Below are 72,089 nucleotides of genomic sequence, written 5' to 3' on the forward strand. Positions count from 1 at the left end.
AAATGACAACTTTATCTACGTTGTTCATTGGGTTTAAGTTTGTGTGTGTGTGTTGGTTTGTTTTTCCTTTTTATACGAGGTTCGTTTTTATTTTCTATATCTATTATTATATGTATTGTTTTTTATCGATGGATATTTCAGTCAGATTGTAGTGCTTAATTTTATTTTGTTTTTCACAAAATACACATATAGGAGCTATTAAACCAAGCCTCGATGTGTGTTATCATTATTTTTACCAGATGTCGGGAGGTGGACAATAGATATTATAAAACGTTTATAACTATGAAATATTAAAAGAATTGTTTACCCCATATAATATCACGTTTTACTAAAGTTTTAATGAAATGGCGTTTTGCTGTTAAATGTAAAGCTTAAAAATTAATATCCACTTACATTACTGAGGAAAAAGACTCCATTTTGAAGTTTAAATACATATCTGTGGTATTTTTTTACTGTTGTTAGAAGTGGAATTTTCGCACTTTGATTTTAATTCAATAGGCGATTTCACTATACAGCTAATCCACATTTTGTCCTGGTTTTTCACACTGTTACTTTTGTCTATCATGGAAAATCCTGGTAATCATTTCTCTGCACTCAGACAAATTTTATCACGTCTTCATATCTTTCTTCCTCGAAAAAGTGCTCTGTTGATACCTCAAAGATAGAAATTAAGCCAGTTTCTTTATATATATATATATATATATATATATATATATATATATATATATATATATATATATATATATATATATATATATATATATATATATATATATATATATATATATATATTACAATACATATAAAGGCCGAAAAAAATGAAAGAATACATTTGTATACGAATAACAGTAAATAGAAAAATGAGATAAATGTATTAACGCATGGGATAGAACACATGCGAGTTTTATGCTATTATCAACACAAAGGGGATATGTAGATACCACAATATGTACATCCAAAATTATATAATATTATCACTGGCTCTGAAATTAAAAGTAAGCTGATTCTGAAACCTATAACAGAAGTGAACACAGTGAATGCTTGCACAAGAAACATATTATTGTGCTGACTTTCTCTCTTCCAGTTAAAGTATTTTTAAATACAGTTGTCCGCTACCTAAAGATGTTCGTTAGAATGTAAATAATCGCCTCATAAACAGTAAAGTAAAAGAAAAATAAAGTGCTTGAGTTTCTGCTTCCTGGCAACTGCTATAATGATGTCGATAAATATTCTCCCGTTGACCCGTTGACCGTGTCATTTAAAATAGAATGTGAAAATAATGTAAAACATTTTACAACAAACAGTGTTAGAATGAAATGTATGTATATAGAGGTTCTTCTACGAGGTTCAGTCAAAACATATGAAGACAATGTGGCTGTCCATCATATATTTATTATGATAGTCATAACAGATTATTTTATGCACCAACACTTATTTTGTTGATATACAAAGTTTCATTCCATTTGATTGAAAGGTATTTTTGTTACCCGATTTTAACAACAACATTTTTCGTCACCATGGCGAACGGTAACGTTGAAAACATGACGTCAAGATGATGCACGCACAGTTAATAGAAATACCCAATCTTAATATCACCCTGAGTCTTTTGTGCTTTTCACCATACAATTGAAATCGGCACTATATCACTTGACATCTAAATCATTTCCATTTATTCGAGAATCATAAGTTAGTTTCATTTTTTTTTTACCGCATGTCTCTTCGTTTGCTGTAAGAAAAATCCCGAACATCAGATGAAGTTGTTTATTCTTTTGCCCAAATATTTACAGATATTCTATTCTCTTTCGTACTTTGGATATTTAAAAAAACAAATATCACTGGCCCCAAAAAATGTAGTACAGGTAAACACAAACGTGCATGTACTTTTTGACTTAATTTTCCACCATAGAGCATACACACAGTTCGTATCCACTTTTCCCCGAGTTTAACCAATACTGTTTATACTTTCTGTTGTTCCGTGACGTTCGACGACGTCAAAGTTTTAAGTCAATTTTGAAGAGGACTATCTGTCTTTAGTTACTGATATCTGTTGAACAAAACTAAAAATCCCGTCATTATTTATTACATAGACTATTATGACAACTCTTTATTCGAGGTTTAAATGTTATTTGGTTTTAAGCCATATTTATAGAGATATTACTTTCAACATAATATGGTAAACTGTTGACATAACACATATTTTGACCGTACGCCGTGACCTCATTTTTGTAGGATTGGATCCTAAACATTTTCTTAAAAATAAAGGAATATATTAAATTTTTGAATTAAAATGTTTGAAACTATTTCTAAAATATGTCTCATAAATTTAGTAATAATCTGACATTAAGTAACATAGCTATGGTAAAAATCTTCGTATTTTTTATTAACCTTCGTATTAAGCATGCCCTGTAAATACAACATAAAATGTAAACAGTGAAAGATTTTTACAATGTGAAGTGTAAAGAATGAAATACATGTATATAGAGGTTATCCCACTGATCATGTCATATAGAAATCTAATGTCTGCATAATCTCTAAAAATAAGAATAAATGTTTTGCATTTAAAAGTGATATACATGTAGAGTATCGAAAGGCATATAAAAATTGGCTTGGAAATTGATCAAACTAAAAAAATTAAACATTTAGATTTAAAATAATCGTATTTTGTGCTGATAGAAACGTCTTGAATTATGGTATATGTTTACGACGATATACACTGTATGACTTGATTATAAAGGTTAGCATCAATTTAGAATTATCTAGATCATATTGAATTTACCATATTCGCATTATTCAAACCAACATCTATGCAATCAAACTATTAATACGAAATGAAAATACAACGAATACCCCGGCAAGAAATTTCCGTTTCTAAAAATAGAACATAAATTATAAGCTGTATATTTGACCTTTAAAAAATGGAACCTTTTCCCTCAGAAATGTAAGTGAATATTAGATTGCTTTTTATTTAACAAATACGTTATACAATATAAATGCAAAAAATGAAAGATTAATCCATTTTTACTATGGGTAAATATTGCTTTTAGATCAAATATTTCAATTAAGGTAATATGGATTTCAAAACAACCTTGAAATCTGCTTTTATTTATGTCCTCTTCAAACAACCAGAAATAGGAATAAATACACCATAATATCAATGTCTTGTGCTTTTCCGGGGATTATAACACATAATAAATATGTCTTATTGTCATATTGTAAACCAGATTAGAGACATATGCACTTTTTTCAATTTTGAGGGACTACATTTAACTTGAACACTACTCGTTATAAGTGTTGTCCACCATATTTCTCTTTCGTTACCGCTACCCCTACAAACCATACATGAGCACCAACGTATTTAACAGTTCAAAGTATTTCACCAAAGAAGTCTCACCAGTGTGGACATACTTTTTATCTAACTTTGTTAGCTTTTCAACTTTTGTTAACTTTTCAAGCCAAAAAAAAAAGTAATGACTATACAAGTCAATGCATAATATAAACCAGCCAAAAAGACATATATATATATATATATATATATATATATATATATATATATATATATATATATATATATATATATATATATATATATATATATATATATATATAAATGTGTGTGTGTGTGTGTGTAATTGGGTGTAACGAAATTAAACGGGTTTTAAAGCCGTGTGCTGATGCCTATTTGTAAGTCACGTTTAAAGAGTATGTGTGCTTTATTTAAATGGGATTTAAACTCTATGTAACTTTAAGATCTTTAAATTTTTCTTAAAGCTAAATATTATTTGCGGAAGGCATTGTTTGCAATATTTTTTTTTTCAATTGCCGCTATCTCTACAACCCGAATTTGAACCGCAGACCTCTTAACAGTTCAAAATATTTCCCTGCCCTGTCGAGGTCTCACTTGTGTGCAAGAACATACAAACCCATAAACTAAGACAATAGATGGAATACAACACGTCGGCCACGCATGTCAGGTGTTCAATAGGGTGTAACAAAAATGGGTTTGTATACAAAAGCCATGTACCTGTCCTTCAATTTTATGAATAAGTCATGCTCAGCTTAAGACTTGAAGTACAATGGATTTCACAGTGATGCAAAATATTTACATTGCAATTTTAGGTAAAGTTTTGTGCAGTGTAAATTTGCCTCGCGTTGATGCTGATGCATCATACATTAAACCATGACTACTTTCTTAGATACAAAATATTATACCTCTGGATATTTTGTTAATGTTACTTTACGACGATTAATCCTGCAATTTCATCTGTTCTTTGTTTACTGTAACATACTTGTCGTGCTATTTGCTCACGGTAAATAATACATTAAACCTTTAGCTCACAAAGTTAGCAAAACTCGAAATAAGAACCTGGGTATTTTAAGCCATGAGTGTCTTTCTATTGCTATCTAATTTCACACGTCGTCATGCTCATCACTCTGAAATTGCGAGGGTAATATTGACTAAATAAGGTGTAAAGCATCTATTGAAGTAGGAAAAGAAAAAATCATAATGAACACCACCTAGCTGATACACTTTAAGGTTAATAATTATAAAATGAGCACAGATCTTAGAATTCATTTTTTTTTTAACAAAGAGACATTCAGGAAAGAATGCAAGGAGACCTGTATCAACAGTGTGAATTAAATGTAATACCCCAGCTCAATGGGCAGGAATGTCAAGGATACCTTACAAGGATACCCCAACAATGAAGCATTCATCATCCAATAATTAGGAGTTCTCGGTTTAGGGGGGGGGGGGGGGCTCTGTTAAAAATAAAGTCAAAGGTGCTTTACATTTTAAATAAACACTATTCTATATTACTTAAATATAAATGGCAAACAAAGTGTATGGTTTATGTGAACGTTAAGGATTCTTGATTTACAAATTTATCGTCTGCAAGTTTAATTTTGTTTTGCTTGTGGGGTACGGGAATCAAACGTGTTATATATAGTGAATCTGCAATATTCCTAGAGTATTCTGTACTGTTTCTTATCTAAAAGATAAATAAAACACATAATTTGGGTGACAATAAAGGAGTAGAACAATATATAATTTTTTTATATTCATGGCTCTGTGTCATGGTGTTTGTTGTTGGGTGGAGAGGGTTCACATAGTTAATATGCATTAATCCTTAGAATCTTTCCTGCCCTTTGATTGGTATCAAGTTGTCTAATCTAGTACACTAAAAGGATGATAAAAGAGATAAACACTAAAATAATTTAATTTACGACCCTTGGGAAGGAGATGTAGAGCTGAAATTGCCTTTTAAAGATAAATTAGCACTAATTAATTCTTACAAATATTTGTATTATTGGTCGTCTGAAGGGGAAAATAGGTAAGGATGCCTTACACTTGTGAAACTCATGATCATTTCGCGGGAATGTTAAGGCTTGCTGATTGATTTTACAGCGACATGAAGAAAGTCACTTGTCCGTACTTCATACGATATGGCGTCATAATTAACTTTGACTTCACGATCTGCATTCCTGTCGATAGTTCTTAGGGAATGTGTCGTAAAACTAAAAGTGAATTATATCAAAACAGTAGGAAAACTGCATGTTTCCTTAACATTGATGCTGTCGTTAATGCTAGACGTACAGAATGTATTTATATTAACAACCAGTATCAAAAAATCGGCAGTTTTAAAGCTTTGTTTAAAGTAAAAGACTATTTATAATCTAGTAGTTTGGAGATTTTCCCTCCTATGTGTAATCAACTGAATAAAGACACTTAAATGCATGTAAAATCCAGCTTTGTGCGGATGAAAGATTGGTAAAAAAATATATAAGTACCCATGTAAATCGTGCTTTGAAAACCTACGGATTAACCCTATTTTTGTAAATCGCTTTTGATTATTAAAAATTCACCTTATGATGATGATTATTTGGAATTTTTCAACAATATCGTTAAAAAACAAAATATCTATTTCAAGCCCAAGCAAGAAAAGTATTCAAAGTATTTGACATAATAAAAGATTTTTCTTAAAAATATTTATGATTTAATGTCATTAATAACCTGTGCCGATGCAATTTAATAAGATAAGGGATTCGCCCGTCACGTGATGATGAAGTACATATAACGTCATAAAAATGCATCAAAAATACTGTTTAACATTGTTGTCAATAAATGTAAAAAATATTTAAAGAAATAATTCCCGTCAAATTATTTTTGCGATTATTCAAATATTACCGTTTTCCAGCCGTATTTTAGCAGCGGGAAGCCCTAACAATGCTGCGTGGAAAAGGAGTTCTTGTTTGTAGTTTTACTGATTTTGTAGTAAAAATGTTGTATTTCACATTTAAAAGATAATTTTACGTCAATTAAATTATTAAAATTGAAATTAAAATAAAAGATACTGAGTAAACCACTTGCAAAAACTGTATAAAACTTAAATGACCGTTAAGTTTCTGGTTCTTGTTTTTTTGGGAGTTTGTCTTTTAAAATGGATTAAGCAAAATATTTTAAGATGCAATCGACTTTACGTTGTGTATAATACAAAAATATATAAAGAATCTCCATTTTACAGGAGTGAAGGAATGCAGCACATATCAGAGTCAGTGTTTGTTGGACTGTGTGACATTTTAGGGACTCCACAAAAGGTGGCTATCAGGAGAGATACAGAGGACATCATGGAGATGGTAAACAAGGAAATTACCCCTGATTTTTTGACCATGCAGATATTGAGTGGAAGTCTCAGAGAAGGATTCAGAGGCATGGGGTCAGATCTTGATTTGATGTTTTATGCAGCAAAACAGCGAGTGATCATGGACATCTCTCAGTCTGAGTATTACAACACAGCCAATACAACGTTAATTCTCTCCGACAGTTCTGAGAGTCCACCAGGATTCACTTTACTCCAGTTACTGACACCAACAGCCGACAAGGACGTCCAATTATCATGTATCAGAAAAAATGGCAAACTATATATAGCTAGTTCTACTTTTAGACAGTTAACTTGTTCAATAGGATTACCTAATTCTACCGTACATGGTCCCTGTGGTAGTGGTTGTGTAGCAGGAGTACAAGAATATGACCATGCCGTCTGTTTTGCAAGTGACTTTTGGCCTTCTTTTGCTTCATCGTGGACGAAAAGGTGCCACGTATGGCCTGACCAAGAAGTTGTCAATGACATTGTAAAAAATGGATGTCACTTCGTAGCAATAGGACACCAATCAGGGCCCCACGAAAACGAGGAATGGAGAATTTCGTTTTCTCAGGCAGAATACAAGTGCGTGTATGCAATGAACCACACTCAATTTTTGACTTATGGATTACTAAAGTTGTTTTTAAAGGAAGTTATAAATCAACACTCAGAAGAAACCAACACCCTGATGTGCTCTTATCACATAAAGACAGCTGTTCTCTGGGCTATGCAACAAAACACACTACCTCATTGGTGTCCACAAAATCTCCTGATTGGTTTCTGGGTCTGCTTTAAACTCCTTCTTAAATGGGTATATGAGGGAATTTGTCCTAACTTTTTCATCCCACAAAACAACCTGTTTCTGACAAAGATCCATGGCTCAGCACAAAACAGATTGTTCCTACAGTTACATGAATTGTACGAGAAAGGTCTGGCCTGCCTGTTACAATGTTCATCTATCAGGTCTTTTATCCTTGATGTGTTTTACTATCCAAGGATCTCTATTTTTACAGATGACTGTATAACTGTTTCTGATGTTGATTATGATTTGGAACTTTTCAAAGAGTTAGATGTTTCTCTGACACTCGAACAAGACTTTCACAGTTGTTTGAAATACCTTTTAACGGTAGAACAGTTAATAGGTTCACATCTTACAAGATACCAAGTTTCCATGATACAGAGAATTACAACATTCACTTTTTTAAACATTGCTTTTAAACATTGCTTTAACACATGCAGCAACAAACAGATGTATATTGCAGACAAAATGTATCGTCACATGCTAGGGTTAACAGCCAAGTTTGGATGTATCTCTGACATGTTGTACATTGCCATGTATTATAACAAGACATTCAGATACGTGGAAGCTTTATCTGCTATACAGATGACAAAGGTTAAATTGTCAAGTCCATATATGATCTATAATGGACGTGTAGACAGAGAGAGGTATACTGAGGCTGTAGGGGGGCTGTCCTGGTCTACAAAGATGAGAGAGGCTATGGCAGAGGATATCGTGCTTTACAACGAAATCTGTTATATCAATGAATTAATACCAGAACAAAATGCAGCTCTATAAATCAAATGCCCTGTGTCACAAATCCCAGTGTTTGTTATGTTACACTTCCTAGAGTTCTTGTGTTACAGACACATTGATACTACATTATCCCAGGCAGCTCTAGATAAACTGCATGATCTACTCCACCATGATCAGGGACTTTATGTATTTTATGGATACAGAGACATCTCCTGGGAGATCCTTGGGATCTGTCAACAGATCGCAGGGTACCTCCAGGATGCTCTATACTCATACAAACAGTCACTCACACAGTATCCATGGAACAAAATAAAAGATGCTACACACAGGAGAATAAGAGATATTATTCTGTCAATGTTATGATAGTAATTAATTCATCTTGATGATCAATAACCACACAAATAAATATTATTCATTGAATAGATGTTTCACCATCAACAATATCTTGATTTACCTAGTTTCCCTCATTCACTAATAAGACAAAACAAATCATTCGTAAGAAATAATATTATGACGTCATAATATGTTTACAACTCGGAGAAGTAAACGTTATCAGCTAGAATGCATGTCCTATTTGAGTTATAACGGATGTGGATTCACATGCCTAGAATTTTAAAGTGATCTATGAGACTTAAGAGCAAAAATGTCAATAATTCACTCGGTTTCTACCATGTTTTGATTAATATTTTAATTATCATAAAATAAATATCGTTGTGCCCAAACTGCATTTATTAATAGAATAAATGAATCCAGATTTTGTGTTTTGAAATGTCAACGCTTCAGGTTTCAATACAGGACCAAAAGTTAAATGTTGCGTTTATTTAATAGGCAAACGACATGTAAGTCAAGGTAGATGACGTGGAAAATGGTGCAAGGAATCCTGAGATTTATCTGAGATATAGCGATGTTCTTTCAGTCCTTGTTAATTTCTCCTTTTTATAAAAAAAGAGTATCGTCTGAAAGGAATCTTAGTTTTGTCATACATTGATTTTCTTTGTTTTCACGGACAAAGTGTGTTTTATTCAGAAAACCAACAAAAGCCTATTGGATTGAAACGGTAACCTTGGACTATAGGTTAGGCTTATATCAATTGTTAGGTGATTTTGCAGTGATTTTATTATTTATGTGTTAATATATAACAATATAATATGTCAGTATCCTTGTCTAATATAGCACTTCAAATCAAATTTTGTTTCCATTTTTATCATTTATAATGTTGGCATATAGCCGGAAGAGGAAATATTGAAGAGCATTAGAAATTGATCAATCACAAAATAACTCATTTATATTCGTCTTATTATATTTGCTTTATATTTTCAAGTTGCCAAACTTATATGAACAAAAAAAAAATAAAAAAAAGAATATAAAGCACAAGATTTATTTACATATGAGATGTTATAAATCAACAGATTCTATATCTGAATGTTTATATTATGTGTGACGAAAAATTTTGCAATCATGATTAATTCTATGTAAGATTCAAAATTCGGGGGCCACTTATTGGAAGGAACTTCATTTAAACGTTACAGTTTGATAACTTTTGATGAGTTTAAAATTAAAGCATAAAACCATTTATTTTCTGATATGTGCACATGGTCCCGTTGCCATGGTATCAGAAAGGAAACATAAAATGTGGCATTTCAATGCTTATTTGAGAACATATTTTGTGTAACTTAAACAATTTGGTGTTTCCAGAGTATAATATATTATGCAATTCAAAAAACAAAAATCATTTATTGAGAAACACATATTTTAAAAGCTTTTTCATGATAACTAGACACAGATTTCAACGTAAGATTTCTTCATTTTATTCAAAAATGCAAATCTTGATATTTTTTTTGGAAACACTATGATGATTGAGCAATTATGAATTCAAAAATGAAAATTGAGAACCGTTACTTTGGTAAAAATTTGAAATGGGTATTGTTCGCATATAAAAATTCAATTTTTGATATCAATTGATTTGAAAAAATCAATAAAGTTTCCAACTTAAAATCAATTTTAAAAAATCTGAATTTTCTCAAAATAATTGCCGTTGCAATGAACTTTTCAAAAAGTAAGAATTTGTGTGATTTTTTATGCGACTTCAATTCTGCATTGCAAAACAAAGCGTTTGTGGTATAATGAAACTCTACACATATTTTTTTCAGACGATCCAACAAAAATGAAATAAAATTTTCTAAAATCAGGTACTACAGCTTATCATCAGAAAATTTTTTCATTTTTCCTTGACCGTGTTACTATAGCAACGGGTGTCAATTTTCATAAAAAAGAATGTATATTACATGGACATTTAAAGGGATGGAAAAATTGAATAGTTTCTTTTTTTGGATTATTACAAAAAATAACTAAAAAACTGTGTTTCCATCGTAACATTTTTAAAGAAATTGTTAATCCATCAATTTTCTTTTGTGAAATAAAAATTGACAATATGACGCAGGTTTTTTATGTCTTTGATAGTTTATATAAGTTGTCAAAACCTTTTAATATGGTTTAAGACTAGATAAGCTTTGCTATTTTTACATCTTTAGCCCCAGTTACCTTGGCAACGGTTACCCCAACAGCCAAACTAAAGAGTCCTTTGGCATTTTACACCTTGATGTGTCCATGTATGAAATATAAAGAAAATCGTTGACCATGTGTGGCCAGACCATTACATAAATCTTTCTTTCTTCTTTTTTTTTTAATACATAGAATTGATATATGTAAGACAACAGTCATTTGTGGTCGGTAAAAGCTGTTAAAATGACCAGTTGGCTTAATAGTCTAGTCCGATTTAGTCGAAAAAAAACTTTTAACGGCAAATGATTTGGTCCAGCATGGTTTTTAAACATAATTAAAGTGTGCTGATTCCCAAAAAATATGCTGGCCTTCATGAAAATGGCGTTAAGTAGCTCATAATGGCGGACAACCAAATTTTATATTTTTTTTCTTAAAGTCTTTACATTATTGACAAACAATAATGAAATGATCCAGCTTAGTAATTTATCACATCTAAAGTGTGTTAAGTTTGAAAAAATTTGCTGGCCTTCCCCAAAAAGCGCTGTAATCTGACTGAAATATCCATCGATAACAAAACAATCCATATATGATCTCTTACGAACTCCGTTTAAATGGCTTGTGCAAATATGTTAACTTCTCTATGAATTAGATGGTTGTTATTGGTGGGTTTTATTTTGATTTATAAAAGAGAGAGAGAGATAGAGAGAGAGAGAGAGAGAGAGAGCTCACCGTTTACATTAGCATAATCTCAAAAAGTGATAGCTATCACTTTCTCTCTCCTCTCTCTATCCATTTCAATCACAACATAATAATATGCATATATTTTGATGGAAAGTCCATGTCCTTAAAAACCGCAAAAGGTGTGAAGCTTTAGATCATAATGTAGAGCGCAGTTCTTGATTGTTGGTGCAGTATTGTTTTTTCAGATACCTCACTACATCAAGTCTTATGATTTTATGACAATATGTCACAAGATGTCGATTTAAATGTTTTGTTGAGCTATTTATATCAATGCAGAACCTCGTCCTAAACCCTAGATCTTGTCCCCTCGATGGAATTTTACTACCCCACACCCGTAACAATGAATGATGTATTGGTTTGTTTTTAGTCAGTATTGGTCACTACTTGCAGAGTTTGGCAAGGCAAGAGATGTTCTTTTGTATTCTGGTTATGCATTCTTTTTTAAATTGCAACTTATACTTCTAACTAAACAGGTGAGTTATTGAAATTCAGACTGAAACAAGGCACACAGACTCGGACCTGTCAAAGTGTGTAATAATAAGCCTGTGGTCTGCTGATTGATACTTATATAAAACGTGGTGCACTCATTTCAATAATAATAAAATGGGTGAAACAATTAACACGACGTAAAGATCTAAATATATTTTTTATTGAACATTATTGTGTATAATACATCATAAAGTGTAAAAGTGTAACACATGTATATAGAGAGAAAAGTTCTCCTATTGATAAATTTATCATGCATACAACAGTGTAAAAGGAATGTAATATTTTGAAATAAAAAGTGTAATTCATGCTTAGAGAGTTTTCGTACTGACCATGTCATGTGAAATTCTAATGTCTGCTTTATCCTTAGAAATGAATCAACTGTTTTGCATTTGATATACAATGTATATAGTGTATTAAAAGGCATATAAAACTCATTTAGAAATCAAATTTAAAAAAAAATTATCAATAGATTTAATATAAAATTATTTCTATTCCTGGCCAATAAAATGTTGTGATGTACAGTATACACGTGTTAAAAAAATGCATACTCTGTGTAAGTAAATAATACATTATAATCAATTTCAAACCCCCTATTTTATATTCAATCTATAATGTTTGCATACGCTAAACAAACATCTAGAATGTGATCAAGCTTTTGAAATAAAATGAAAGTACCTACAAAAAATACCCAGGTAAGAAATTTCCACATCTAAAATTTAAAACACTTTCCACAGACGTGTAAAATGGCGGATTTTCCCTCAGAAATGTAAGTAAATATCAATTTTCTTTTAATTTAACAAATAAAATAATGGTATAAAAAATGAATTTGATAACTGTTAAGTAACAATCAAGTTTATATAAGAAGGTATTGTTTTGGATCAAAATTTCCAATAAAGGATGAATAAAAAAACCTAGAAATTTGTTACCTCCTTTCCAATAAAAATCGTCAGAAAAAGTAATATATAAATATTATTTCAAATGTAATGTTTCCATGGAAACATGATACATCAAGATTTCCATTGTCCTATTCTGAAACAAAATATATACACATAAAATTTGAGGATCTATACTCTGAAGAAGTTTACGTCATATAAGTGATATGAATTCCTATTCAATGATTATTTGGATAATAATAAAGTTTATTGTCTCCCTCAACAAAAATGTTTTACTTAGGTTTGCATTGGGAAATACTAGAAATTTTAAGGTCAAGATCTAGTAAATGAAAGGTGCCCAGGTTTATCAATTTCAAGACTGTTAATGATGCTTCATAACAATATCTTTGTTTCATAGGGTGTACCGGGGCTTAGATTTTTGGTAAACACAATGAAAAATCATGTTTTAAACAACCATTTTCAATGAAATATGAAGGATAAAAGTAACAAATCTCGGAGTTTTGTCAATTTTTGACTAATGAAATATATCTAGGTTGCCTACAGTCTCTCCAAAAACGGCATCAAACAAGCCCTTGACCTCCTCTTTAAAATGTTATCAAATTGAATATGGGTACCGGGATTACTTTTTCCGTGATTAAATATAGAATGTCAAAATATTGGGGTTTTTCCACATAATTCATTTTATGTCGTAGAATACGTGAAAAGATTCATCAAATCAATTTTGACGTCAGAATGCATTATAGAAACTTTTGCGAATATCAATTTAAAGCTTAGATATAAGACTAATATTCTGATATTGTATTGTTTTGATAGCACACGCCGTTTTAGTTTTTTAAGTGTCCAAACCTCAAAGTTTGCATTTACCCCCAAAAATTGCATAAGAAAATGGCTCAAACTTCTTCATGTTACAATTTTTTTGTTTTTTAAAAACAAGACTGGTTATAAAAGAGCAAATATATAACTCTTCTTTAAACCAAATGTTATGAGATTATTATTTGTTTAAGATTGATAATTAAGAACATTATTTTCCTCTGTGAACGTCTGCTGTACAGGTTAACAAACAAGTTTGAATGTATCACACGGCACTTGAATGAAATGATTCAAAGCGGTTGTACGGTGTTTTGGTACACGACAATTTTGGTACCATTTGGCTGCAGTTCATGAAATTCCTTATATTTGATAGATGTTACAAGACGTTAAGACTAAGTATTAAAAAATTAAAATAACACCTACAATAATCATAATTGTAAAAAAAAAAAACCACAAAATATTTGACCATAAATTAACATGATGAAAAAAATTATTTTTTAACAAATATCTAAAAACAACTGATTACTCTTTGTATTTGATGTGAGGTTTTTTTCAATTTATACATGAAGTTTTGTTTATAATAACAGACGTCAAGGAATACAGCACATATCAGAGTCAGTCTTTATGAGACTGTGTGAGAAAGTGGGGACTTCACAACGGGTGGCTATGAGGAGGGAGACAGTGGACATCAAGGAGATGGTAGAGCGACAACTGGCACCTAATGATGGGACTATTCAGATGTTGAGTGGAAGTGACAGACAAGGATTTAGACTGAAGGGATCAGATATGGAACATATGTACTGGCCAAACGACCACCAAGTAATCATGGACATGTCCCAGTCTGAGTATTACAACATGGCCAATAAAACCTTGATTCTCTCTGACAGTTCTGAGAGTCCACCAGGATTCACTCTACTTCAGTTACTGACACCAACAACAGACATTGACGTCCCATTAACATGTTTCAGAATAAATGACAGAGTTTTTATAAGTAGTTCTATATTTAGACAGTTAACTTATTTAGCATCATTGCCCAATTCTGATATACATGGACCCTGCGTTAGTGGTGATGTAGCAGGACTAGAATATGACGATACATTGTGTTTTGTTTGTGACTATTGGCCTCCGTCTGCCTCTTCATGGATAGACAGATGTCAGTCATGGCCTGATCCTGAAATTGTTGATGACATTGTCAGAAATGGATGTCACTTTGTAGCAGTAGGACACCCATTAGGACCCCATGCAAATGAAGAGTGGAGGTTATCTTTTTCTCAGGCAGAGTATAAATGCGTGTATGCAATGAACCACAGTCAGTTTTTGACATATGGATTGTTAAAGCTATTTTTAAAGGAAGTTATCAATCATAATTTAGGTAAAAACAACACCTTGTTGTGTTCCTATCATATAAAGACAATAGTTTTGTGGACAATTCAACAAAACACACTACCTCACTGGTGTCCACAAAATATCCTTGTCGGTTTCTGGGTCTGCTTTGAACTCCTCCTTAAATGGGTGCGTGAGGGGATCTGTCCTAACTTTTTCATTCCACAAAACAACCTGTTTTTGACAAAGGTCAATGGTTCAGCACAAAACAGATTGTTCCTACAGTTACATGAATTGTAGAAGAAAGGTCTGGCCTGTCTGTTACAGAGTTCCTCTGTCAGGTCCTCCATCATCGATGTCCTGTGCAGTCCTAGACTTTATATTTGTACTGATGAAAGTATTATCAAATGTGAAGTTGATAGTGATGTAGAATTATTTTCTGAGATACTTCAGAATGATAAAACACTCGCACAAGTTTTTTACAGCTGTGTGAAATACTTATATAAAGTTCAACAACTAATAGGTTCACACCTTACACAAAATCAAGTTGTCATGTTACAGAGACTTACAGCCTCCATCCTTAAGAAATCTTCATTTATATTACACAACATGTACACATACACAGGTGTAAACAAACAGATGTATATTGCAGACAAAATATCCTGTCACATGCTGAAATCAGCAGCCAAGTTTGGGTGTGTTTCTGACATGTTTTACATTGCCATGTATTATTACAGGACACTCAGATACAGGGAAGCTTTATCTGTTATAGAGATGTCAAAGGTCAAGTTAGCACAGCAATATCTGATGTATAGGGAACACGTAGACAGAGATAGGTATACTGAGGCTGTAGGAGGACAGTCCTGGTCTACAAAGATGAGAAAGGCTGTAGTATTGGATATCATTCTTGACAATGCAATATGTTATATCAATGAACTAATACCAGAACAACAGGCTGCTCTACAGAATAAGCGGCATATGTTAGTTATTCCGGTGTTTTTAATGTTGCACTTTCTAGAGTTCTTGTGTTACAGACACATTGATACAACATTATCCCAAGCAGCTCTCGATGAGCTACAGGTCCTAGTCCACCATGATCAGGGACTGTTTGTACGTGATATATTCAGAGACATCTCCTGGGAGATCCTGGTGATTTGTCAACAGATCACAGGGAACCTTCAGGCTGCTCTATACTCATACCAACAGTCACTAGAACAGTATCCATTAAACTTAATACAAACTGCAACACATACTAGGATACAGGATGTTGTAAGCTATTCACAGAATAGTAATTAATGATCAAGAATAATTCCTTAATGGTACCTGATCCTACCTCTTATTTTTGTTGAGTCTCATATTTTCTCTGCTCCTGTTACTGGGTATGTATTTTTGCATTTGAACTTTTGTTTATAATTGATATTTTCCGCGGTACGGAGATTAACGGAAAATAATTGTCTTGCTGATTCGAGTAGAAAATTGTATCCAATGAAATTACGAGTCACGTGGTGACGAGTGTATGATTTGTTGTCGATTAGCACGAGAAATCAGTTTTAGCCCGTCTTCTGACAAAGACCATCAAAGTTTCACCAATATTGTTTTTATTTTTTATCATAATATAATTTAGAAGTTTAAAAATTTCATATTTTTGTCGCAAAGCCCCTGCACTACCCTGGAGACGGCGCGCATTTGCGACTTTGACATGGTTTGGGACACAGGTTTCCAGAGATTTTTCTATTTAATAGTTTTTTATTTCTGGTTTTTTCTGGCCGGTCACGTCGTCGGTGAAAGGATCAAATATTTGTTAAGGTATTGATTTTTTATATTACATTATTTGTACATGATACATTTTTGGGTTGTTTCAGCTCAAAAATAAACTTCCGTCTCCCCGTATGCATTATGGGCTAGTCATTGCCGTTTAAGTCGGCAAATATATATTTGCTTGTCATTTTTGTAGGAATAGATAAGACACTCTTTTCATTACGTGATCAAAACTCAACAAAGAGCACTGGATTGATTTACAGGACTGTGTCATGTTCAAATGATATCTATTTCATAGCTCATAAAACGTTTTTGTTGAGTTTTCAAACCATTATCGTATAATTTGATATATGTTTCCTTTTTGTGTCAGCTGAATAAAGTCCTATGATTATCAAGATACTTGCATTGTAATTTTATTTGTCTTTTTGTCAAAACAAATTTTAAAGTAAACGTTTTTGCGATATGTTTCAAATTTTATATATTTTGCATTTCAAAGCATAATTGTTTGAGTGTAGTATCATGATCGCACAAACACATATTTACACTTAATTAAATGTTTTCTAGTAGTAAAGGCTTTACTACTAAGGTTTTCTTATATTGAATTCATCTATGTAAATAAGCAGATGAAACAGCATTTTTCATCCATCCTATTTTATATCCCGGAAAACGAGTTCTTTAGAAGTTTCTATTTCCTTTATTTTTTGTTAAAGAATTGAATCTTCTTCATCAAGCATGCCTAATTATAAGTTTGAACGATTTATTGAATTTGGATGTCAACAAAAAAGACAAAAATAGGTTTTGAGATCTTTACCATAATAACAATGGAAGGCAACTGACAGCATGTATAGGTAGCAAGGGAAAGTTTCGGATAAAGTACCCGTCAATATTTTTGTAAAATTGAGAGTTGCTGTACTTGAAGGCTTATGAGTGTTGCTAAAATTCATGAAATGATTTTTAATGATTATCATTAGTTAGAGGGGTGTCTCTTGTTGAAATTGATATGCAATATGTAGGCCCCATATGTTAGGTACATGAGAATCAGAAACTTTAATTTACAAACTATCAATATCCCAAATTTTAGTACCCTGAGCTGAGAAGAATTTTCCTAATTACCAGGCATTTAACAATTTTTTTGTATATGAATTGTAGTGCTATCTTTTCCTTTTGTTGGAGACAAATAAATTGTACAATACAGAATAATTGATTAAAACATTTGTAGGTTTGAGAAGTACTCGTAAAATAAAACCTTTATAAAGTGGATAAAAAAAGTATTAATTCTATGACCTCAAAATCCCGTTCGTAACATTAAAGCTGTGAATTATTCGTAAACTTTGATTTATAGTAAACTAAAGCTTACATAAGAGACAGTGGCATATTTTAAATCTATCTCCCTCACCATCACGCAATTGTTGCCCTCGCAAAATGATTTATGGAGGGGGTTGGGGGGGGGGTAAATTTTCATAGCCTCGCTATCATGCACGAAATTTAAAATGTTCGCACTGTCACGTGACTTTCATAACCAATCAGATGACGCGTTTTATAGAATAATCACATTGGGATAGTTTTTATTATCTTATTGATAAATATTCTTCCATCGTGTGATTACAACTGTATATTTCAATTACACTGTAAAGCAATGTACATAATGATGTAAAGCCGGATTAACATGAATACTTCAAACTCGCCCAGACATCTAAATGGGGATTCAATGGCATCCCATAATACCAGGATGAAGCAGACGTGGCGAGAAATGAGAAAATTGATGAAATAAAACATACCAGACTTTTTTGGTTATATGTAAAGTGTTAAAAGAATAACATTTTTTTTACTTTAATGCACTTTTCAAATGTAATGATTCACCAGTTTAAATCAATAGTTTATTTATAGTCTGTCCCAAGATATTTATGCAGCACATTTGGACATTTTAATGAAAATACACATACCTGTGAAAGAAGTGCAATTGAAATGGTTGAAAGGGATAATTTCCAAGATAATTTCATTGACACATTATTATCTTTCACTTGGAAAAATTCACAGGAACGAGAAAAAGATTCCTTAAGGGGATTTATAATGCGGAATTTTTACATCTTTTCAACATTCGGAATACACTCGAAATACATCGCTCAATTTTACAACGTTATCATCCGGGCTTGCTGCAATACAAAATCCCCGTAGACATCACATTTTTAGCATTGTATTGAAACCTGATAAGCTAACAGGGGCGGTGTGACTGAGAAAGCTTGGAATTTTTTCATACTTTGAACGAACACCGTTTGAACCCTGGTGTATCTATAAATATCATGCAATTAAGCAAATTTAAATCCAGGATATCTTGGGACAAAGTATAGTGTGAATTAATGTGCGATCTATTAATCAAAACTAAACCTGACCTGATGAACAGGCAACATTTATCTAAGTCTTCTTCCATAGGAACACATAGCCTGGATTTGGTTGCAGCTTGCTATTTGATTGGCTAAAATTATTTTATGTTCTATATCCTGCCGCTTGTGTTTAATACTTTATCTTTTGCATCACATTTTATCAAACTGCAAAACATAACATATTTTTTTCTATATTTGATTTTTTAGGGCATATTGAATTGATTCATTTTATTAAAGAACACAGATTCTAATAATACCGAATGAACTAAACTGATACCATATTATATATATTTTATAACATTGTTTGTTACTCTTTCTAATTGTTAAAAAACACACACGTTTAGTAATAAATTGCTCTCAAACCTATAGTTTATATCATCCACATAGCTCATATATGGCAAGTCATATAATTTTGACACCATAATTTGGTTACTGACGCTTTAAACTCTGTGTGTTATCATAATCACTGTGTTATTTAGACGCAAACAAAACCGTCTGACGATACCAACTGTATAACGGTACGTATCACATGGTTTCACAGAGAAACACTCTATTAAAGAACAAACAACACAGATAACAAAACATGATTCATTTACTAGAATGTCATAAGAAGAAACAGCATACGGTAATCTGCTTAAATCAAAACCGAAGCACTAGTCTACGCATAAAACAATATCGTATTTTAAAACGGTAAATGGTAAATGAGAACTTACTTAAATCCAGCTCTGTTAAACAGTGCACCTTGTTATCTTATTTTTGAGTCAAAAAGTAGGAATAGAAACAAAATTATTTATTTTAAAACATAATGACACTATTTATAATCTTTTTTCCAGAAATCAAAAGCTGTGCAAACTTTTTTACGTATAGAAGCCTCTAAAGCAATCGTTTCATCAATACGCTATTAACTATAAATTAGAGAGCCCATTCCCTATACTGAACAAAAGAGTTGAATACATCAGGTAGTTTCTTCCAATAATTTTTTTTAAATGCATTTCCATATCTTTTTACATGTATCTAATGAAAACTTTGTTGCCATCAAAATCTAATGATTTCTTTGACAGCATGAAACTTTAAAATACATTTGTATAAGACAAACAAGATTAAGTAACAATATATACCGTCAATTCTTCTGTTTAAAACCTCTTATACCATATAATCACTTTTCTTTTGAATTGAATTAAAGCTAAAATATGCACTAAACATTTCTTGTGATAAAATAAAATCACAAAAACACTTGCATTCTCACAATCGTTTAACAAAATAATGAACACCTTTGAGGACAGTGGACTAAACAAATCTTGAATCACTTGTGTTACTGAACAAGTTCTAACCCTGACACTGAGTATTCTCCCTTTGTCATCACATTAACATTGTTGGCCGTTGGTTTTGTGAGAGTCTATTACCTCATCCAATATTATTCCAGTGTTTCACATTTTGTTTATACGGGTAACACTGGAATTCAGTCGTCTTCACTGAGACAATTTTATCAGTTACAGATATTTCTCGGTATCTTAAACCTTCATTTACTCTTTTTCCTTATAGACACAACCTTTTCCAGAGAAGTCCTCTTTTACATCTCAATAATGGATACGAAGTAATCCCCTCCATTTTGTTGCAGAGCAGTTGACTGTGTTTTTCTCCTTATTTTAGAACGTTTAATTTTTTAAGACCACTGTAAACAAACGGTTTTATGATTATTTTAGAAATAATTTGGTTTCAAACTAAACTTGTAATATCAGTAGTTATAAGTAATAAGGTAATAAACATTGATTGTCATTTTCCGTTTTTATAACCCATGAAGATTTGAGAGTCGCAAATTACTATTCACAACAGGGGTAAACTGAGCTTGTAAAAGCGTCTTATGAATTTGATAATTATATCTGCACTTTCTAAAGAAAGTTCGGGTATATTGTTGTTACCCTGTTCCGTCCGTCCGTCCGTCTGTCACGTTTTACTTTCTCAAACTGCTCTTACATCTTATTACATCTCTTTCCAGCAAACTGAACTCTTGAAGTTTGATTTGGGGTATCATGTTGTTTTGTAAAAAGGTTTCAAAAATTCTCTGTAAGTCCTGGGGGTCAAATAATTAGTAAAAAATGACGGGTTTTTTTTTTTTACAAAAAATCTTCTTCCTCGAACTCCTCCTACATTTTTAACAGTAGACAAATTACTTCTGTTATATATTTTAGGGTATCCTACTATATATGCGTTTCGGAATTTTCAATTTTGTCCGGGGGTCATTAAATGGCTGAAAAATGACGTGTTTTTTTGTTGTTGTTTTTTTTTTCTTTTACAAAAAAATGGTTTCAAAAACGTCATTTATTTTTTGGCAGTAGCCAAATGATCTTCTAGAATATGATTGGGGGTGTCATATTGAGGTGTAATCAGGTTCCAGAATTTTTTTATTAAGGGGATCAGTGGGCAACAAGAAATTACTTTTTTTTTTGCAAAAAAAAGTATGGTTCCCAGAACTCCTCTTACAACTTCTGGAGTAGCTAAGTCATCTCTTGGGATTTAATTGGGCTGTCCTATAGATGTGAAATAAGGTTTTAAAAATTTGAATTTCAACCAGGGAGTCAAAAAGTAGAAGAAAATTGACGTTTATCACAAAAAAAAAACATAGATCCAAGAGCTCCTCTTATGATTTAATGGATAGACACATCATATCTTGGGATATGATAGTGACTGTTCTATAGATGTGCAGTAAGGTTTTAAAAATTTAAATTTCATCCAGGGAGTCAAAAAGTAGCAGAAAATTGACGTTTATCACTAAAAAAAATAGATCCTTGAACTCCTTTTATGATTTAATGGATCGACACATCATATCTTGGGATATGATAGGAACTGTTCCATAGATGTGCATTACGTTTTTAAAATTAAATTTAACCCTGAGGCCCATTACCTACATACCTTTTGATGCCCTTTAAGGATCAAGAATATACGGTTAAGGGGTGGGGATTTCAACCGTTTTCGAGATATACGTGCACTTCCTGTTCGAGGGGGGGTCATGACCACCCCGGGGCCCATGACCTACATACCGTTTGATGCCCCTTGACACAAGGAACAGCATATATATGGTTTAAGGGTGGGAATCTCAACTGTTTTGAAGATATTAAGAGACTTGCTGTTTGAGCAACATTTGATGCCCCTTGACATCAGAAACATGAATATATATGGTTAGGGGTCATTATTATAAGAGTTTCTGAAATATATGGTAATTTCCAATTCCTGGGGGTGGGGATGACCCCAGGGGTGAGATCTAATAAACCCTATATATTGCCAGTAACGGTCAATATATGATTATGAAAACCCTATATTATTATCTTTGTCTGTTTTCAAGTTACCATTTACAATAGAGTTTACGATTCTTCCTACAAGGTTCAATGTTAGACCCCACACCCTTTTTACCCCCCCCCCCCCCGAAAAGTGATTGTCTAACCCAAAATGAGAAAAATCAAACCAGGGTGCACAACTACATATGCAGCCCTATCATATTCTAGAGTTTTACAAAAACAATAAGTCTCCAAATTTCATTCGGGAGACTTAATAATAAAGATTAAATAGAGAAAGGATCATCAAACATCAATAATTTAAAGATAATTACATGTAACAATTTCTGATTCTAAGGGGGTCAGGATGATTATTATTTATCTTGCACCATGACCTAAGGAGGAATAATATCTTTGGATTAAGGTGGGGATCTCAATGGGTTTTATGATATTTGATAATTTCAGGAAGTGCACTTGGGATCATGACCTACATACCATCTGAAATGCCTTGAACAAAAAAAAAACAATAATATAATATGTACATGATATATGATTCAATTTAAGAACCCAGATATAGATCAATCATCTATGTTTTGTAATACTTCCTATGTATATATACATGTATTAGTTTGTGTTTTGTTCTATACTATTCATGTTCATGACTGTAGTATGGCTTAGTCTTATTTTAAATTACATTAAAAAATTGTCAAATATATGTCTTGGAACCCCCACTCCCAAAAAATCTCAAATATAAATATATAATCTGGGTGTCTAAAATTTTTATAAACTGGTAAAAAATGTTATTCTTAAAAAAAATATATTACACCATGCATAATTGACAAATGATCTATTGAGATATGATCAGAAGTCATATTTCTACCTTGGGATCAATAACTAGTTTTCATTGACAAGTAAAATTAATAACAATAAATGATTCAAATTGAAAATGTTTATACTCCACATTCACACCCCTCCCCCATCTATTCTGGTTCTAAAGATTCAGTCCTCTTAATACATTCTTACATGTGTACATTAGCAAATCTTAAATCATTTCTTGATTGCTTTTTCTCTCCTGATGCACATTAACATTTTAGAAATTGCTTAATTCAATTTTTAAAATTTATAAACAAAATGTGATATGCATGTGTTTTCGCCTATTTGGGACAATTGTAAAGTCTCCTAAACAAAGCAGTGACATCATTAGGCTAGGAATTACCCACATGGATCAAACACTACTGTAACATATGAATAAGAGAGGGGGGGTTAAAGACAATTGATGGGGGTCATTAATGTACTTTACACCATTTGATGCATCATAATGACATTAGAAGATATTTTGTGTTTTCCTGATCGCTTCATGACCAGAACAGTCCCATAAGGTCATGACCTACATTGTATTTGATGCATTATAATACATTAAGAAAGAAATACTCCTTCCTTTCTATTATAACTCATATAAAAATTATAAGTGTCTAGTACATTTATTTACATGTAATACACAAATTTAATAAGAAATTGTTTATACAGGGTCAATATGGGGTCAACTCAATAGTGCAAGTCTGACAAATGAAAAAAATAACTTTTGCAACGAAAATGATAGAAACTTTACAAATGCGATTGGATAGGTAACGATGATAAGCTTATTTAAATATTAAAAGATGATGATACAGCATGCTGTCAAAGGGAGATCACATTTAGAAAGTGAAAGTAGAACTTATGTATGCTGGCATATCATTATAATAATTGTGCTACTGCTACTACATGTATTATGCTTACCTATATTGGTCATCATCATAATGATAATCCAATTAAAACACAATAATGAATTCCTTTAGCTGATCTTAACTAATCTGTTTCTGCATATGGAAAACACAGACATGTATGTATACACGTGAACCCATCTAATCGAAGAGCTGGGTAAAACTAGTACCCGCTAATGAGACCTGCAGACCTGTGTTGTGTACGTAACTTCAGACAAAGATCGGTTATTTGTAACATGCATGTATTTTTATGACCTATTCTTCAAAACCACTTGCACTATCTTATTAGGTAAATAACAGCATCTAGTTATCATTAATTGCCTTTGGGTTTAATTAACACGATTGTAAACTCAGAATACAAAGCGACTTCAACTCCTCTTTCGGGGGGAAACTCTGGCTAAGTTACCGATCACATAGCAGGTCGCCCCTAGGTTGGTCACTCTATAAGGATACTTTAGTCATTTTATGGATATTGCTACACAATAAAAGGTTATCTGTCACATGACTGAATTTTAGCGACAAGTGATGTTTGTAAAACACTTATACCCCCTCCCTTGGAAGCATCTGCGAACAGAAACTACAAAAAAATTGAAATTTTTCTAAGACCAAGGCACATAACTCTGTCAAAAAAGATTGACAGTACCCAAAATAAAACTTGATCTAGATATGATTATGATAAATCTGTATACCAAATTTTATATTAATATGTGCATCCTACGCAAAGAAAATGAATAAAAACTGTTGGTGGACTGACCGATAGACAGCGAAGCAATATGCCCTCCCTTCTTCGAAGAGGAATTTGATAACTGTTGACGGTGAATCATAACATTTTCTAGTTGATGAAAGCAATAAAATACCTGCTCCTTACGACGACATTCAAAAATGCATACAATGATGAAGAGAAAAGAAAATTCAGCTGTGTAATACATGTACAATACTTTGAGACCATAAAGGTCATCATAAATAACAAGAGGCCCAGAGGTCACATCGCCTACATATACCTGAGCAACAATAGCTTTAACTTTTATCAAATAAACATTACAGTATCGAAATCAAAATATCTTGACAACTTAGTGCAATAGATTTTGCTCATAAAATTTTAAAATCTCCGATTTTTATCAACATATGTTAAATACCAAGCCCCTTTTGTTGTTTTAGTATTTGTTAGAAGATTTTTGTCAATTCCTATATGCCACCCCCTTCCCACTGTATGGCCACACTTTTCTCTAGGAAATCATACTTTGATCAAATTTTAATCCGCTTAACATGTGCTTTCACACGTTACTGCTTTTTGAACTGAATACTTTTCCAGATAATTTTTAAGATTTTTCTCTTTATCTTCCTATGTAAAATTTTGCCACCTACCCCCCCCCCCCCCCATTCAAACCCAAATTTGGTCCCATCGTACCTCTGGGGACCATGATTTGAATAAACTTGAATCTACACTACCTGAGGATTCTTTCACACAGGTTTAAGTTTTTCTGTCCACATGGTTTTGGAGAAGATTTTCAAAGATTTTCTCTATATCTTCATATATAAGAATTTGACCCCCCCTCCCCCCCCCCCCCCCATTGTGGCCCATCTTACCCGGGGCCATGATTTTAACAAACTTGAATCGACACTATCTGAGGAGGATTCCACTCAAAAGATTTTCTCTATATTCGGGATTTTCATAAACTGTAGTTATCGTTCGTAACACGAGTTACCTCTCCATTAGAGCAGGTATACGCTATTTAACCAGTATAAACAAATAGTTATAATAAACGTTTTTGTCTTGTTAATCGGCTATTGATGGAAATTGTCAATGTAAAAAGACAATTGTGCAATTAAGGATGCTATAATACTTCAAAACTAGTACGGAGATTTTGACTAGCGCATTTAATTGTAGAATCGTTTTTTAAAGTGCGGGGGGAGGTCATTAAAGAAATCTTGACAAAGCATGAAAATCCTAATCCTTGTGTGTACGGGGAGGGGGGGGGGGGGTGCTGTAGCGTACATTTGATCATTACTTCGATTTTACTATTCATTTATTTCTTTTCACAAATTCACTTCAATTTTTTAAACGGAAAAGTGGTTGGGCTGACTTAATGTTTGTTCGCTTTTTGATATGTAAACTTATGAAAACTAGCTATCTGTTGCAAGTAGAAGTGGCGGAGCGGGGCTCTCTATCCCCTCCCCCTCCTTTATGCTATGCATCGACCATTTACCAATAATTAAATGCATTATTTTGCGGTGAAGTGTGTACGTGGTTTCATGAGAGCGCAGCTGATACATGTGCATTATATTTTCCAGTAAGTGGACATGCAAAACAATCATAAAGACATGTCTGTCAGCCTCTCTAAAGAAAATATTTTATTCTTTCAGTAGGTCGAGGTACGAAGATATGCATTATACCTACGTATCTGCGGATGTTACTATACTTCCACTTGATGGGTTTCATTTAGATTAATTATTGACTAATTTCAATTTCATTATGCGAATTAAAAAAAATAGATTTAAAGATTTGCAACCTAGCTTTTGCGTAATTTTTCACATGTAACTTGCAATCATGTATTTAAAGTTGCGTTACGATTTTGATCGACAACATTCACGTTTATAATTATATTAATTGGTCATTTCATTCTTAAATATCCATGTTTGTTTATTCCAAAACATGTTTTTCATGGGCATGGCTAATTGATATCAATTTTACTCTTGTGCATTTCTTTTCAAATTCAACTTTAGTATTCTATCACATTTTACCATATATTTGTTTGGTATGGATAGTACGCAATTAAAGTACAACTCAATTATATAAAGGGCACTATGATAAAAGAAATAAAGTTTTAAAAGTAAAACGAACAAACAACAAAAAATGTGTTTAAGCACTCTCATCAAAGGCTTGAATGAAAAAGGAAGTATTTTAAACCGAAGTATTTTAAACCGAAAACACATTCTAATTTCGATGAAATCTATATAATATAGCACTGAGCTCTAATTTCAACATGGTTGAAATTGATTAAACATCATACACAACAGGTATACACTTGCCTGAATTTAAGCGTCGGTGCCTGATGAGATACCAATACTTACTGCGTCTATATATGTTTCATGAATGCATGGCATTTCGAACGAATGCATCTCAACATCAATATATATATATATATATATATATATATATATATATATATATATATATATATATATATATATATATATATCGGTAATTTTCCTATATAAGCGTTGTCCTCAGAAAAAAATAAGAACAGTTCATTAGGGATTTATATTTCTGTATTTGATTTCTAGAATAAATTCGATTTTCATTTCCAGCCATTTCTAATATTCATAACATCTTTCATTTCTGCGAATCAGGTGGAGTTGTTTTACTATACCGAGCTATCACTAAATCATCATCCATCCGTTAACTCTAAAATAGACCAAAGGAGTAATTATACGATAAGTATGAATCGAAATGTCTTTCATTTGCAATGTTTACCGATTGATCAAAAATATGTATATCAGTTATAACGTTATCAATCTCTTTCAGTTACGATAACTCTAGATTATGGGAAGACGGAATATTCCCATGTACAAATTCGACACCCCCATCCCTTGTGGCCCCATCATACCCCCGGAGACCATGATTTAAACCAAACTTGAATCTACACTATGTGAAGATGCTTTATCTCAAATTTGAGCTTTTCTGACCTTATTTTGAATTTAAGAGGAAGTTCTCTATATATTCTATGTAAATATTCATCCCCATTGTGGCCCCACCCTACCACTGGAACCATGATTTAAACTAACTTGAATCTACACTACTTGAGGATGCTTCCACACAAGTTGAAGTTTTTCTGTCCAAATAGTTTTTACGAAGATTTTTTTAAAAAATAACAACAAATATTTAATAATTCCAAATTATCTCCCCTTTTGAGAGAGTGAGGCTCTTCATTTGAATAAACATGATTCCCTTTACCCAGTGATGCTTTGTGACAAGTTGTGTTGAAATCAGCCAAGTGGTTCTGGAGGAGAAGATGAAAATATGAAAAGTTTACTACAACGCCAATGCCAACGCTAACGACGACAGACAACGGACAAATTTTGATCAGAAAAGCTCATTTGAGCTTTCAACTCAGGTGAGCTAATAACCCAGACCAAGAATTATCAAGGGCTTCAACTGCGGAAAGCCAATTTTCCTGATAAAACAATAAGGAAACTCCTTGAACCATCACAACATTGCTAGTTTCTTTTTTCCTTTCATTGTGACTATGATCACAGAAAGTGGACATAAATATCTTATGTTGAAGTTTGGGGTACATCTCCCTAAGAACTTTGTGTTAAATAACACACTATTCTTGATTCCATTACTACACAGTGATCACAGATGCAATGTATATACTTTTACCAAAAATGTTAAGGATACCAATGCATATCTAACACGTCGGAGAAAACAAAATGACTGTAGTAAATATAACTTTTCCCCAGAAATGTAAATAAGAAGTTTTCGCTCGCTGCCTCTTTTAATAGTCTTTTTCACGAAAATATAAGTAAGTCTTCGCTTGACAGTTTTTTAATATATGGTGTAACCCATAGTCTACGGGGGTAATTTTTCAACGAGAGTCTGATCAGTTTTTTAATGTTAAACGTGAGGAAAAAATTACCCTTAGGTCTTTTTTCTTCAAAATATTCCAATTATACTACAGCTCGGAAGGGGGGGGGGGTATTATTATATGATCCCCGGTCATTATTTTACGAGGGGGGGGGGGGGCATTTTTCTTCTCTACACCTTACAACTAATTTGCTGCAAGACATCGACAACTTTACACATTGAAAAATGTTCCTTGCAGATTAACAAAAATTTTCTTTTTCCAATATATTCCATCAATTAATATCATTAAAAGCCTCACATTTACAACACCATACTTTTCAACTGAATGCTTAGTGTAATATCAAAATAAAATGGATCAAGAAATAGTTAACATAGGTTTAATATAATTTCATTTTTATTTCCGACCAATAAAATGTCATGAAGTCCAGTATACAAATGCATGTTGAATTGGTGTAAACACTGTTTAAATTGATCATTTATATGACATCAAATTCAAATCATCCAATTTATACTGAGTTTAAAATGTTTGCACTAATCAAACAAACACTTATGTGAAAGTTTTGAAACAAACTAAAAGTACAAAAAATATCCAGGTCAGAAATTTCCACAACTAAAAATAGACTGATACTTTCCACAGAAGTGTATTCCATCTTTAAAATGGAGACTTTTCCCCTAAGAATGTAAGCGATTATCAATTTCTTTTTAATTTAAAGCAATATAAGCTGTATTTTTTAGAATTTTATTTAGCTGCAAAAACATGCTAGTTTGATAAGTCTGCATGTAACTTAAATTTTTATGATAAATAAGATTTGAAAAAATCATTAATTTTTGTCAGAAAAAAGATTTCACTTTATATAAGGAATACATGTATATAGCAGATCAATTTTTGTACAGGACAACAACAATTCAATTTTGCTGCAATTAAGGTTTCTTAATGGCTTTTCCCACAAAAACAGAGCTGACAGAAATTTAAAAGCCATGATATCTTTTGTCATTTTAGTAGAAAAAAACATTTTCTTTGAAAAAAAAATCAACATAAAAATTGCAGCTCATATTGCTTTAACATATAAACTGTTGGGATATGATATGAATGTCATAACTGTTAAGTATAAACCAATTTCAAATAAACAGATATCGTGTTTAGATCAACGTATGTTTCCAGGTATAAATATGGAGGACAAAACAACCTTGAAATTTGTTTACTCTTATGTCATAAAATCAACTAGAAACAGGAATTTAATGATAAAATTTCAAATGTAGTGACTTCTCCGGAAACATGGTACATCAACATTTGTTTTTTGTTTTTGCCTTATTCTCAAACAAATTGGATACACATAAAATTTGGGGATCTACATTCAGAATAAGTGTACGTAATTTAAATGAGATATAAAACCTATTCACCAAGTATTTGGATAATACGAAGTTTATTGTCTTCCTCCATAAGTTTCCCTAAGGTTTCCATCGAAAAATGGCAACTATCTCAAGGAATAACAAACTTACTATCATATTCTCAACTAGTAAAAAGGTAAAACTAAAATGTATTATACAAAACATAATCATAAGAATTTTTAAAAACCTTGTTTTTTTATAAACAGAACTCTGATGAATAATAGGTAAGAAAGCATAAAAAAAGTACAATAACAAACTGTCAACCATCTTTATATCCATAAAACGAAATACAAATTCAAAGCAAGGAATGGTTACATATATTCTTGCTCAGACAAATTGATTTCAAATGCTTAGACCATAACATGTGACTTTATGAACACAAACAGATATATAGAACGAAAAATAATCGATAGAATTAAGTAAGAATGTAAAACGTATTGTCAAAATACAAAATAAACAGAGACACGAATGTATTGACTGATGTAAGTTTTGATTTATATTTTCCCAAACGCGATAGGAATTTTAAAAAATCTAAATCATGGATAACTACATTACTACAAACAGTATTATTTTCACCTCATATTATTTTTTTCCTTCCAAACTTGTAGACGGCTTCACCTAGTCCTGGCTTCGCCTGTATGCAGTTGTGTTAAACGAAATATAACTTGTGACAACGGAATTCGCAAAGTCTTAATTTCGACCACTGGTTGTGGCGAAAATAAAACAGGGGCAAACATTCCCCTGTCTACTGTATTATTTGCAGGCTTAATTTTAAATGCATTTACAAATCCAAGTCAATTTAGTTTTAAAAGTTCATACAAAGAAATGCATCCCTTATTTAAGGTTGTTTGATAATGTTAGATAAACACAAAGTGGCTAATGTATAAATAATTAAAAACATATTAAATTCTATTTTTGAATATAATTATGTTACCAGGCTTCAAATCAACAGAAAAATCGTAAACAGGACCTAAGAATTATTATTATTATTATTAATATTAATATTTAGATACACACAATATTTACCTTAAACATGTGAACTATCTTTAAGTAATTCTCTGAATTCTCGTTGAATTAGATGTTAATTGTTTTTCTTTAATTTATCGGGCACTATCTTAATATTAACAGAGCTGGAGGAATGCAGCACGTGTCAGAATCGGTGTTTCTTGGAATGTGTGAGATAGTGGGGACATCACAGCAGGTGGCAATCAGGAGGGAGACGATGGATATCAATGAGGTGCTAGTGAGACCCCATTATAGAGTCATTGAGATGATGAGTGGAAGCAGAAAAGAAGGTTTCAGACTGAAGGGATCAGATGTGGACACTATGTTCTGGCTAAATAGCCACCGAGTGATCATGGCCAAATCTCAGTCTGAGTATTACAACACAGCCAATATAACCTTAATTCTCTCTGACAGTTCTAAGAGTCCACCAGGATTCACTCTACTTCAGTTGCTGAAACCAACAAAATACAAATGTGTCCAGTCAGCATGTGTCCGAATGTATGACAGAGTCTATGTATCTAGTTATATCTGGAGGAGGCTAATTTGCTCAGCAGCAGTGCCCAATTCTAGCGTACATGGACCCTGTGCTAGTGGTGATATAGCAGGACACGAATATGATACTGCCATGTGTTTTGTGTGTGACTTTTGGCCTCCATCTGCCTCCTCATGGGTAGACAGATGTCACTCATGGCCTGATCCTGATATTGTTGATGACATTGTCAGAAATGGATGTCACTTTGTAGCAATAGGACACCCACTAGGACCACATGAAAATGAAGAATGGAGATTTTCTTTTTCTCGGGCAGAATACAAATGTGTGTATGCTATGAACCATTGTCAGTTTTTGACCTATGGGCTGTTAAAACTTTTCTTAAAAGAGGTTTTAAATCAACAATCAGAAGAAACCAATAAACTGTTGTGTTCCTATCACATAAAGACAACAGTTTTTTGGGCGATTCAACAAAACACACTCTTTCATTGGTGTCCACATAATATATTGGCTGGTTTCTGGGTTTGCTTTAAACTCCTCCTTAGATGTGTGTATGAGGGGATCTGTCCTAACTTTTTCATCCCGCAAAACAATTTGTTTCTAACAAAGGTCCATGGCTCAGCACAAAGCAGATTGTTTCTACAGTTACATGAATTGTACAAGAAAGGTCTGGCCTGTCTGCTACAGATTTCCTCTATCAGGTCCTACATCACTGATGTCCTATACAATCCCAGACTTTCTATTTGTATAGATGAGAGTATTATTAATTCTGAAGTTGATATTGATGCAGAATTATTTTCTGAGGTATGTCAAAATGATAACACATTCGTACAGGATTTTCACAGCTGTGTGAAATCCTTCAATAAACTTAAACAACTAATAGGTTCACACCTTACGAACAATCAGGTCATCATGTTACAGATACTTACAGCCTCCTTTCTTCAGAAAACTTCTTTTATATTACACAACATGTACCCAAACACAGGTGTCAACAAACAGATGTATATTGCAGACAAAATGCCCTGTCACATGCTAAAATTAGCAGCCAAGTTTGGGTGTGTTTCTGGCATGTTGTATCTTGCCATGTATTATTACAAGATATTCAGATACAGGGAAGCTTTATCTGTTATAGAGATGACAAAGGTCAAGTTAGCACAGCCATATTTGATGTATAATGAGTGTGTAGACAGAGAGAGGTATACTGAAGCTGTAGGGGGAAAATCCCGGTCTACAAAGATGAGACAGGCTGTAGCACAGGATATCAAACTTGAAAACGGAATATATTATATCAATGAACTAATACCAGAACAACAGTCTGCTATTACGAATAGGTGGTCTATATTATCTATCCCTGTGTTTGTAATGTTACACTTCCTAGAGTTCTTGTGTTACAGGCACATTGATACAACATTATCACAAGCAACTCTAGATGAGCTACAGGTCCTAGTCCACCATGATCGGGGACTGTATGTACCTAATCTATTAAGAGACATCTCCTGGGAGATCCTGGGGATCTGTCAACAGATCACAGGGAACCTCCAGGCTGCTCTTTACTCATACCAACAGTCACTCTCACAGTATCCATGCAACAAAATACAAACGGCTACACAGTGTAGGATACAGGATGTTGCAAGCTATTATTAGTAAATAAATGGTCTTGATTATTGATTACTTGTTCAAACAATTATCATATAGACTTTTGAGCACAAGATTAAAAAAAACATTTGGATGACTGTGTTATGTGACAATGATATCCAGTTCTTGTCAGTGTTTGACAGCTCAAAAAATTTGTTTGTTGAACTTTTCAGATATTATCATAAACAGTTTCATATATGTTTTCTTTTTGAGTCAGCTTAATTAGTGTCCTAAAAGTCCTACTTTTATCAAGATAATTGCATTGCAATATTCTTTCTGTTTACAAAGCACACAAAGTTTGGATTTTATGGACAGAAAAATGTGAGTGGATAAAGTGTCGGGACTTGTAATCTGTACATCCCGAGTTCGAATCCTGCAGGGGTTTTTGTTGTTACTTACTGGAATGATTATTTTAGATACTCATTTTTTATTCCCAAAGTGCAATTTTTTCGCTTTTTTGACATTTGCACAGTTTTTTATGAAAATATCTTTCATTATCAACAAAATTTCTGTTATCTGTGTGACTTTTTCCAGGAGTGTTATTCCACCTTAAGCATAATAGTGTTGGATCTTGGTGTCATGGATGAATAAACACAAATTTACACCTAATAAACGCTCCTTGGCGACAAAGGCTATACTAATAAACTTGTTTTATTGAATTCATCTTTTTAATAAGCAAATAAGACATTACTTTAAGCCACTCTATTTTATGTCTCTGTATATATGATATGATTTCCTTTTTTAAAAGGGTTTCCCCTTTCTTTTTGTGGATCTGAATTTAAACCGAATCCATTTTCCAACCAAGTTTGATAAAGTAATGCAATGTGGATCTGAACAAGTAAGACAAAAATGTGTGTGGGAGGTGTTTATAATGATAACAATGGAAGGCAACTCAACACATGTAGATGAACAGATGATGAATAAGGTTCACATGTATTACAATCACAGATTTTGTCCCCATGATGTAATGTCATGATTGTTAACTTTTTTATGTCAGCTATAATCATGGTGACTGATTTGAATAAAAAGAGATGTATTTCATTCTTCGTTTTGTCAAGTGTTTGTGTTTTGTCTTCTCATATATTCATATACATGTATATCAATAAATTGACACACCCCAATAATTTTGAAGGAATGGATTTTATCATTAATTTTATCAACAGAACGTGTATATCAGTTTATTCTTGTATTAATTAAAAAGTTACCTTTAACTTGAATTGAAAAGCCATCAATATTCCACAAAAGATTTTTTTCAATTGGAAAATGTATCAGACATTTAACACAACTTTAGATATGGATTTTGATGTTATCTGTTGTTGGTGACGAATACATTGTACAATACAGGGTAACTAATTAGGTTTCAGAGGTACAATGTACTCATAAAATAAAATTTTAAGAAATGTAGAAAAAAATATTCACTCTTTGGCCTCAATAGTCTGTTCCTAACATTAGGGCTGTGAATTGTTCATAAACTTTTATTTCTATTGATTAAATAAGAGAAAGTGGCATATCAAACATTTATCTCCCTCTCCATCATGTAACTGTTGCCTTCGGGAAATATGAATTTTTGGAGATGAGTTTAAATCTTCATACATTTATCTCTCTCGCCATCATGCAATAAAAATTAAATGTATAGTGTTCGCCCTGTCACGTGACTGTCAACACCAATCAAATGACGCGTTTTATAGAATTATTATATTGAGATATATATTTTTTATCATCTTACTGATAAATATTCAGACTCCCATGGGGTGATAATACCTGTATATTTCAATTACATCGTAAAGCAATGTACATAATGAGGAAAACAGGGTTACCATGAATATATGTCAAACTCGTACGGACAACTGAACGGGGATTCCAGAGAATTCCACATGCCAGGATGAAGCAGACTGTGGAGAAGGCTCACCAAAAATAAATCATACAATCCCTGATAAATATTGTTTTTTGGTTGCGTGTAAGGTGTTTAAAGAATTACAATTTGTTTTAAATACAAAAAGTATTTATGAAATGAATTATCATTGACATAACAATCGATATTTTTACTAAATTATGGAATTAAGCTCTGACAAATTTAGTCAAAAAGTAGGTCATTGAGCTACTTTTTTGAAAGTGAAGAATAACACTACCATGTAAGGTCTATAACACACAATTTGTGGTTTTTCATTATCACCAGTGGAATTTTTTTCATTCTGAGTAAACGTCATCCTTAATTTCAAATTTAATGATATACCAGAGTTCAAATTAATTGTTTATCTAGTGTGAATTAATGTGCAATCTAATTAAAGCTAAAATTGACCTGTGAAGCAGGCAGCTGTATGTAATACGCAATCTTTTGCATCAAATTCTATCAAACTGCAAAACATATATAATTTTTTTTCTATATTTTGATTTCATGGGCCAAATTAAATTAACTAGTATGTTGTTTAATGAAGTATACAGCATATAATAATACCAAATGAACTAAACTCATAATAGAGTTATATTTTATAACATTGTTTGTTACTCTTTCTGATTTTAATAAACAATTTCAGGTTTTAAGGCATAAACTACTCATACGTATAGTTTATATCATTTATATTACTAATATATAGCAAGTCATATAACTTGGGTCCACAATTTGGGTACTGATGATTAAATCCATGTATTACACACTGTGTGTGTGTGTGTGTGTCTATATATATATATATATATATATATATATATATATATATATATATATATATATATATATATATATATATATATATATATAATTTAATTCTGGTTGTAACGCGGCATTTGATTGGATAGAAAAATTTAGTTAAATTTGTATAACCTGGTTTGCACGTCACAATATATATATATATAAATTTATCCATAGTATTATATGATTTTACAAAGAAGCCCAATATAAAAGAACAGATAACACAGATAACAGAACGTGATTCCTTTACTAAAGTGTCATAAAACAAAACAGCATATGATTATCTGCTTAAATCAAAACCGAAGCACTAGTCTACAGCATAATACAATATCGTATTTTAAAACGGTAAATGGTAAATGAGAACTTACTTAAATCCAGCTCTGTTAAACAGTGCACTTTGTTATCCTATTTTTGAGTCAAAAAGTAGGAATAGAAACAAAATTATCTATTTTAAAACATAATGAAATTATTTGTAATCTTTTTTCCAGAAATCAAAAGCTGTACAAACTTTTTTACGTATAAAAGCCTCTAAAGCAATCTCTTCATCAATCAACTTTAAATAAGAGAACACATTCCCTACACTGGACAAAAGAGTTGAAGACATCAGATACTCCGAGAAAAATTTTTTGAAAAGCATTTCCATACCTTCTTATATGTATCTAATGAAAACTTTGTTGCCATCAAAATCTAATAAATTCTTTGACAGCCTGAAATTTTAAAATACATTTGTATAAGACAGACACGATTATGTAACAATATACACCATCAATTCTTCTGCTCAAAACCTTTTATACCATACAATCACTTTTCTTTTGAATTGAATTAAAGCCGAAGTATGCACTAAACATTTCTGGTGACAAAATAAAATCACAAAACACTTGCATTCTCACAATCATTTAACCCAATAATGAACACATCTGAGACAATGGACTAGATAAATCTTGTATCACCTTTGTTACTGAACTAGTTCTAACCCAGACACTGAGTATTCTCCCTTTGTCATCACATTAACATTGTTGGCCGTTGGTTTTGTGAGAGTCTATTACCTCATCCAATATTATTCCAGTGTGTCACATTTTGTATATACAGGAAATACTGGAAATCAGTCGTTTTCATTGACACAATTTCTATCAGATATTTCTCTGTGTCTTCAACCTTCATTTAATCCTCTTCCTTATGGACACAACTTTTTTCACTCTTTGTAACGGAAAAGTCCTCTTTTTACATCTCAATAATGGATACGAAGTAATCTCTTATTTTGTTGCCCATCAATTGTCTGTGTCTTTCATTTCATTTCATATTAATCTTTCATGTTTTCCTTGCCGCTGTTACAGATTATTCCTGCGTATCTTCGTCTTCATTATGGATCGGTTCAAACGGCAGCACTCCCTGTCCTCTGTCTGGATCAGGCATCCAAAATATTTTACTGCTCTTGATCTCGATCCCCAACTTACTGTCAACACAGAGAAGATGTACATTACAATACATATAAAGGCCTAGATAATGAAAGTATACACGTCACTTCACGTGTCTGTCAACACAGAAAAGAGATATATTTATCAATGCATATAATATCAAAACAGATAAATAAGATGTTTATTGTTCTAATCAACACAAAGAAGAGATTTAAAAGCCACAAGTTATACATACAATATCATAACTGGTTATTAACCTGAAAGTAACCTGAAATCGGAAACACTCAGAACCAAAGTAGACAGTAACTGCTGGCACAAGAAACAGAATATGGCGCAAAGTTCCTCTTCTATTTGAAGTAGTAAAAGATTAAAAGTCAACTTGCCCAAGATGTTCTTTAGAATGTAAATGCTCACCTCATGTTTTGTGGAGTGAGGAAAATAAACTGCTTGTGTTTCTGGTTTCTGGCAACTACCATCATCATGTCCATAGAGATCCTCCTGTTGACCATGTCCTGTCAAATACAGTGTCAAAAAGTGTAAAACATTTGACAACATTAAGTGTATGAGTGTAATAAATGTATATAGATATGATCCTTATTTTGACCATGTCCTGTAAAATACAGGGTCAAAAAGTGTAAAACATTTGACAACATAAAGTGTAAGAGTGTAATAAATGTATATAGATATGATCCTTATTTTGACCATGTCCTGTAAAATACAGGGTCAAAAAGTGTAAAACATTTGACAACATTAAGTGTAAGAGTGTAATAAATGTATATAGACATGATACTTCTTTCAACCATGTCCTGTTAAATACATTGTGAAAAAAGGATAATGCATTGTACAATGTAACATGCAGGAGTGTAATACATATATACAGACATGATAAAGATTCTACTATTGGCCATGTTGTGTAAAATACATTCGAAGGGGTGTAAATACATCGTACAACAAAAGTTGTCAGAGTGTAATACATGTATATTAACACATGAAAAAGATCTTTCTATTGTAAAATACAACACATGCTGAAAAGGAGTGTAAGAGTGTTACATATTGAAAAATTTGATTTCTCATATACTGACTACATCCTGTTAAACAAAATGTAACCAAAGTGTTAAACGCAAGTATAGGTATTTACTATTGAATGGAGTCCTGTATTTCACATCCTTAAGTGTAAAAGTGTAAAAAATGTATACATAAAGAGTTTATTTGCCTCATGAAATACTTGCTGTCTGGGCACAACAAACTTGCTATTGACTCAATAGCCAGTAAATAGGTGTACTTATTACCTAATCAAATTGATTTTTTTGTTTTATTACAAATAAATATTTGCCTCTATTTTGTATGTGTATGCAGTTTTGCTTAACTATTGAAACCGTTCTATTGAACTGCTGGTCAACAGACTGCAATCTATTCGGCCGCCGGTCAATAGACATCGATCTATTGGACCGCCGGTCAATAGACTCCGATCTACTGGACTGGTAACGTATTTCAGAACGCGGGTATGTTGAGGCTTCCCAATTGATTTCACAGCAATGTGTAGAAAGTCACTTGTCTGTACGTCATATGTTATGAGGTCATAATTACCTTTGACGTCACGACCTGCAGCCTTTTGACATTTCTCAGGGAATGTATCGTAATTAGTGAATTTTATTGAACATTAGTAAAACTGCTTGTTTCCTTTACATAGGCACTGTTTTTAATACCTGTGATACCAAATATAATATTATCAATATAGAGTATCAAATGATCAGCAGTTTTAAAGCTTCAAATAAGGTAACTGACTATTCATAAATTATTGTTTGGAGAATCCCCTTCTACGTGTAAACTAATAAGTGAAGATGTTTTAATGCATACACAGCTATGGCGCAACTGAAAGATCAAAACAATCTTCGTATATTGTATAATGGCATGAAAATCTTCTGTAATATACAAATTGTAAACCCTAAATACTAAAAATGAAATTAGATAATAAAACAATTATTCAATGCCTGAATAGTCAATAGACCCAAAAAAATTTCCATTGCAGATCATACTGAGCTGTTCCCTGCACCTCGGGAAAAATATTAGGGTCTATCCACTGCTCAAGCATTATTTTTTTGTATAATATAATCTCTAGTCCTTATAAAACTCCTTTGAGGTGATGAACAGTGACTTAAGATTACAGTACAGTGTAAAGCAATGTACAAAATGAGGTAAAGTGGGGTTACCATGAAAACGTCAAACTCGTCCAAACATCTAAACGGGGATTCCATGGCATCCCACAAGGCAAGGATGAAGCAGACAGTGGAGAAAGATCTCTCGCCACCGGACAGTGACCGCATGTCCTTGGCCCCCTCCCCCTCCGAACTCGTGGGTTGGACCTACAAAAAAAAATATAACGTCAAAGTAATCACAACAAAAATATTTATAAAACATACCCTACTTGTGGGTTGGACTTACAGAAAATACACAACTTAAAATTCAGTATCTGTTTGTAACGTGCTAGTTCATTAGCTACATAAAAAGTTAACACTTGTATGTATCATGCACGTACTTCTCTGTTGAAGTCACAATGATTCATGCTATACAGCTTAACACATGATGTTACTGTTCAATTCTATATATTTTTTTTTTATATTCAATTTTTTAAAAAAATCTTTTTATTGATGGAAGAAAATTGAATAAAATAGCTACATAATTTACACTCAAATAAACTGGTATGAGAGGTTAACATTTATAAACAACTTTGTGATTTAAATAGGTACACCAGCTTATTACAGCATGATTTCTGTAGCTATTGAAATTATTCCTTTAGTGTAAAAATGTTCATAACAGGGTAACAATGGACTACAGGTAAGATATCAGATGTCAAAGTGCTCTAGATAAGAATCTCCATCAAACACATCCTACATATCAAACTGTCAGTAAGAAGTACTTCATATAATTTACACATTGGACTCCATATTTTCGATTCCAACAGGACTTCATGTATACACTTGAGTAATTTCTTATCCATTCCTATATTACCTGGAGATTGACTAGATTGACATACCTCCATACATTAGTCATTCCTAACGAAGCACAGTATACAGACCTACCTACAAGGCCTACGGTATTAATGACAAACTAAAACAGAGCATTCCCTGGATGTAATACTTTGTCTTTGTTACATGTATATCAAGGTGTTGAAAAATTTGGGTTTTTTTTTACATTTATGCACTTTAGTCCAAATCCCAAAGTTGACTAATATTGTGTGTGGAGATACTGTTGTTAATTTAGAAAAAAGCCTTGTAACCCCCGGCAGTTTGAAAAGAGGGTCAGTACGTGTTAGTAACATATATACTCGAATAAAACACGAGTTGTTTTATTCAATACATTTTTACTTCACTTCATTCTGATTCATATCAAATCTAAATGATAAAATCAACATTTTTTCATATTTCTAAAATCACTCACTAATATCAATGAATAAGACTTTTTTTTTTCTTTCAAAAAGTTGAATTCTTAGCATTTCAAAATATTATTTCTTGAGATGAGTTCATTGTTGGTACATGTACAAACGATTAAGGGTGCAAAAAGGTCACAACAGAGAGGGCTTCAAAGTGAAACTATATGAGTGTTTGGAAAATCATCCAAACAAGACTTACATTCATTTCTAGTGTTTCCTTTGAGTGATTAAAGCTCATTTTCCCAGTATAATTCCTATTGCTAAGCAGAACAATGAAGAAATATTTGGCTCGCATGGCAATGAGCTTTCTGAACTCAGAATACTGCTGTTGACGGTGAATCATTACTTTTTCTAGTTGCTGAAAGCAATAAAATACATAATCCTTACAACAACATTCAAAACTGGACACAATGATCAAGAAAAAAGAAACCTCAGCTGTGTAATACATGTACAAGGCTTTGAGACCATGTAGGTCATCATAAATAAAAACCCAGACCAAGATTTATCAAGGGTTTTCATTCTTCAAAGCCAATTTTCCTGATAAAACTGAGTCAACCCCTTGTACCTTCACAGCATTGCTAGTTTCTTTCCTCTTCCATTGTGACCATGATCACAGAAAATAATAAACATACTAGGATCGAGATGGTCTCTTTTTTGTGAGATATATCCATTTTGGAATTCCACGTCGGTTTAGTGATGGCGACTTGCTCAATGAAATTAAGCTTAACACGAAGAGAAATGAAGCTTCGCATTTTCCGAGAATTTGTTTTTCGTTTATCCAATGCCTCTAACAACGCCTGAAATTAAACAAAGTTTTCATGGACAAAAAAAAAAAATTGAACGTTAAGTTACCCTTTCAATGAATCATCAGCAGATTGAATCGGTGTTACCAAGTTTCACTGGCCTCAAAATAATTGATTCTAGGATTTTACTAACAGCTCAATTAAAGTTATAAAGTGGAATTCTAAACCTGCACATTGTGAATTTGATTTGCAGCCCATGGTCCCCGTCACAAAATTAAAGGATTTCCAGTCATAAATATATTCAGTCTTTATGAAATATAGATTGGAATTCTTTGTTTATACCATTGAAGCATGTCTTTATGATATTTCAATTTCCCCCAAAAACAATAATTATCTTGGTCAGGCCACCCCTTATATTCAACTCCAGATCAGTGTTTTAAATCACCGCATTTTAATGCATTTCCTTCCGAATATAAATTTTCAAGTTTCTGTTTTAAAAACTTAATTTGTAACTAAACTACTGTCGATGACTACTGAAAGGGTTCAATCATTATTAAAATCTGACGATCAAAAAATGCCTCGCAAATGAAAATGAAATATTCATGCATTGCATGCTTAAACATGACTTTAAAAATTTAAAAATTTAAAACATTAATTTAAACTTGATAAACCCCTAATCTAAAAAGTATTCATTCCAATTAAAACTGAAATACTGAAGAACTGAGGAGCAGGCAACATTTAACTTAAGTCTTCTTTGAAGTTTGCAATTTGATTGACTAAAAATATCTTTATTATATAATCTGTCACATTCATCACTCTCTCATTTGCATCAAATTCTATCTAACTGCTCAACTTTTCTTATATTGTGATTTTGTAGGCCAATATAGATATATTGTTCATTACAGTGTACTAATTTATTAATAAGGAATGAATTAAATTTATACCAGTTACAATATTGTCATTGATTGGTAGTTTTTCAGATTTTATAAACATTTTCTGGTTTTAGAGATAAACTGCTCCAACTTAGTTTATATTATTTAGTGTAATCTATGGCAAGTTATATAGGTGCCATATACCTGGGTGCCAATTACATTCATGCATTAAACAGTATATATCTTGAGAATTCAATATTTATCAATATCTATTTTGTTTGCAAACATTTCTACATGTACATCATGGAAAATATATATTTATGTAAATTTTGATCCACATTTCAGCAGTTTGAAGATTAAGGCTTTTTCCCTATTGGCCAAATTTCAAATTGCACATAGATGTATACGTTGAGCATTCTACAGCAATATCCAGGAAAATCACAATGCATATAAGAGTCGATTTCTAATTATTCCTACCTGATCAATGGCTAGACATTCTCTGAGCCAAATAGAGTAGATGATAAGTCATTATCAATTCTGAATATCTGGTACCTGTATAAAACTTCTACATTGTTTGACCTCGGTGACAATCTTTCTGTACATGTCTCGTTTCTCATGGAACGTTCTAGTGATCTCCTCCGCATTACCACGACTGTAAATTCAAAATAATTCAAACATTGATACACAAAAGTATTCAACTCCTCTAAACATGTACATTGGTAATGATTACTCTTATATTTGGGGATTGACTTATAATCAAAAGCATCATTTTTTCATGAGTACTTGTCCGGCAATGAACTTATCTTGCTCCTAAAAATCTTTTTCACAATGAATAACAATGAATGGTAAAATCCCAATTACCATATCAGCCAGAATGTACAAAGCTAGAATAAGAACTCTCAAAGATTTACAAACTTTTAATAAAAGCTGAGCACAACTCATTTAACAGCACCAGCACATTGGTACATAAACCCTTCAATTTAATTACACCTATTCAAACACCTGGAGCTCATGGCTGAGGTGTAGGATTCCTCATGTCTTAGATTTGGATCAATTATTTCATTGATTTATGTGAATTTTTTGTATAATGCATTGACCTATATATCTAATTTTAATAGCTTTTCTCCAGGCTTGGAATAGGTGTGCCAAATTTAATAATTTCCTTGTGACCAATTAAAGACAGAGTTATGTAATCTGTGATATTTTCTGACATTCTGTCTACTCCTTCTATATCTCACCTCTTTTCCTCCGCCTTTATCTGTTTACTAATCTGTGTGATTTCGGACTCCAGATTCTGAATGGACCTCCGCGTGTTCATTCTTTCAGCACAGATCTGTTGGGCTTTTTTTACATCGCTCTAAAACAAAAAAATCAAATTATGGAAAATGTAAAACATATCAAACTTCCATGAAAACAGTTGCACCCGCTGTTGCTGTCAGCTTTCACCGGTAGCCACTTTAAATAAGTTTCTATCACACCAGATCATTTTCTCACTACATTTCAACTGTTCGTTTTAAGCAGCATAGCCAGTGACCAGTATATTGAAATCCAATGTTCTCAATAAGTACGTTTTCAGCAGCCATTATTTCTGTTTTGTGCTGTGAGTTTATGACCAAGATATGATAATATCTACGACTATCCTTTACATAACTCCCCCAGAGTCTATCCTACATATACTGTGGAATCATTTTTTGTGGATTGTTTAAATTTTACAGGTTGGTGGGGATGTAATTTTAGGTATTATCTTGTATCTACAAGCGAAATATGACTTAATAATGATTTATCCTAATTTATTAATTTGTGGATGAGAGGTACCCACGAACTCCACGAAAATTGAGCCACTACGAAATCAAATGATTCCACAGTAGCTCCTATAGAGTGAATCCTACATATAGCTCTTACAGAGTTTATCCTACAAAGAACTCCTATACAGCATCCATCGTACATATTACTTGTATGTAGTCTATCATTCATATACTGTATACAGGGTTATTTTCACCCCGTGTTATTTTCGCCCTTCTACACTTGCAAACGGATTCGCCCCGTCATAAATTCGCCCAGACTTGCTTGTGTACTAAAGAAAAAGCTTGAAACATTGGAATTTGCCAAGTCTTAAATTCGCCTGGTGACGAGGGTGAAAGGGGCAAAAATAAAACAGGTGCGAATATTTCCCTGTATACAGTAACTCCTATATATTACTCCTACTGAGTCTTTAATACATATAATTCCTACAGTTTATTCTACATGACTCCTATGTATTATATCCTTCCCATAACTCCTACGTAGTTCATCCTACATATTACTCCAACAGAGTTTATCCTAAAAAAATCTCCTACCTCCAGGACTTTAGACTCCTCCTCGACCTTCCTTTGCTCCTCTTTAATCTTGGCCTCTTGTTCACTCAGCTTCTGCTCGTAGTGTTTCCGGTGAGATTTTGCCTGTTCTATGTCCACCTGGGCTAGCCCAAACTCATCCTGTTTTTATAGATTTAAAACAACAAAGAACTCCAACCTTTTGAAGAAAATATTGAACACCGAGAAACAAAAAAACACAAGTAAGACTTGTGAATGTACATGTATTCAATCTAAAAATTTAAAGCTTTAACTTATAAATGCATTTTTTAATATGTATACTTCATCAATTCTTCTTCCCTATGCTTCCATTTACCCTTTCTGTTTTTCATCTGATTTTACCTTGAGTGGCTCTCCGACTTCTGCTTTCTCTCTCATTTTACTTTCAACCTCTTTGAACTTCTGCTCCTCGGCCTGGAACTGTGAGAGCGCCTTCTGGTACTGTGTGTGGAGCTCGTCCCTGACCGCGCTCATCTCGGTGATCTGTGTCTCCAAGTTACTGACCTCCTCTTCCTGCCAAATCAAATCAGTCAAAATGACACCACCCCATCTAGTCTCCTAATGACACCTCACCATCTAAAGTCATAATGACATCTATCCATCTTAAGTCATAATGACATCTACGCATCTAGTCTCATAATGACAACTCCCCATCTAGTCTCATAATGACAACTCCCCATCTAGTCTCATAATGAAACCTCCCCATCTTGTCCTATAATGACACCTCCCCATCTAGTCTCATAATGACACCTCCCCATCTAAAGTCATGACGCCTCCCCATCTAGTCTCATAATGACACCTCCCCATCTAGTCTCATAATGACACCTCCCCATCTAGTCTCATAATGAAACCTCCCCATCTAGTCTCATAATGACACCTCCTAATCTAGTCTCATAATGACACCTCCCCATCTAAAGTCATAATGACACCTCCGCATCTAGTCTCATAATGACACCTCCCCATCTAAAGTCATAATGACACCTCCACATCCAGTCTCATGACGACACCTCCCCATCCAGTCTCATGATGACACCTTCCCGTCTAGTCTCATAAAGACACCTCACCATCTAGTCTCATAATGACACCTCCCCATCTAAAGTCATAATGACATCTACCCATTTAAATTCATAATGACATCTACCCATCTAGTCTCATAATGACAACTCCCCAACTGGTCTCATAATGACACTTCCCCATCTAGTCTCATGATGACACCTCCCCATCTAGTGTGCTTACAAAAAAGAATAATGTACATTATTAAGAGTGATGAAAAGCAAACCCAATTTTAAATGTTTCCATGGTCTTCAAGTGAAATAATGACAACTCTAGCGACATCTTCCCATTCAATGTGCTCATCAACCATCACCCTTTTTAATTTTCAACATAATCAGGAACAATTTATTGTTTGCTATGTTAGCCAAAGACCATATATGTGACTTTTTAAAGTGATGATGCTTTTAGATAAACAATAGAATAAATTCAGGAAATTGAGGAAAGGGTCCAGTTATTCTCAACACTACATTTCTAATAAAATATTGCACCAGAAAACTTACCAAGGTGGTGACATCTATAGGGGCAGGGTCCTCTACACTCTTTAGCTCATAGATTTCCTTCAATATAAACAGAGTGTCTATTAAAAATCAGTTTTCAACTTTGCCAGTGTCATATTATTGCAGAAATATATACCTCTATATGTACCAATATTGCTAAAAAAAAATAAATCAAAATTCATAGATTTACCTCCTCCATTTCTACATACATTAAGTTTTTATAGAGCTCATGAACATTAAATTGTGCATCCAATGATGCGACTTATATAAAACAACGTTGGGTCCCTGGACGGCCCCTTACATTGTTCAGTTTGTTGAGGCGCTGCCCGATCTTCATCAGCTGCGTCTCACACTTCTTCTCCTCACTCTGATTCTGACGCAGGTTGTCCCGGACCGTGACCTTGACCTGCTCCTTTTTCTGGATTTCCTGTCTGAGCTGGGTTAGCTCCCCCTGGAGGCGGTGGATGTCCTGCTCGGTGTTGGAGGTCAGGAAGCGAGCGTGGGTGTTGTTGTTGGAATAGTACCTGAGGGAGGGTACGCTGTGAACCTGGTCCCCCTCAATGGTGAACGCCTGTAGAATAGAGTACAGTCAATATGTGTCAAATAGAGCACAGTGAACGCCTGTAAAAGATAGAGCAGTGATCGGCTGTAATTACAACACAATGAACGCCTGTTAAATAGACCACAGTTAATGTCTGTAAAATAGAGCATAGTGATTCCTGTTAAATAGAGCACAGTGAACACCTGTTATTAGAGCACAGTGATTTCCTGTTAAATAGAGCACAGTGAAGGCCTAAAACTAGGGCAGAGTGATCATTAGTAAAATAGGGGACAGCGAACAACTGTAAAACAAAGCACAGGACAGTCACTGCATGTAAAATATACACATTTTATGCCAGTAAAACAGAGCAAAGAACACATTCAATGCCTGTACATAATGCACAAGACACAATGCCTATAAAATAGAACATTTCGAAGACCTGTAAAATAGAGCACAGTGAAAACACTTAATGAAATGCTATCTGATATTACTGTCTCAGGCTCTAACTATATATACAAAACCTATGGGGTGCCAACCGTAATCATTGGGTAAGTTACCTCATGACAGTTCCTGGGCTGGGCCTGAACGTCTGGATCCATGACAGTTCGGGCTTCTTTCTTGTCTTCAATCAACAGAATGTTCTCTATTCCTCTCTACAAAACCAGACAACAATATTAATGTAAAATCTTCAAAACTGGTGAAATTAGTTCTTTCTGGGAAATAAAATTTCCAATTAATTTGTAAAATTTCCTTGGAAGAACAGATGGTTGCTGTTAAAAAAAATTCAGCATTTTTTTTACTAAAGTTAGTAAACATTGTATGTGCTATGTGGAATCAATATCAGCACTAAGCCTCTATGAAAGAAATGTTTACATGTTCATTTTTTCAAAACTTTCTGGTTTAACGAAAAGGATAATCAGTCCTAATCTTTACCTGATCAATCAAGGTGTTCATGACGACCGGGTCATTGCAATCAATCATGTCAAACACGGCCGGAAACCGCTCACTGTGAGCTCTCTGTAAACAGACAAATCACGATACAATTCCAACGTCTGTAAAATTAATCTAGTAGTGATGACTCGAGGTATAACGATACAATTCCAACATCTGCAAAATAAATCAAGTAATCACACTTACCAATCTAGAGATGTCGTACACAGAACCCTGAAAAACACAAAAACGGAAGTTTATGAGTTTGTTAGGAGAACAGGTTTATTTTCATTAGCATGTCAACGAATAAATGTACACAAATACAATAAGTAGCAATATTTGCAGACATGAAAATGGCGTCTTGAATGAGAACCAAATTTCATATAACAACTCTGACCTTGAACCTGGAGACTATGATGGACGGCCTCTGTCTATCGTTACACACGCGGTCAAATACACTCTCCAGAACTTTCTCATCGTGGTGGTCATGGCAACAGAATGATTGCAGAAGCGCCCCCAGGCATCGCTCCACACCCATCGCCCACTTAGGTTCTTTCAGCTTAAAGCAAGCTCCTACGAGAAGAGAGTTTCCAAATGAAAAAGTTTCAGTACACTTTAAAGTTGAAATATCAAGGCACCAAGTTTTCCTGTATATACATCAATATCAGAGATGAACAATCCTTGAATGATGCTTAAATTTTATCCAATCATGTATTTTTTAATCAGTTATTTATTATGTATTTTATACACTGTTGAGTCGTAATAACAATTACAGCACTGGCATGTCATGTCTCACCTAGGGGACCCCTGGGTTTTTGGTGGAACTCCCCCCGCCGGTACCTCTCCTCGATATGCTGTAGAAGCGTCGGCATGTAGGGACCGAAGCGCGCCAGCCGGTCGTTCTTGGCACTAAGGAGGTCGTTTAGCTGTTTCTTTCTCTTGTCTTCATGGGACTTCATACTGTTTACATCCATCCTGTAAAACAAAACTACTGTGAGCATATTGACAACAACTTGTGCAAAGATTATTGTGGCATCATCAATATCATCTACTGAGCCTTTAAACTGTTCTCACAGAAATCAATGTTTTCGCTCTCAGTGAATTCTTTTAAGGAAATACATTTGTGATGTACTCGATACATACTGCATCTGCCTCTCCTCCCCCTTGTGTTTGGTGACCGCGGCCCGGAAGTTTTCTAGGTCATGCTCCGTCGTGGTTTGTTGGGCTTTTAAGGCATTAGCCTGCTCCTGAAGATTTCCTATCTTCTCCTCTCGAGCTCTTCTCTCAGCCTCGTAATCATGCTGGGCACTACATGCAAGAACAAGGACAACCCAAAACTTCAGCAGCATAAAACATGTATGAACACAAACAAAAATTATAGCGATTTCAATCAAGTGTTTACCTTTTATGTAGTTCCTGAATGCGAGCATTGATGTCATCTCTTTCTTTTGCCAGCTTACGCAGTTCAGACTCTTTCTTACGAAATTCATTTTGCCGATTTCGGAGGTCTGCCTTGGCTTCTTTCAGCGTTTCCTTGGCAGCATCAAACTGTGGGCGGAGAAGTTTGACCTCCTCATTTGTGGTCCGGAGAAGTTCCTTCAACTCATTGTGTTTCTGAATACATGTCTCAACTTTGGCCTAAATGGATAAAAAAAAAAACCCACTGATTAAACAGGTAAAATACTAGTTAAAATTTACAAGTATTTCATTTTAATGCCTTTTTCTGACATTACAACCACTTATCTGTTTCTATCGTGAGGTTGAACATTATGAAATATAGAAACAGCTACTGAGCATTTGACTTCAATGAATTTCTTACCTTTGCTTCTTCTACTTTCTGTTTAAACTTTGGGATCCTGGATTCTTCCTGCTGTAGACATTTCTGCATTTGCTGTAAATCCTGCCCCCAAATATCAGGAAAATTATCATACAATATATACAAACAATTCAAGTTGAGAGGTGTTTTCATTATTAGTCCAAAATACTTAGACATCACATCTAGAGCTGACTGAGGTAGTAAAGGACTTACCCTTTCCCTGGAGATAACAAATGCCCAGGCCAGTTCTTGCTTGCGTTTTTCCATTTTTCCTTTCAGTTCATCAAGGGCTGTTAAAGACTTGAATTTCTGCTCCCAATCCAAAACTTCTTTCTCCAAAGTAGGCAGAGTCTAAAAGAGGCCCAAACATTAATCATTTATTAAATTGTTTTGTTAATAAAACAATTCTGTCAAATAAGCTATTTTTTCATTTTTTTGCCAAATAAATCAAGTTAACTGTAAAAGAATTGTTTATGAAATTGAATTTATTTCTTGTCAAATTTTTGTTGCATCAGATGTACAGGTATACAGCTTTACATGATGAGTTCAAATTAGGAAATTATACAATTTTATGTACAAATTATGTTTCCAGATATAAACCTATCATAGAAAACTGTTACCTGTTGCTTTTTTTCAATGATTTCCTTGGTGATCTCCCTTTGTTCATTTGCTCGAGTATAGTCCAGTAGCATCTGTTCAAGCTGTGTGGCTTTTAAGAAGAACTGCAAAATCAAAAGAATGAGGGCACCAATTTAAGTCTGTATTGCCTATTTCTATCTTTCACACTTCAGAAACACCAAGTTAAACACAAAATTAAGAAGGAAGAGTCATTGAGTATCAGTGAAGTCTCCAGCTACGACCCCTGAAGTCTCCAGTTCGGGCCTGTGCAGTCTCCATTTAGAACCCATTTAGGACCCGTGGAGTCTCCAGTTAGTACCAGTAGAGTTTCTTGTTAGGACCTGTAGAGTCTCCAGTTAAGACCCTGAAGACTCCAGTTAGGACCCGTGAAGTCTTAAGTTAGTACCAGTAGAGTTTCTTGTTAGGACCTGTAGAGTCTCCAGTTAAGACCCTGAAGACTCCAGTTAGGACCCGTGAAGTCTTAAGTTAGGACCCATGGAGTCTCTAGTTAGGACCCCTGGAGTCTCCAGTTAGGACCCAAGGAGTCTCTGGTTAGGACCCGTGGAGTCTCGTTAGGACCAGTAGAGTCTCCAGTTAGGACCCCTGGAACCTCCAGTTAGGACCCATGGAGTCTTTAGTTAGGACCCATAAAGTCTCCAATTTTTACCGCTGGAGTCGTAAGTTAGGACCCATGGAGTCTCTAGTTAGGACCCCTGGAGTCTCCAGTTAGGACCCCTGGAGTTTCTAGTTATGACCCCTGGAGTCTCCAGTTAGAACCCATGGAGTCTCCATTTGGGACCCCTGGAGTCTCCATTTGGGACCCCTGGAGCCTCCAGTTAGGACCCATGGAGTCTCTGGTTAGGACCCGTGGAGTCTCTTGTTAGGACCAGTAGAGTCTCCAGTTAGGACCCCTGGAACCTCCAGTTAGGACCCATGGAGTCTTTAGTTAGGACCCATTAAGTCTCCAGTTTTTACCGATGGAGTCGTAAGTTAGGACCCCTGGAACCTCCAGTTAGGACCCATGGAGTCTTTAGTTAGGACCCATAAAGTCTCCAGTTTTTACCGATGGAGTCTCAAGTTTGAACCCATGGAGTCTCCATTTGGGACACATGGAGCCTCCAGTTAGGACCCCTGAGTCTCCAGTTAGGACCTGAGGAGCGTCTGATAAGGACTCCTTGTTACCTTGTATCTGTCATGAGGTGACTTGGAATTCAGAAAGTTCCGACTCGTGTCCTGGTTAAGAATGGCCACCGGGTTGTCTACTTGGATGTTGAACTGATCCAGGATGGCGTTTAACTCTTCCCTCTTTGTAGATACAACCTTACCTGTAAACAATTACCATAGAATACTTGACCTACAGAACAGACCGTTTAAGGACTTTTAGTTCTATAGTGCAAAGTAGAAAATTAACTAACATTATTTTTTCAAAACCTGCACATACTATGTAACATTTTTCATTCAATTTCAATAAATTAGTCATAAATGTTCGTCAATAAGTTAAGGTTGACTACATAATAAAAAAGAAAAGCTTAGCCAATCTTATATCAGTCTTCAAGTTTATTTTTCCAAGATTTTTCACTTCTGAAAAGCAAGTTAAAGTACATGTTATCTACAAACTACTGTAATTGTAATTTGTTCCCTTTCAAATCAAAGAGAGAAGAAATTAGCTTATCTAAACACCTTCTTTAGACTTCAGTTTGTAAGATGATGATCCATCGTGGGTGAACTTTCTCTCCACAATGATTTTGTCCCCGTATGTGGATGCCTTGAATGCATCTGGCCCTCTATTTCTTAGGTGGATTTCTACTTCTGCGTTGTATTTCCCCGTCTTGATGAAGCCTTTAATCGTGCTCCCTCGGCTGGTGACAGAAGCCTTACCCCCCAGCCCCACCACCAAGGCTGTTATAATGGCACTCTTACCACCTATCAATCAGGATCAATCCAGTTAATTAAATACTTTTCATGTTGTGATTTTGTTTTCAAAAGTGTGTGATTAATGAAGAGTTATCTTTTTGCAAAATGTTACAAGAATTTTGTCAACCCACTTCCATTTCTTCCCACAATAAAGTTGACATGTGGCCCCAAGGACACATCTAGACGGCTGTGGCACATGAAATTCTTAAGACAGATTTTCTCAATAATCCCAATATCAGCTTCTTTCTGCAATAAAATGTTACAGGAAAAATTACTACGGTACTCTCACTAATATTTTTATGCTATCAAAAATTCAACATATTTTCTTTGTGGGCATAAAATGTGAGCACTTCATTAAGTTAAGGAAATTATATCAATTATAGTCATTATTTTACACTGCGATTAAATTTTTTAATTTCCTTTGTGAGTGCAAGTACTCTGATACCGAGAGTGGGTTACTTATTATGACCCATACCGAGTTAATGTCGAAATCTGCCCTCTGTGTAAGGTTCATCTCATCTTCATCCTCTTCTTCCGTAACTCTGCTACTGGTTCCTGCTTGACTGGTAGTCTTTTTTCGACTTGGTCCAGCAAGCTCCTCACCTTTGCGTTTTGACATAGCTGTCTTTTGTTCTCTCAACTATACCTTTATGTATGCTGCTCACATACCTTATAGCTGCTCAAGTCCACCCAAAGAATTATGAACTGCTGTAAATAAATAAATGTATAATTTATAAATAAAAGGTGTTATTGCTAAAAAGAATATATACTTCATAATTTTGTGTATAAATCAGTTCAAAATCTATTATTTTGCTTTATTTTATTTTTACTTCCTAAAAAAGCAGATATGCAAAACACTTCCAATAATGAATGGCAATCAAATCGAAAGTAACTTTGTTATCATTTTTCAAAAAAAAACTTCATAATTATTATTCCTCAACATAAGCTACAATATAACAAAGATATCTTATATGACAAAAACAATATTAAGAAACATTAATTTTCGGAAGAAAAAAAATTGCCGCCAAAATATCACCAGTGCCAGTGGAGTGCAAACATATTTCAAATGATGCCATTACTGCAAGCTAATTAATCAATAAAAACAAAAAGTGTGCAACCTTTTCTTACACACTGCAATTTGTCGCTGTTCTTGTTTTCCTTGTCAGTCTAAAACTACTTTGAGTAACTATCAAACTTTTCGCGACTTCACATCCTTTTTTCGAGGGCTTTTCTTACATCGTTCGTCAGATGATTCGCTCATTGGTATTGATTTACAATTTATTTCATTCTTTCGTTTCTCATTCGATAAAAATGGACATTTCTTTGATCTTTTTGTGTTTATTGTAAGGAAAATGTTTCATATTATGTTAATTGATCTATAAATTAGTAGACTTGGTACAAGCTATCAAAATTTTGCAAAAGTCTAATCTTAAAAATGTTTTGATTGGTGAAAGTTTTAAAATTAAGGTGCATGCATTTCATAAACACCGACAAATTAAAAGCATGGCGGCTCAAAACAAACGTATTGTCTATGTTGGTAAGGTTTTGTTCAGTTTCGATGCATTCCAATCAGTTACATTGCCAAATCTTTTTATTCTCGAATATTTTAAAAACTTTAATACATTGTGAGCATTGTTTACGCAGAAATATGTATTTGTTATGGTTTAAATTGTGGGAAAGTAGACTACATTTCCTAGTGTCCAATTACTATTACAACAAAAAAAAAAAATCTTATACATTTGATTTGTTTGATGTTTTATTTTAAACTTATGATGACGAGAATATGTGCAAAATCAATTAAAGAAAAAGAACAAACACTTACTTTAAAGGTGTAATCATCACTGACATCATTTATATTCACTTTGATGTTTAGATTAATATGTTTTACGGTGCTACCGTTCTGGCGAGCGCAGCAAGAATTACACATACCTTGCATCATTGTTAATTTATAGTTTTATTTAGGTATCAACGAACGTCAAAGAATTTTTGAGAGAGTATTGCTCTACAATAAGTATGCCAAAGGTACTAATTTTAATGGTTATGATACATACAGCGCAACCCCCTTCCCAGAGAGAGAGAGAGAGAGAAGAAGAAGAGAGAGAGAGAGAGAGAGAGAGAGAGAGAGAGAGTCCGGTACCTGTTTGTAGGTGTGTAATTCCCCACTTTTAAATTTAATGGTCTGACTATATGCAATATCTACATAATTTTTTAAAGTGTTTATTTTTTCATTTTATTTAGTTCAAAATGTCCTATTGTTTATTTAAATCCTCCCTACTTATGCATGCACAATTAGCTTAAAAATGGATCGATATGACAGTAAAGTATGGCTCTTGCTAATATTTAAGAAATAAACAACGTTATTTAGTGAACATGGCGTTATGAATAGCAATTGCTCTGTTGGCATATTCCATGATGCGCGCTAGCGCATCATGGAAAATATGCCAGCAGAGCAGTTGCTATTCATAACGCCATGTTCACTAAATAATCGTTGTTTATTACTTATATTTGCATTTTACCACTCGCAAATACCTGTATTAGCCTAGACCTTGACATTTAGCTATTACATCAAAAGTAAATATTCAGACTGTAATGTATCTTTTTAATTCACATAGATTTGTTAACAGAATCAATGATATGTTATAACAGTAATTCCTTTAAAATGTTATCAAAAACATGTTTTAATATTACATTTAAATACGTCAATTTTAATGGAGTTGGAGAAAAACACATGATGTATCGTATAGTGGTTTAAATCTATAACGTCATGGAAAAGTATATATAACGTTACACCTTTATGACGTCATAGTATACTGACAGAGCAATTGCGATTATAGAGAAATAATTGCAGCTCCTCCGTATGGGCTTACAGTGGGAAAGAACAATGGAAATGCAAATATATATACATAAAATCTGTATATTAAAAAAAATAAAAATAATAATCATATGTCAATGAGGCAGGTATCGCAGTCTATACTGAAATAGCTAGTACACGCATTACAGATGTTTGATCCACCTCTAAATTTATCGCGGGAAATATAGCGCGAGTGCACTGTGACGTCATCCATGACTTTGTTCGTCTTTGTTTACGTTTCTCGACTCAATACGGAGGTATGGAAGCATGTAACAAATCTTTTGAGTCTCGCAAAAGCATATACGGTACTCAAAACTCTTCAAACTTTAAGTCACTGTAAATTACGAGTTAAAAGTCGGCCATTTTTGGCATAGCACCACGGGTGAAAACATTAGAGAGCATTATGGGACGTAGACAAAAAATTTTGTTTGATGAACTGTAGGTTTAGCTCGTTCTTTTTCCCGCGCACACTGGTTCTTAGAGCTCGCTTCACTCGCCGGCGCTGCGCGCCGGCAAGCTGCGCTCGCTAATATAGTACACGGGTGCAAATGTTCAGTCTTTCAGACTAGATTGTGATTTCACTTTTGGAATGATGGCATTTCCAAAAGCAGGCAGAATTATTTAATCTTTTTCTGTGAGATAATGATCATGATGATTGATCAAGCTCCTGAATTTGGTATATTCTATCCCAAGTTTCTGTTTCCACCCCTTTTTGCTTAAAATCTCCATAATTTAAATACCTTTGTGTACGTACTATATTTATCCAAAAGAACAAAAAAATCCAGATTTTCTATTTTGAAATGCTCCCTCTGCTGCTTCAGGGTTAAATACACAACACAAAGTAGAAAGTCTACTTGGATTACAACTTTGAAAAATCGTGAAATATATGTACTGAGTATTTCTGAATGGAGAAAAGATATAAACATTTCCATTGTAAATCTCTGTAAGAAATTTGTTTTTGTTTGTGTTAATTTCTACGGGTAAAAATAGATGAAGTTTCAATGAAGAAATCTTGGATTTTTTTCACTTACATGGATTTCAATTCTACTTCAATGACAGGATCCATGATGTGGATTTTCATTAAAATTCATCAAAAAGTGATGGAAACAGTAACCTGGGACAGACTATAGATCCATAGTGGTCAACATTACACGCCCCTAGACTATAGGATGTTCTGTTGTTTAAAAGATATTGTCCTACAGTCCTGGTTAAACTCTAGAGTTTGTTCCATGTATCTGCAATGTAGCAAAACAAGTTTGGCTAAAACTCTAATCCAGAAAGAAAAAAGTGTATGATGAAATAACTGATAAATACCTGAAACTGATATTTCACAGTTCAGACTTAGGTAGTGTCAAAATATTAGACTTTAGCATGGAACGTATTCACTTGTCTGAAATTTGCTATTTATGTTGTCTTGATTGCGAATATTCAGTGAAAATTCTAGAGAGATTAAAGTTTGATTTCCGGCAAAATAGTAGACAATTTAAATCAAGAAAAAAAAAACTTTGAAACATCATGTTATGATATTCTTATAGAGATTTTCATGGTTATCAGGATCACTGAGGTTTGTGGAAAATATGTCGTTAATGTGCTTGCTAAACCATGTATACAAATGATATTTTCAATACTTATATCAGAGTTGATAATTTGATATGCTACAGTGCAACTGTATGGGATGTATTCTAAATGTGATGAGGGCCTGTCCTGAGACACATTTCTCTGACATGTTGTGAGATAGCTTCAATAAATGATTTGTTGCAGGGGGGCTGGCAGAGGAGGTAGATGAGAAAACACTGCATGCTGCATTCATTCCGTTTGGTGACATCTTGGACATACAGATTCCTCTAGACTATGAGACAGGTTAGTTAGGGGGATAACTCTATTGGATTATTTTCGCGATGATCTAGTTTTCGCTTTTTTTTGCAATCTTGTAATTGAATATCATATTCTGTAAGAAACTTTTAAATCGCAAAAAATGACTGATGCAAATTAAAAATGTTACAGCTATTCCCCATTTTCGCAAATTTTATGACACGCGATAAAAACAGATATACGGTATTATGAGCCCTGGGTATTTAAGGGAAAAAAACTATTATGAAGTTGTGTATGTTCTAGACAATTACGACTTTGAATTAACTTTTTTGTAGAGAAACACAGAGGATTTGCGTTTGTTGAGTTTGAATTGGCAGAGGTATGTTGGATTTTTTACATGTCTGTCGTTGAAATAGTGACAAATCAGACGGATTTCAGAATTAAATTACAATAACTAAGTTTAAATACCTTATGACAGTTACATTTAAAATAGTGAACATTACCTGGACAAGTCTGTTCATTCTTTTGTAGGATGCAGCTGCTGCCATTGATAATATGGTAAATACACTTATTGACTTATTGCAGAAGCATTTGGTTGATATTTGTTATTCATTGAACATCACTGCTTTGATTTTGTCTTGAGTTTAATTTCATTATCACATCTTCAAATCCCATCTACTTTGTCATTGGGAATTTTCCTACTGAATATTCTTGCATGAAACTAAATAGCTATTTACATTTCTGAAATGTCAAATACATGTTACTGGTGTTTATTGGATATGAATTTTAAAATTCCAGAATTATCACTTTAATGAGATACGCCAATTTGTTGAATTTCTGATCATTTACCTCCACAGAATGATTCTGAGATGTTTGGCCGCACTTTAAGAGTTAACATGGCCAAACCAATGAAACTGAAGGAGGGCAGCTCACGAGCAGGTATGTTAATTCTATAGGTGTATCGGTCAAGCTCAGATTTGACACACCAACAGATACCCACAGATGTAAGATTATTTAAGAAATAAACAGCAAGTTAAAAAGTTCACCAGAATATGAACTTGATTGGTCACATGATCAAATCCTGTGAAGTTCAGAGGGTTTCTCAGAGGATTTGATCATGTTCCAACCAAGTTCATATCCCGGTGAACTTTTTAACATTGCTGCTAATTACTGTATATTTACACTTGAAAAGGCAAATCGTTCAGAATAATTAAAATTACTCTGTTTTTATGTTAACAATAATCCAACAGACAAATGATTAATGCATGCGGTAATCATGGTGATGTCATGACAACGTTCACACAGAGTTGAATGTTTTTGCTATCCAAACGTCAATATTTGCAAATGTAAATACATGTATTGAAAATACAAAATTTGCTGTGGGTATGAAGTCCATATTTAGATATGTTCATGATTTGGATGCAGTTTCTGATTGATCTGTTTACAGTGTGGTCTGAGGATACTTGGCTCCAAGAGTATGCAGGCAAAACAGCAGACAAAAAATCGACAGAGGACCCAGAAGGGGAAACAGAGAAATCTGTGGTCAGTTCTATGGTAACATGTAGATCAGTAAGGCCAAACAATGAATGTTTAAAAAAAAATTAAAATATGAAAAGATCTAACGAAAAACAAAGGATGTTTAGTTTCCCAGATCGAAATGACCAATTTAATGGTCACATTGAAAGGAAAATATAGCATTTTTTTAATTTCAATCTAATTGCTGCCTTGTTAATTTTCCACAAACTAACCAGAGTGAAGTTTACAATTATACTGAATGCCTTTTTGTTTAGGAATTGGATGCCCCGCCCACCAAGAAACAGAGGACAGGTAACCCCCAGGTGTACCTGGACGTCAAAATAGGCAGCAGTACAGGTAGAATTGTGATAGATCTACGAGCAGACATTGTCCCAAAAACCGCAGGTACGTCTACACTTGGTCAGTTAATAGCGCTGTAGATATATCATAGCAAAAGTGATGCTTATCATAGAGAAGTTCACAAGTCACAAATTTGTAAAAAAAAAAAAAAAAAAAATGGGTGCATCATTGATCATCAATTCTAGGTTCAAAAGTACAAACATTTCCTGTGTAATTGTTGTATTGTTATCATAATTCATAGAGAGCTTATTTTTATTTTACAGAAAATTTCCGATGCTTGTGTTCACATGAGAAAGGGTTTGGTTACAAAGGGAGCACTTTTCACAGAATCATACCCCAATTTGTATCCTTTAATACTTCATCAGAGGGTAACCTTAAACACAGGACATTCTTTTTAACCTTGTCTTCATAAATTTTATGCCCCCCTTCAAAGAAGGGAGGGCATACTGTTTAATATTAAATAGTAGCTGTAACAGTATGACAGTGTCATAGATTGTATTGTTGGGAATGTGTACATCTGTATGTGTACAGAGTGTAGAGCTATGACAGTGTCATAGATTGTATTGTTGGGAATGTGTACATCTGTATGTGTACAGAGTGTAGAGCTATGACAGTGTCATAGATTGTATTGTTGGGAATGTGTACATCTGTATGTGTACAGAGTGTAGAGCTAGCAGGAATAAAAGGGTGTTATTTCTTTAACAAGACTCTGTAGATGTGTCAGGGAGGGGACTTCACCAATCACAATGGAACGGGGGGCAAGTCCATTTATGGTCGCAAATTCGAGGATGAAAATTTCACTTTAAAACACACTGGACCAGGTCAGTTAATACAAAACTTTCCTCCCTTTTTATTCAGTGTACAGATTATGTAGTTAATATGATGTTTAATAAGTTTATAAGTGATGTAAACTGCTAGTGTGAATCTTATGACAATATTTTTACACATGTAAGAATTGATTTGAATGTGATATTTTGTTTTTTGTTGACTGAATTAAATTTGTACATTCATGACAAAAATATCTAAATGTTATTTAAGTTTGATTAAAGTTTATTGAATTTGAATTAGTACATATTTAATGAAACTGAGGCCCACAGTATTTTCCCACAGGTATTTTATCGATGGCAAATTCAGGTCCAAACACAAATGGTTCACAGTTTTTTATCTGCACAGAAAAGACAGATTGGTAAGTAGCAGAAACATATACAGCAGTGAATAGACAGTTTGGGAGCTAATCCTTATGGTTCAACATTTTTGAAGTTCAGAAATTCAATTTCATTATTCTTTCTCAACATCTTGTTAGTGAAGAAACAAGGTCCCTTTTTAAATTCTAATCCGAACCCAATTTGTGCTGTGTGTTGTAGGTTGGACAACAAACACGTGGTGTTTGGGAAGGTGATAGAGGGACTCGATGTGGTCAGAAGGATGGAGGTCAGTTTATAGAAATTGTGGAAACATTCAATGGAAGGGTTAATTTTAAAAGGAAGACACTTTAAGAAAAAAAAAAAGAATTAATGCAAAAATATTATTATATATGATGGAGGAAATGACAACTCTGTCAAAAAGGTGCAATCTATGAAACATTCTGCTTTCTAAATAAAACTGCAAAAGGACATCAAACAAGTGAGTTCTGATCAAAAAATTTTTAAACAGTTAATGAATGTTAAATGTACATGTGGTAGCATTCAACAACTCAGAATTTTGGGAAATGTTTTCTACAGGGAATACATGTAGACAAACTCTGGAAGCTTTGCTGCTAATTGATAAGAATGTCAACTAATCCCAAATGCATGGGAAAGTAGAAAGTTCCAGGGATTGTAGAACCAGAAATACAATTATGTTAGGGTTTAAAAATCCAATAAACAAACCGTAAAAAAGGAGATTATTCAACATTTGTTTCAACTCTATAATATAATTTTATTTTGTTTAATATATTTACATGTACTTAAAAATTACGGAGGTTATTATATATAACTCTAGAAACTCTCTGACAATGAAATCCACATTTATTTCAGGCTTGTGGAACAAAGTCCGGAAAACCAACACAGAAGATTGTGATCACAAATTGTGGAGAACTTGTTTAGCAATAAATGTTGTACTATTTATGTCTCTGACATTCTATTTCACTGCTAAAGTTTATTTAAAAACCTTGCGATTTTTGGATTGAACTTCCAGTGACTATTGTCTCTGTTCAATCGCAACTTCTCGGGCCTTTCCGGCAGGTTCAGAAATACATTCCGAGCTTGCCGGAAAGGCCCAAGAAGTTGCGATTGTGTCTCTGTGGTAAATTAAGATACCTAGTTAGGTCATTTGCTTTGGCTTGCAATTACTGTAGGAACCGGTTTGAAAATCAATTGACCAAGAGATGAATTTATTTATGTTCATCGTAAGTGAAAACTTATGACTGTTCATGGTATCAAAATATCTTTGGAGAATCTGACTTGTAAAATTTGTCATAACTTCACCATAACCCATACACTCTTGTAAGGACTTTAAAACTGAAAGATCATCATACAATGCAATATATGTACATATTAGATGAACACCTGTATTCTTGTTTCGTATTTTATTATACCTTTATTATGCAACGATCGCCAAACTATATGGACAAATTAGAAATGCGTATTAAGCATCATCTTTTAAAAGATTTGTTCTTAAAACGGGCTACTGATTTATAACCAGTTAGTATTGTTATACAAATAGGGGAAATCTCTAGGGGGCATAAAACAACAATTTTAAATTTTATCGTTATGGAAAAAAGATTTTAAAAGTACACACTTGAGAATTTCTGCTATCGATTTTCACGAATGCTTACAAAATTCAGGATGTGTGATATTTCCTTGATAAGAGAACGTCTTTTATTAATCGTTACAACGAGACCATAACACTGAAGCATTGTTAGCAGCACAGCCTCCATACGACAGTCAAACGACAATATGCATTATGACCACAGTTTCGGCGTCGGAATCGCCCATTTTTTTTTATATATAACTGCTCTCTGTAATACTCGGGGATATATATAATGTCCAGCTCAAAAGACAAGACACCAAATCATAAAGTAGAACCATTCCATAAAAACGCAATTATCATCGTTTAACCCCACAGAACATGTTTTATGATACACCTAGGAGACAAAAACAGCGCATCAACTGATTTACCGATCCATTCTTTCCGCTAATCGCCGGTAATTTGCTGGTGGTCGGGGTATAATGCCGTGTACCACACGAGTCGCGCTGATAATCCACGTTAATTTCCTAACAAACACCGTGCTTTCTCTCGGCAATGGCGCAGATAGGAAGAAGAGGGAGCTGGAATCCACTGAACTAACTGCACGGGACGACAATGGTGTCAACCAGACGGTTAATGATTGAAAGTTTGTTTTTCAGTTTTTTAAAATGTCTAGACCAATAGTACTTCATTTGTAGGAATCGGAAACGCAACCGCGATGTGAGGAGAGTCGCCCCACGCTGTCATTTTTTGGATTCTTGGCGTTATGTTAAAACATCATACTTAGTCATTTACAAAGAAATGACCTTAATTCTCTATTCAACTTCTTTTTAATTTTTTTGTGTCGTGGAATAAATTATCAATAATAACATTACTTTAATTTTCCTTTAGAGCGTATGTCTTTTTACTATCTAATTATTAATCAGTATGGTATATGCTCAGGTGACCTATTGCTATTCGTTTTCGTATGTCGTCGTGCGACGTGCGTTAACAATTTTACAAAATGTACATTTTTACTTTCTTCTTAAAAACTACAAGGCTGATTGTTACCGTTTTTGGTATGAGGCATCTCTATGGTAAGAGGAATCTAAATTGTGAAATTCATGGCTCTACCAGCCCCGGGGGGCCACATGTGGGGCCAACTATGCAAAAAAAGCAAAATTTTCAAAAATCTTCTTTTCTACTCCCACACAAGTGAGGAAAAAACAGGTTGCATAGTTATGATGTCCATGAAGCCCCTACTAAAATTGTGAAATTCATGGCCCCTTGGTCAGGGGTTCAAGCTCTAGGGTGGGGCCAATATGGCCATATAGAAAAAATTTATTAAATCTTAGAAAATCTTCTTCTCTACTCCCATATATATATATATATATATATATATATATATATATATATATATATATATATATATATATATATATGTGTGTGTGTGTGTGTGTGTGTGTGTGTGTGTGTGTGTGTGTTTAAAAACACTAAATGCATGATTATGATGTCCATGAAGCCCTCTTCCAAAATTGTGAAATTCATAGCCCCTGGGCCATATAGTAATCTTTACTCCCAAACATATGTGGGCAAAAAACTAAATACATGGTTATGATATCCACTAACTCCTCTACCTTAATTGTGAAATTCATGGCCCCTGGGTCAGGGGTTCAAGACATGGGGGGTGGGGGGCAATATGGCAACATATTGTTAATGCATATAATGTTTTAAAATCTTCTTCTCTATTCTCACACATCTGTATGAAAAACTGACTTCATAATTACATGTATGTTTACCAGGGAGTCCTCTACTAAAAATTTTAATTTCATGTCCCCTGCAATATGGGTTTTGAATCTAGGGCAGGGCCAAAATGGATGTATAGGTGTTAATGCATATAATGTTTACAAATTATCTTCTTTACTCCCACAGACCTGAAAGGAAAACTGAATTCATGTTTTTGTAGACCAGATATTTAATTTTTTTGCCAAAATTATAGGTTTCATAGTTCTTTTTGAAAGATTTCAGGCAGGGAGGTGGTCGTCATTACAAATTTAAAATTTTTCTACTCCAGAATGAAGCCTAATTAAATGCATATATGAGGCTCCTCGACAAGTTTGTGTATGGGTTATATGCTACTCAGGTGACTGTCAAGGCCAATTGGCCTCTTTTATAATTTAATGGATTATTAATGTGCGATCAGTTTCATTGATGGCTCTTTAAACAGTCATGAAACCGTTGATAACAAACGACCATAGCTTTAATTGTTCCCCTGACTATCTAACTTAGCTGTTAGCATGGCAAAGGCTTTTATAAAATATTGGAACCAACTTAAAGGTTCACTGTTCAATGTCGCTCTTTAAAGGCAACGCAATTTGCTATTTGCATTTCCGGTCATTTTCTTCCTTACCTGGAGACAAACAACGCCCCGTAGTTACGTAGTTGACCAAAATGGACGGCAAAGCTTTTTGAATTTTAGCTCCCCGAGCTAAAAGCTCAAGTGAGCTGTTTTGGTCACTTTTTAGGTCACCTGAGTAAACTCAGGTGACCTATTGCTATCCGTTTTTGTCCGTCGTCGTGCGTTAACAATTTTACATTTTAAACTTCTTCTTAAAAACAACAAGGCTGATTGTTACCGTTTTTGGTTTGAGGCACCTCTATGGTAAGAGGAATCTAAATTGTGAAATTCATGGCTGTACCAGTCCCGGGGCGCCACATAAAAGCCCTACTAAAATTGTGAAATTCATGGCCCCTGGTAATGTTACCCCTATTCCTCTAAATCTTCACAGACCAACAAATTTAAGTTTTAATCGACCAAATGTCAAGAGAGAGAACTCATTCTGGACTTATTTTTTTAACGAAACATAAATCAGATTACTCGAATTTACCCTTCAAATATGTAAATATTATCCGCAATGGAATCACAAGTTAAATTTCTTTGTTTTTAGCTCACCAAGACAGGGTCAGGGGGAGCTTATGCTATACCGTCGGCGTCCGGACCTGGTTAAAGTTTTTGTTGCAGGTCCTGTATCTAAGCTATTACTTGTCATGTCTTCACCAAACTTGCATGGATGATGCATCTGGACCTACGTATGGACTTGAAAGACTTGGATGCTGAATCTGAGTCCTAAATTTAATATGCTGGAGGAGGTTAAGGTTGTTGGACCAGGTTAAAGTTTTTGTTGCAGGTGCCCTTTGATAGCAATTATCTAAGTTACTGTAGGTCCGTACGTCACCAAACTTGCATGGATGGTGTGTCTTATGAAACTGATGCACCAGTAAGGCTTGGGTGCTGAATCTGAGCTATAGGTTTCGGATGCTGGAGGAGGTTAAGGTTTTTGGAGCAGGTTAAAGTTTTTGTTGCAGGTGCCCTTTGATAGCAATATCTAAGTTACTGCTGGTCCGTACTTCACCAAACTTGCATTGATGGTGTGTCTTATGATACTGATGCACCAGGAAGGCTTGGATGCTGAATCTGAGCTATAGGTTACTGATTCTAAAGGAGGTTAAGGTTTTTAGAGCTGGTTAAAGGTTTTGTTGCAGGTGCCCTCTGATGATTATATCTTAGTTACTACTTGTCCTAACTTCACCAGACTTCCATGGATGGTGCGTCTTATGATACTGATGCACCAGACAGGCTTGAATGAATTTGAGCTATAGGTTTCGGATGCTTGAGGAGGTTAAGGTTTTTAGAGCTGGTTAAAGTTTTTGAAATATGTGCCCTCTGATGATTATAAACTAGTTATTACTTGTCCTAACTTCACCAGTCTTCCATGGATGGTGAAGTTATAATACTTGTAATACTGATGCACCTGACAGGCTTGAATGCTGAGTCTGAGCCATAGGTTTCAGATGCTGGATATGGTTAAGTTTTTAGAACAGGTCACATGTTTAATAGATATGATTATGCCTTCTGTCAGTTTGTCACTATATATTCAATACTCATCTATTTTCGCATAGTGTCAAAGGATTTATATAGCGTAAGCATACTATGCCGAAATAGAGCACGACAGATGTTTTGAGAGAAAATCTTTCTAGCGCCGACAGCGGTATTCGGAATTCGAACGCTAAAATCATCCCAGCTTGAAGCCCAACGCGTTACTGCTATGCTACATTAACCGTTATCATATAAAATGGTGTTTATATATATAAAACATACATATACACGACTGATATCAAGCTATTAAAATTATTCATTTTTCATAAAACACTTCATTATTGATGGAAATTTTTTCATTTAAAGTTTCTTATAAACTTTTGAACAAATTGACTGAACATTTTTCAAAGAAATTCTACACGAGAATCACAAAAACGTTTTTTTTAATGACGCTTGATAAAGAATGTACAAGAAAAAAATTCAATGAGATTTCGTCTGCTAAACATTTCGAGTTTTCTCGGTAAGGCCAAACGTCTCTCATTTCTTGAAAAGAACATAAACCTTTGTTGTCTTTTTATTGTACAACAACTTGTTGATTAAATAAACAATCAAATCAATTGATTAATTTGAAAACAAAAAAGAAACGCTTGATTTTCCGGTGATTATTTTTAGGGACTTGTCAACACTCTAACGTCACAATTACTTTTAGCAAAGCACGTCAGTATATTCAAAAATTAAAGTATCAATATTCATAATAATAACAATAGTGTTGTGTTGTGTTGTGCAATGTACTATGCCTAAATAGTAGTCAGGGTTTGATACATAGTGCACTCGCCTCCGGCTCGTGCACCATGTATCAAACCCTGACTACTATTTAGGCATAGTACATGCAAAACACAACACTATCATATAAATATGATATTGGTTTATAATATGATATATTATCACATCACATGAAATTGTATTGTATGATATTGTAAAATATATTATTGTATCATATGATACAATATGTATAATATAGTATGATATTGTATGATACTGTATCATTTTTGATACATAATATGATATTGTATCATATGATACAATATAATTTATTACATTGTATCATATCAAATGATACAATATTTTGTGATAAAGTAAAATATTATATAATACATAGAGAATAATACATACCCTTTTCCATATCACAGCTTGTATCAGCCCTCGACCAATATCATCCCTCGGGCCTTCGGCCCTCGGGCTGATATTGGAGCCTCGGATATTGGAGCTTGATAGAAAAGGGTATATATTATTATATTTATTACATACTTAGTAATAAATTTTAAAAAAAAAACCCAGGTTTTAAAAGTTTTAAACCTTAGCTAGCATTTGAAGTTTTCAACTGCACTTAAAAATGTCGACTGTAACTGAAAATATTTTATTTTTCGTCTGTAAACATGCAAAAATGCCGAAGCGAAAAAAGGCAGAGGAGTTCCGCAAGGGGTGTGATACGGATCCGTATCAGCCCTGGAGGGCTGATAACCTGTATCAGCCCCGGAGGCCGATACGGATTTTGTGATGTCATCTGTATCGCATGTGCCAAAAACCTGTATTTATTACTAAGTATGTAATTCAATATTATATTATACAATATATCATATGTTATGATGTATTATGTAATATGATATTGTAATATAATACTATATTGTTTTATATATTATGATATTGTATTATGTGATCAAATACAATAACGTATAACACAATACAATGTCATATCATACGTTACAATATCATATCTCATCATTGTTTATTATGGTATTTTATTGTATTATATGATATATATTGTAAATATGACAGGATGCAATATTTAATTTTATATTATTGTATTGATTAACATATGAACATATGATTGTCATACATTTTCATTTCATATGATAAAGGTGGTCTCATAAAGGTGAAGTCTCATAAGGGTGATGTCTCGTCTCGGTGAGCCTTGTATTGATAAATCTGTGATTACCTATGTTTTTAATTTAGATTTAGTTTTATCACTGATACAATTTTTATTTGAGATAAAGGTAATAGATCTTTTCCCTTTTTCACAACCGATCTTAATTTATAAAAACTGATCCTATAATTTTATCGACATGTTTTCCCATAACTAATTATTTTTGCATTACACTTCTTTTCGTTCCAAAATAACAATCCTTTGAGACAGTCTAATTCGCCAAGTTCGAAAACAACACTTAATCTAGTTTTTTTTACTGTTATGCATTTAGAATAAAGTGTCTCATTAATTTCGGTCCAAGTAAACAAAAAGACAATGAAAATACTGAAATATTGGTCAAGTCAAATTGTCAAAACTTTTAATGCAAAAGTTTCTGTAACACCACGGGCATCAACAGGTTCTAAACGATCTAACAGCCGCATGTTACCGGAAGCGCCGGTCGACTTTGTACGGATGCACCGTACGTCTTTGATTATTTCCTGCATAGATCAGACACAGAGAGTACACTGTCAACCAAATTCCCGCCACGGCCGCCATTTTGTTGTTATCTCTGTTTGGCTTCCTGGTTGATTAAGGGGGAAAGGTGGTCACGTGACAACACGACAAGTGCGTGGGTGGGTGCGCAGGGAGCTTTAAGATGTTGATTTAATAGGAGTGCTCTATTTCTCTGCCCTTTTATCTAACGTGTTAGATGGCCATAGGGTGCCCCCCCCCCCCCCGAGTTATTACATGTGTTTAGGCATTATGCATCTACTGGAATTTGTGAGGTCCAACACAGCATGATAAATAACAGTGGGCTGAATGGCCGTGGCCATATTTACGTCTATATCAATATCCTTGAAAAGAACTTTGTCCTAAGATAAAGGAAAATATTCAAGTCTTAAAGCTAAAATAGATGATTTTTTTCTATATTTTATAATAAATTGCGATAATATTTGAAAATTATTTTAAAGTTGAAATATTTGAAGAAGATGGGTGGATAAGGCGTGTAAAATGCCCATACGTGGTCGGACAGGCTACTGAAAAATTAAAGTATCAATATCCTTTAAAAGAACTTTGTCCTAAGATAAAGGAAAATATTCAAGTCTTAAAGCTAAAATAGATGATTTTTTTCTATATTTTATAATAAATTGCGATAATATTTGAAAATTATTTTAAAGTTGAAATATTTGAAGAAGATGGAGGGATAAGGCGTGTAAAATGCACATACGCGGTCGGACGGGCTACTGAAAAATTAAAGTATCAATGAATCTGATGGGTTTTTTTTAAATCATTTAAAACAATATATATTTAACGAATCATTGATTTTTAACCTAAAGGTATGTTCAATACTTGGAATATGTTGACTCAAGCAGGCGTAAACGTATCAAAACCTGCAAATACTGTCATTTTTTAGAACTTCAAGGCATTTTCTTTTATAGAGTGGGTCTGTGCTCCATATTTTTCTCATAGTCTAATTAAGGTCTATTGGAAAACAAACCAAGTTCAATCAACAAAAACGTGGAGAGATGACCCACTATAATAAAAAAAATCTCATTTTGTATCCCAACAATTGAACGTTTTGAAAAAAATAATACAAGTCCGGTAGTTCGTGGCCTTAGTCACACATTATATTTAAAAAGCACACTTTGTTGTGTCTGAAATCGCTCAGTGGTTAGAGTACCTGGCACAAGCTAACCTTATATATCTAGGGTTTTTATGTTACGGGTTCGATACCAACAAAATTTCCAACAATATTTTTTTTCTTATTTTTTGTTAAATATATTAAAAACTGACTATAGTTAAATATGTTGCTTTTGCAAAGTTGTATTATAATATATTTGAATAGATTTAATTGGGGGAAAATAAATTCAAAATTGTATTTCACTGCTAAACCGAATTGGCATTTATTTTCCCATCTTCTTTTTACTTTAAAATAGAAGTTTATATTAAGGCAAATGATCAGTATTTTTTCTTTTGACCATTCTTCAAAACGATGAAATAGGCTGACTGCATGTCGAAAATCTAATAAAATTATAAATTTTTTAATCTGTCTTACAGCAAACTCACCTGGTGCAATTATCTGTTTAAAAAGGACATGCAAAGACGACAGTTTCCTCTACTTTCTCAGAAAAAAGAAATCAAAGACGCGACAAATTAATTGTCTGCGGGTTTGCGTAGACGTGCACTTTCTATTTTTTCTTTCCTCATGTCGCACTACAATAATTTTCTACAATAATACGGCGCTCTCCCAGACTGATTGATTAAAGACGGGTATTTCTCATCCTCTGCTGATTTAGGGAGCTGACAATGAGCCCTTGCTCCTATCGGTATGTGTCTTTCCTCAATAATAAAAATTGCACCAGGATTATACAGGTCGAACAAGTTGCTGTCCTTTAAAAAAGGACTACAATACGTGGACCATTTGCATGTGTTTCCAACGAAAACGTGAAAGACTTAAGATTATCAGAGATTCCACCAACTCGAGCCCTCTGCTTTTAACCACTAAATTTGTTCGTTGTATTATGTATACATGTATGTATAGCCCTGACTTTTTATCTCAGAATTTAAAGGATTCAAACTTCTAAAATAATTATGATCAATCTATGAATGAAGTTTGCATGTATAGTATCAGGCATTAGGTGAATTCTACTATAATTTGCGCACACATTACAATTCGCACTACTTTGTTAACTATGCAGTGACAGCTTTGTGTAAATTAATTAAAAAGTTCATATTTTGATGCATTTTTCTTGAGATTTAAACTTTTATACAGTGACATAATTATTCAATCATACTTGAATGTTTAAAAAAAAATTAATCGGGAAGTTCTCTAGCCTCGCCTACTATAAAAGTAAAGTTAAGTTACATGTGTATTCGGAAAACAACAAAACATTGCAAATTATGCTAGTTGATGCATGTTGTAGTTTTGGCATACCATTAACTTATTTCATAATACTGATAGTTCATATCACATGCCAATCATTTCTTTAAAAGAAATACTTTGTTTCTGTACTGTTTACCGACAACTTTACAATTACAGCGCCTTTGAACTTATGTGTGCATATGGCACGGAATCCCGATCCCGATTCAGATAAACGTGTGCTAGCCTGGTTCCCTGAGCTACCCATTACGCACAGGAACCAGGCTAGCTCATGCGCAGGCTGAATTTTCCCCATTGCATCCGGTTTAACCTCGCTTATATATTTTCTGCGTGGACCTCAGGGTCCACGCAATTAAAAACCACTCTTAGATAGGTCTTCAACCTTCATTTAGTATGTCGTATCTTGTGTTATGTATTGCCGTAAGTACAAGGGCTGTTTAGAAATTTTTGTGACATTTACTCTTATATCCACTATGAAAATCGGATACACCTTTAACAATTTAACAAACAAACCATAATACATTTTAATTATGTGCGATGCATGTATTCCTATATCGTGATATCATTTGATCATCAGCCCAGGTAACCAGATAAACTTGCACCTGTCCAGTGACCCTGAAAAACCGTGAATTAACCGTAACGTCATTTTTTACGCTTTTCATCTCTCCATTATTTGTTTACCTCGAAACAATTGAAAAAAAAACCCCTTTAATTCTTTTCTTTCTGATCTTATGCTTTTATCTAGAAAGCCAGTATTTATATATTTCCTCAATTCATGATTTTTTGTTGGTTACAAGCGTTGATCATGACTTGTAATAATGAGTTGTCAATCAGCAAGTCAACAAACCAGAAAACTAAAGCTTTTGACGTCTGCCCATAGTACACTTGTTGCTATGCAGGAAAAGGAATTTCGCCAGTTCAGTGTATATTGGCTGCGCCGCCTTGTCAACGTGCAGTATTCCGCTGTAGTCCGATTTCTGTGGCTTGGTAAAGAGATCTGTTACCGTATTTAAACTCGAACATACGTAAAACTTGCACAAAATTTAGTCACAGCAAAAGGAAAAACGAACGTATATAATTTCATGTCTACCGACAGTTTGCTAGTAGAATTTCCCCCAAGTTTATGTTTGCGCCAGGTAGCTGCAGGTCCGTAGCCCCCGGTCTGAAGAAATTGGCGACCTGGGAGCCACAGTGCCACACGTTATAAAAGTGTATATTTATTGCGCACAACAATCTGCGCTAGTTTTGAACTGTTTTCTCTTATTTATACGCAACTTCTGTAAAAACAATTAGTACCATTAAATTCTTGATGCATTTTACTACTGATATCGTCTCTTTACTTGCCTCAGACTTTCTCCGGAACACGGTACCGACCTCGGAAAATTTGCATCGAGATCGAGAGTCGCCATTTTTACATGTAAACAAACTGCACCACTGTAATATTTTATGGGGTTGGTGATGGTGTTTAAAAGATTATCAAAGGCAAGAAGAGAGACGATATCAGAAGTAAATTGCATGGACAATTTAATGGTACTAATCGTTGTTTTTTTTTCTCGCAGCAACAAATTTTCTTAAATTTACATATAAAAAATTATATTGGAGGTGCCCCCCCCCCCCACTTTTTGGGAGGTATGTAAAAATGGAATGAAAATAAGTAAGTGAATGAAATTGAAGTTATAGTAATACTTATTTAGGCTCCCCCCCCCCCCCCACGGGATTAGGATTTTAAAGATTTGAAATGTTTTCTTCAAAAACGATGCTACGGGCCTGCAGTTTGTCAATGATTGTAGACGGCCCTACTTAGGTTTTTTTTATTAATTTCAGCAATTTTTATCTCCTTACAAATCGATGTAAGTTTTCCGGATCGAACATCATCTTCAAGGGGGTGTGCGGCCATCTTTTACATTTGAGAAGAAAAATGTAAACATTTCTTGAACTGGCTTGTTTCTGTCCAAAACTTACTAAAACTGTTCTCGAAAAATGAATATGACGTTCAACATGTTGTTTTGTATGCAAATTACGCATACATTGACAGAACAATACATTTTTA

At 33.8% G+C, this 72,089-nt stretch overlaps 4 protein-coding genes across 6 annotated transcripts; 3 read left to right on the forward strand and 1 right to left on the reverse strand.

Annotated features, from left to right (window-relative positions):
- Nucleotides 1-6,531: 6,531 nt before the first annotated feature.
- LOC117684549 (uncharacterized) lies at nt 6,532-16,727 on the forward strand. Its single transcript, XM_066067702.1, has 4 exons — nt 6,532-6,895; nt 7,154-7,223; nt 8,283-8,465; nt 14,195-16,727. The coding sequence occupies exons 1-4, from the start codon at nt 6,532-6,534 to the stop codon at nt 15,228-15,230; spliced, it is 1,653 nt and encodes a 550-aa protein (XP_065923774.1). The 3' UTR covers nt 15,231-16,727.
- Nucleotides 16,728-29,302: 12,575 nt separating this feature from the next.
- Nucleotides 29,303-34,230, forward strand: LOC105321609 (uncharacterized). Its single transcript, XM_011419966.4, has 2 exons — nt 29,303-29,366; nt 31,204-34,230. Exons 1-2 carry the CDS (start codon nt 29,344-29,346, stop codon nt 33,212-33,214), a joined length of 2,034 nt encoding a protein of 677 aa, XP_011418268.3. The 5' UTR covers nt 29,303-29,343; the 3' UTR covers nt 33,215-34,230.
- Nucleotides 34,231-36,119: 1,889 nt separating this feature from the next.
- On the reverse strand, nt 36,120-53,329 carry LOC105321610 (structural maintenance of chromosomes protein 6). 3 transcript variants are annotated; one of them, XM_034458599.2, is made up of 25 exons: nt 53,200-53,329; nt 52,547-52,779; nt 52,203-52,317; nt 51,838-52,080; nt 51,340-51,482; nt 50,160-50,261; nt 49,753-49,890; nt 49,543-49,623; nt 49,126-49,361; nt 48,867-49,031; nt 48,520-48,698; nt 48,121-48,296; nt 47,931-47,957; nt 47,727-47,810; nt 47,351-47,446; nt 46,554-46,823; nt 46,256-46,312; nt 45,045-45,215; nt 44,688-44,825; nt 43,590-43,708; nt 42,904-43,003; nt 40,936-41,094; nt 39,517-39,669; nt 37,721-37,818; nt 36,120-37,344 (listed from the first exon to the last, which is right to left on the reverse strand). In XM_034458599.2, exons 2-25 carry the CDS (start codon nt 52,688-52,690, stop codon nt 37,227-37,229), a joined length of 3,312 nt encoding a protein of 1,103 aa, XP_034314490.2. In that variant the 5' UTR covers nt 52,691-52,779; nt 53,200-53,329; the 3' UTR covers nt 36,120-37,226. The 3 variants fall into 3 exon arrangements, with proteins under 3 accessions (XP_034314490.2, XP_034314486.2, XP_065922542.1); XM_034458595.2 differs by lacking the exon at nt 40,936-41,094 and adding an exon at nt 41,369-41,533; XM_066066470.1 differs by lacking the exon at nt 40,936-41,094 and adding an exon at nt 41,369-41,533 and having other exon boundaries at nt 53,190-53,314.
- Nucleotides 53,330-53,505: 176 nt separating this feature from the next.
- Nucleotides 53,506-60,712, forward strand: LOC105321607 (peptidyl-prolyl cis-trans isomerase E). The gene is made up of 12 exons (XM_011419963.4): nt 53,506-53,608; nt 56,684-56,782; nt 57,070-57,113; nt 57,266-57,292; nt 57,592-57,673; nt 58,182-58,276; nt 58,525-58,654; nt 58,873-58,952; nt 59,325-59,430; nt 59,720-59,795; nt 59,974-60,040; nt 60,625-60,712. The coding sequence occupies exons 1-12, from the start codon at nt 53,575-53,577 to the stop codon at nt 60,691-60,693; spliced, it is 909 nt and encodes a 302-aa protein (XP_011418265.3). The 5' UTR covers nt 53,506-53,574; the 3' UTR covers nt 60,694-60,712.
- The last annotated feature ends 11,377 nt before the right edge of the window (nt 60,713-72,089 follow it).

Source organism: Magallana gigas, chromosome 7, assembly GCF_963853765.1.
Source record: "Magallana gigas chromosome 7, xbMagGiga1.1, whole genome shotgun sequence".
NCBI lineage: Eukaryota > Metazoa > Mollusca > Bivalvia > Ostreida > Ostreidae > Magallana > Magallana gigas.

Coding starts and splice junctions, on each gene's coding strand:
- LOC105321609 (XM_011419966.4), top strand. CDS start 29,344: ATGGAGACTTTTCCCCTAAGAAT. Junction 29,367..31,203: donor GAGACTTTTCCCCTAAGAAT/GTAAGCGATTAT, acceptor TAATATTAACAG/AGCTGGAGGAATGCAGCACG.
- LOC117684549 (XM_066067702.1), top strand. CDS start 6,532: ATGCAGCACATATCAGAGTCAGTGTTTGTTGGACTGTGTGACATTTTA. Junction 6,896..7,153: donor CAAGGACGTCCAATTATCAT/GTATCAGAAAAA, acceptor GTCACTTCGTAG/CAATAGGACACCAATCAGGG. Junction 8,466..14,194: donor TACAAACAGTCACTCACACA/GTATCCATGGAA, acceptor TTATAATAACAG/ACGTCAAGGAATACAGCACA.
- LOC105321607 (XM_011419963.4), top strand. CDS start 53,575: ATGGCGGCTCAAAACAAACGTATTGTCTATGTTG. Junction 53,609..56,683: donor CAAACGTATTGTCTATGTTG/GTAAGGTTTTGT, acceptor GATTTGTTGCAG/GGGGGCTGGCAGAGGAGGTA. Junction 57,293..57,591: donor CTGCTGCCATTGATAATATG/GTAAATACACTT, acceptor TTACCTCCACAG/AATGATTCTGAGATGTTTGG.
- LOC105321610 (XM_034458595.2), bottom strand. CDS start 52,690: ATGTCAAAACGCAAAGGTGAGGAGCTTGCTGGACCAAGTCGAAAAAAG. Junction 52,318..52,546: donor CAGATTTCGACATTAACTCG/GTATGGGTCATA, acceptor ATTTTATTGCAG/AAAGAAGCTGATATTGGGAT. Junction 47,811..47,930: donor TGTACGACATCTCTAGATTG/GTAAGTGTGATT, acceptor GTCTGTTTACAG/AGAGCTCACAGTGAGCGGTT.